General features: G+C 38.9%; 1 protein-coding gene across 1 annotated transcript; it reads left to right on the plus strand.

The window, feature by feature from the left end:
• Positions 1–30250: 30250 nt before the first annotated feature.
• On the plus strand, positions 30251–59837 carry IQCJ (IQ motif containing J). Its single transcript, XM_045562563.1, is given in 6 exon segments — positions 30251–30322; positions 41854–41918; positions 47867–47947; positions 57189–57320; positions 59649–59782; positions 59785–59837. Coding segments are annotated over 6 exon segments (537 nt in total).
• The last annotated feature ends 12252 nt before the right edge of the window (positions 59838–72089 follow it).

The following is a 72089-nucleotide window of genomic DNA, read 5'->3' on the forward strand; positions in this document are numbered from 1 at the left end:
GATTATGCAATATCTTGGTTGGCTGCCCATCTATCTTTCCCCTGGAGATGTTGTATTCTATTTACCATGTCTATAGCTGTTATATATTAAGTGCTCATGGCAACTACTCTGACTTTGCCATTTACTATGATAATTGTACCCACTTTGTTTCTGATGGTTAAGTGCCACCACATAGTTTCTGTTATGCTGGGATCCTGTCAGATCCATTGCTATAAGGGAGCCCAGTTCTGTAACAACATCTTTTACCATTAGCCCTAGACTAGAGAGAATGGCTACTACTGAGCTTCTTCATGATCCTTGTGCCTATATTAGCAGGACATTCCTTACCATTTTGGGCACTCAAAGTATCCTCTGGACCCTCTGAGTTCACTGAACATAGTTGACTGGTGAGATTTCTAGTCTTACATAGTATATCCATTTTAGCATCCTACTTCTCCCAGCCCTATGATCTTTTCATCTGTCTTCTGCCATGGCAATTGTGGCATGAGCCATGCAAGTTTCCAAGAACTGTCCTACTCCTACCAGCATGTCAGCACCATCTCCCAGAGTCCTTGCCAGGGTTTATATCCTGTATCACTGGAGCATATTTCCGTATTTATAAACTCTCCCTTATCCAACCTTATTTTCTGTTCCTTGATCCAGCACCCTAAAGATCCAGTGGTATGCGCTCTCCTGACTGCTGGTACGTATTGCTAGGTCCTAGCAATACTTAGGAGCATAGTGCCTTTTTTCCCTTAGGAGACCCAGCTCTTCCTCAGCTGGTTATGCTATAGTTTGGCCTTGGTTATTGCTCTGGTGGCCAAGAGGGGAGATGAGGGTAGACTCTGAGGAAGCATATGTTGTTTGTCAAGTCAATATTCTTTGTAGTGTTATCATCAAGTGATGGGGGAGTGGGCCTCCTCTGTAAGCTCAAATGGTTCTTTGGGATCTGGGGTTCCAAGATTTTCAATTATGTCAACCTTGATGTCTTCATCCCAAGTCTCAAGATCCCATTCCTTCCCAAACAAGGCCCTACCCTTTCATAGCAGACTTGCTAGGATAGTGAATTCAGCCTTCTCTGAACATCACTGTCCTTATGATTAAATCCCCAGTATCCCAGGATACTACAGCATCCACTTCACCTGGTATAGACCATCTTGATCTTCCCTGAGCTTGAGGCACAAAAGCTATCACCCCACAGTGCAAACAAGCACAAGACTCATAACCCAGAGGTCTATCAGACCATCTCTCTTGAAAGGAAAAAGTAAAATTATTCTTTGCTTTTTTCTGATGGGTCCTCAGTAGCATCAAGACAAGACACCACATAATATCTCACTAATTCACCCTGTTGCTTAATAAGTACACAGTACAGTGCATGGTAGAGGATAAACACTCAATAATGAAAATACGGATAATAACATCAATTTTTTACTGTTTATTCTTTGCCAAGCACTGTTCTAAGTTCTTTTCACTTGCTAATGCATTTATCCCACAAATAGCCATATGTGATAGGTAGTGATATAATTTCCATTTTATAGATGAGGAAAGTGAAATACAGGGACATATAGTAAATGTCTCAAATTCACACAGCTAAGTAAGTGGTGGAGCTGCGATTTGAGCCTATGCCTAATCTCAGAGCCCATGCTCAGCTCATAATCATTACCGTATTTTACTCTAATTGCTAGTAAATGGTAGCTATTATTTTTATTATATCCTCTAACAAGTCTTTGATATGTGATAATGTTATAAGAAAGGGCTTGTTGGAATTTATATCTAAATCTACATTTTGATGGATGGATCCCACTTAAAAATGAGAAAGTTTAGGTCTTTTGTCTCTTCCTTTAGGATTGTTTCTCAAAATTGGTGTATATTAGAATCGCCTGGGTACCTTTTAAAACTCCCAACAGTCAGGCCACATGCCAGAACAATTCAATCAGAATCTCTAGGGGTGAGACCCAAACAACAGTATTTTTTGGAAGCTCTCTAAGTGATTATGATGTGCAGCCACTTTGAGAATTGCTGTTCTGAGGACCCGTCTGCCATTGCCTCACAGCAGGGCTCTGCAGTTGGCTTTCTTCCCTCTCCACAGGATCTTCCTAAGGAAGCACACTCATTGTCTTCAACTGTGATGGCTTCTGTCTCTATCTCGGGTCCCAGTCCCATTCCTGCACTACAGTTATGAAGCAGACACAATTGTTAATCTCCATTTTTCAGGGGAATTCAAGGCACTGAGACATTAAGTAACTTACCCAATGTCACCACTAGGAAGCAGTAGAGCTAGGGTGCAAACCTAGGCATTCTTACTCGAGAGCTCATGCGATTGATTATTAAACCATACCACTACTTACTAGATATCTCCACCCACTGCTTGAATTTATGTGCCAAACTGATTTCCTCCACCTCCAGCCTTCTCTGATGCTCCACCCTCCACAAAAGAAAACAAATGTTATGCATTCTTCAGCACTCTTTGTCTTCATTAAAGACACCTGGTTGGTTTTTCCAACTAAAATTTAAGATTCATCTTTGATTCCTCTACTTCCTTTGCCACATGCATTTAAGCAAATGATCAGAATATTAGGCAGAGAGAAAAATGTGAGCAGTAGAGTCTGACTGAAGTGGAGGTGTGGGTGTAGAAAGTCCAGGAAGACCTTCATGGAGGAGTTGAAGAGTAAGTAAATACTAAATTCAATCAATTGATACCTCCTATTGATTCTGCCTCCTCAAAATCTCCTACACCTGTCATTCCCCCATGATCACTACTATTGCCCTAGATCAAACCACCATTCCATCTGTTCTAAGCTATTTCTCTTGTCTTTTAACTATTCTCTCACCACTTTCCCCACTCCAGTCTATCTTTGATCCAGGTAAAGCTGACTGAAGCACAGGTCTGGTCATGGCATCTAAGCCTACCCTTGATCAGCTGGTGAGAGGTACATTTTTAAATGTGAGAATAATTAGCATAGAATATTTGAAAACTTTAAACATAATGTGAATTGATACAACAGATTTTCTCCTGAAGGAATAGAAACTATGCAAATAAAAAACCTAGTTATAACTTATAGGTCATAGGAGCCAGAACAAGAGTCACAAACTCCTACAAGGGCCAGGTAGGTAGTATAGTTAAGCATGTGGGTGGAGGGAGGTGGGGAAATGGAGACCAACTGGAGAGTGTCTGCCCTGTGCGAAGGGAGTAGCTACTCCCACGTGAACGGTGTGTTGCCTTGTGGTACTGTGGACCCAATGTAGCCAGCTTATCCCATTTTTTACCAAAAGCCAGAAATTCAAATTTAATGTGATATCTTTTGGTTTTTAAATGTTGCAAACTGAATCAAACTTTTTACTATTATAGCACAGACAAACAAACTATGCCCACAGGCTGATGTGTTCTGTGGCCTCCAGTTTACAACCAGTGGCCTAGAGAAGGTTGTTTTCTACTCCGTGTACTCTGGTTCTCCCGTTGAATTGTAAATCCCCTAAGGCCACGAATTTTAAAAGTAGGCCCTAATGAAAAGTGCTCTCCAGCAATTTCTGAAATGAGCTTTATCCTATTAAACAAAGAATGTGCGGCAGAAATGGAGAAGTTTCCTCGATGGTTATAGGGTCACTAGATGGACTGTGAAATTTTAATCAAGTAGAAAAGCACATGTACCATGGTTTTTTCTGCAACAACACTTCCTCACTGAGGCAAGTTTCTCTGATTCTAAACAACTGGAAAAGAGAAAGAAGAAAATAATGAGATCTAACATTACTGAGGGTTAGGCTTAGTATATGCAAAACATGTTGCTAGGTAGAATTAATATAGCTTTTAATTCTCCCTGTAATCTTAGAAATGTACCTGAGGGAGCATATAGTTCTTCTGAGTGTATTCTCCCTTTAAGTGCTAGGTTTACACAATGATGTTAAGACAATGACGAAAAGCTGTTAGCTTTGGTGTTGAGATATCAGCAACTAGAATGTTAGATAAATGGAAAAGATAATCATTTTTTTTCTTAAAAAATGGGAGTTCAAAGAAATAAAGTAACACACTAGAGATTGTATAGCTAGTAAGGGGCTGAGTCAGACCATGGGCCTGCTGAAACTGTCATGCTAAAGGTAGTGGCTGGAAAGAGCCTATCAGTGTGTCTTGGCTTTTTCTCGCTGCTTTAAATAAGATATATTCAAGCAAAAATTGGCAGATATGAGATTTAAAATGGAAGGGAATATAGAAATTTAGAATCCAGAAATTTGAGGTTTCACTGGGCTTGAAAAGCCAACTACTTCTGGATTTAAACATTAATAAAAAAGATAGACTGAAGAATGCATTGAACAACATAGGCTCCTAAAATCTTTGCAGTTTGATCAGGCAAACTTCAAATTTGTGATTTTTTTCTTCTTCTGAGTGTCTGCCTCCATTTATCTGTCACAGTCAGAAGAAGGATTAGAGCCTTTAAAAATATTCACTTAGGATATTCCAAGAAATATTGAATTCCCCTCATTATTTCTGGTTTTAGATATCTAAGATATTTTCCATTGTTGTAACAGGTTTAACAGTTGTGTATACAGATAGTTGGTAGGCAGAATAATGCCCCCTCCAAAGATTTCCACATCTTAATCTCTGGAACCTGTGAATATGTTACTTTACATGGCAAAATGGACTTTGTAGATGTGATTAAGTAAAGGACTTGGAAATAGGGAGATTATCCTAGATTGTCCAGGTGGGCACTAAATGTAATTAAGAGGCTCCTTGAAAGAGTCAGAGAAGATGTAATGACCAAAGCAGAGTTTCAGATCAGAGAAAGATTTGAAGATGCTGCATTGTTGGCTTTGAAGTTGGAGGAAGGAGCCATAAGCCAAGGAATGCAGGCAGCCTCTATACACTGGAAAAGGCAAGGAAACAGATTCTCTCCTCGAGCTTCCAGAAGAAACTCAGACCTATAGCACCTTGATTTTAGCCCAGTGAGGCCCATTTCAGAATTCTAAGCTCCAAAGCTATAAAAGAATAAATGCAGTTGTTTTAAGCCACTAAGTTTGTGGCAATTTATTACAGCAGCAATAGGAGTGAGTACAGACATAGTAAAGGTGAAAATCACTGAGGAGGCAAGAAGCAAGCTTTTCTCTATCTTGAGTAGATGGGTTCTGAGGATATTACTCAGAAGAAACAGTCATTTGGAGCTGACAGGAGGAACCAAGGCCTTTTAGAAGAGCTAAATCTTCAAACCATCATGTGCAGAGCAGTCCTGGACCCATGGTACTGGGTCACAGTGGTCCTATGATTAGAGTACAACTCTCTTCTGGGCAAAGACTTAGTATCCCCAAAGTAGTCCAATTACAACTTACAGAAAAGCACACCAAGATCCAGAGGGTCGCCATAGTGTACTGGCTAAGAGCAGATATCCTTGAGCCAGATTTTCTGAGTTCAATCTACTTCCTAGTTTTGTAACTTTGAGCAAGACACTTAACCTCTCCATGCCTCAGTTTTCCATCTGAAAAGTGGGGACAACTATAACTTCTTCATAAGATTGTTGTAAGGAGTAAATGACTACATAAAGCACTTATAACTATTTCTGGCACATAATAAGTGCTCAATAAATGTAAGCTGGCGCTACTACTTGCTATATAGTGAATGAATAGCATCAAGACTCATAGCTGGTGATTGGCACAGCCAGGTCCAGTATGCAGATGTCTTGTGTCCTGGTTTAGGGACATTTCCCTGTAGACAGAGGGACCTCCTGAAATATATGGTAGAGGAGAGGCAGTTAGCCACTCCAGTGGTATGATCAGGGCTGTGGCATCAGAGAGGAAGTGGAATGGTCTGATTTAGCCTGCTCCCTAGATTTCTTCATGAATCAGTCAGGGCTCTTTGGTTGTAACCTCAGAAATTTATTGAGCTGACTTATGTGAAAGAGAACTGATTAGTAGGTTTGGTGAGGGAGGGTGGGGAGGGTCTCAGGATTAATGGGAAGACTGGAGACCTGAGAAGCAGGAGCCCACCCAGCCATTGCCCTCTATAAAGAAGAGTCAGGTGAGGATGTGACCACAAAAGGAATCTGATCTTTAGTCCTTGTGTCCCTTGCTCTAGATTTAAAGTCCTGGAAGAGAACATCCAATTCATTAAGCTCCAGCCATGTGCCCTTCTCCTGGCTATACTGGGGCAGTGAGGAAAAAGATCTGGCTTCTGGCATCCCCATCATAGCAAGATTACACTCAAGACTACACCACATCTTTACTGATATCTAAAAAGCCTTATGGACAGATGAGGGGAGAAATCTAGAGACGGGGGGGGGGGGGGGTCCTACCTGTGGCTGAGCTGAGTGAGAAGTCTGTTGTTGGGCAAGATGGTTGAGGAAAGAAGTCTAGGGAGTTCTGTGTTCTGATGAGGAGCTACCATGGTTTAATGACATTTTTAGAATCTAAGAGTGAAAAGGACAAATGTGAGAAAGGAGTGAAGAAGGAAATGAAGTAAAAATGAAGAGAAATTCATCAATAATCACAAAGAGCCCTTAAAACTGACCTTGTTGAGGTAAGAAGTGAGAGAGGTAGGGAGCATATGTTCTTCAAGAAGAAAAGGCACTAGCGTAGAAACCACACAAGTTAAAATTAAATACAATATGATTTAGTAATTCTACATGCAAAGAATTCTGTTATTCTTTTGAAAAATTAAGATTTGGATTTTATATAATAGTGTGATTTAGAAAACTCCCAACAAATGTATTTTGTAAACAAGTGAGCATGTTAGTGGGGAAAAAGTGGGATTTAGAAAAAATAACATTATCATTAAAATATGATTTTATGATATTTTTAAAGTCATTTATGTAAGCATCCCTGGATGATTCTTTGTGGATTTGTATGTATGTGTGTTCTGTGAAAATAATTTGTTTTGGAACAAATTAAATAGAAGTTCAAGTCTGCCAAGAGTTGGAAGCATAAAATGCCATTAGTACAAACAAAACTATTGATAATGATTCTTAATCTGTTTTTTTAAATCTTTTTCATCAGTGAATGAATGAGTCACTTATCTGGGCACTTAGGTGCTAGGTTGATGGACAGCACTTGCTCTCATGGAGCTTACAGTTTAGAAAGTCTGCTTTTCCCATTCATATAATGCAGGAACATGAAATACATTACATTGGAAGAAAGATGTGGGTGGGTTCTATCCTGGTCCCCTCTAATGAGTGCGTGTAACCTTAGGCAAGTCACTTCACTTCCCATTGGTCAAGATCTTATTGATTCAGGTTACCTGAAATTGTATGCAAATTCATGTGCCTGTCCACGTACATATTATCTGAGGGGGGATGTCCATAGTTTCATCAGCCTCTCAAAGAACCGTTTGTAACTTTAAAAACTCTCTTTAACTCTAAGATTCTAGTGGCTAAAACTTATCCTCATCTATAAATCCCAGTCTTCATTTCATAGTGTTCCAAAACAAGAATTGTTGCCAGTGTGAGAGCTGGAAGGAAGGTGAAAATCATTTGGTGGATAGCATCATTTTCTAAACGTGAAACTGAGGGCCAGATAGTTTATCAAAACAGAAGCAAATAGAAATACAAAGATGTGATTTAACATCAGGTTTCTCAGTTTCTGTTCTCTGAGGCATTTCCATCCACTTGTGTTGGTTCCCAGATGCCTCCTGCGGGTCCCTTTGCATTCTTTGTGACAAGCCCAAGTTGGTTCTCTCTTGAAGCAGATAAGGATAAAATGGCAGCCGTTCTTTCATGGTTCCTCTTGGTCCTGTTGACTTTCCTCAGTCTGCACCTCAACTGCCAAGGCATAGGGATGCTCCATGGTGGCAAGCTAAGCAAATTTTAAATGCCAATCACCGCACTTGTTTGGAGCTAAGTAGCAATAGAGCATAATTGTGCAGATTGCTGGGTGTGCCTTTTGAGGAAAGGAAGGAGCCACCTCCATCAGCTTTCTTTTCAGCTCTATGATCACAGCTGAGCCTGCAGACAAGTAACACAGATTCTTTTTGATAAGGTATAATGGGTTTTTAATTGACTCTTACATTTCTAATCACTTTTTGACCTGTACCTGATAACTGTTGGTGGATCTAGCATTCTCAGAAATGTGTCGTTAGCTAAATCTCTTTCTGCTGGCTATTTATTCTTACCCAGACACTAAATAACTTCTGATAGCCTGTAGGGACTTTTTCCTCCTTTATTCAAGATGTAAACTCCCCGCATCACTGGCCAAGTTGAAGAAGGAGTTCTGCTCCCTTTTCTCTGGTCATATCATATAGAGTAGTTTACTGAAGGGACTCCGGGCATGAGTTTGAGCATGTCAACTACAGTTACTGGGGGATGTGCTCTGCGAGGTGATTGTGCCCACTTTAAAGATGAGGAAATTGCAGCTCAGTGAGTTGAACAGTGATGAGAACTTGAGTTTATAGCGATGATGAGGGATAAATATTCTGGGTCTTAGGTTTCTGGTTTAGTGTGTGCTTCTTCTATTACAATAGGGCGCCAAAATCATTCTCAGCTCCACCCCTTTCCCCAGAGATCTACAGCTTCTCGACTCCCACTTCCTAAGAGGCCTGAAGTGTCTGTCATTAGAAGTAACTCATGCATCAGACTCTACAAGTAGCCTCATGGTTTCCCTAAGTCCACTGTTAAGTGCGGGTTGTAACTGAGAAGAGAAAGACTGTGTGTGTGTGTGTGTGTGTGTGCATGGTTGCTGTTCCCGTGTGTATGTATGTGGGAGGGTGCTGTTTCTGTGTGAGTGTGTGAAAGAGAGAGTGAGAGAGAGAGAGAAACACTGAGCCCCTGTTTGTGTGAGAGAGATGTGTCTCTGAGGGCAGGTCATGAAAACAAGCACTACTCTCCAAGAGGGTGCAAAAGGGTGTTCCAGGGCTGAGTCTCCAGATGGGAGAGGATTCAGTCCTTGTGTGTCTGCCAAGGGAAGTTTCCTGTGGGTTGTGTCCCTGTGGGGTGGCGGAGGTTCCCCAAGTCAGAGGATTGAATTCTTGTGTATATGACAGGTTCAGTTCTCTGTGGCTGTTAGAGGTCAGAGGGCCATGGCTCTGTGTGTGACAGAGAGAGCCAGGCCCGAAAGGCTTAAGAAGGGAGTGTGTGAAAGAGCGGGGCCCCCATTTATGAGCAGTGTTAAAGTTATCTGCTGCTGTATAACAAAGATCCTAAAACTTAATGGCATAACCTATTTTAATAAAATGGTCAAGCTTCTGTTGCTAGCAAGCCCTCTTTTTTTGGTTCTCTACTAATTTTATAATGTAGGAGGGAGGAGAAAGACCAATATTTACTGAACAAATTTTCTAGTTTAGCTAGTTTAAGTAAACTCAAATTCTGAAAGGTTAGGTACCTTTTCTAAAGTTCTATATGGTTTTATCACTTTCAGATTTCTTGAGATGTCTGTATTTGTTCACTCCACTATCTACTCCCCTCTCAATTCTTGAACCTTAATAATTTGGCTTCTGTATCTTGTTCTTCTCTAAGATCCCAGGATATTATTACTCAATAACCAATATCGCAACAGACTTATACTAAAATCTAGAACTACTGTACAAAGCTTCTGATCTCAGCAGTCTGTGTTTCACATGCAATACTAGATGAAGGCATATTTACACACAGAATATGTATTTACAGCCCCTATTTTGTAACTCCTTTTTGCTTTCATGCCATAGACCTAAATGGTTAATTTCATAGTTAATGGTCTATGATTTTCTTACTTCAAAACCTTACTTCAAAACCCTAGTGGTTACAGCATTCAACTGTAGTCATGAAAAACTGTAGACAAAGGCTTTATTGTTTTATTTTCCATGAATTTTTTCTTATTAATAATATATGACAGTTAAAAGCTATGGCATTTCAAAATGAAGAGCTATGGGGAAATTCAAGATTCCATAAAATGATCAAAGAGAAAAATAAATGCCCAATGTACTATTTTGGAAAAAAATAAAGAGAGATGACTTTGAAAATCACTTGACTGTTGACTTGATGGGTTTCAGAACTATTGCTGCTCTGGTATTGTGGGGTAAGTAGACCTGAAGGAGTCACATTCTCACTCACAGAAGTTGTAAATAAGATTTCTGATCATTTGTCAAGAGCTGATAAGGGAAGTTAAGTGTTTGGAAAATATAGCAAAACAAGTCTAGAAAGTTATTTTTGAAAAGATCTATTTTTTTGAGAAGATTTGTGGTAGTTATTAGAAATCTAGCTCCATCTGGTTGGTGTTGTGAAGGATAATAACTAACTTTATCCTGAACCTTAGGGGCACCTGGAAATTGCACTGATTTTTCCAATATGTATCCCTAGCTGAATAAGCTGAAAAACAAATGCAGCCAGATCTTCTGGCTTCATTTGTACACATGCTAAGAAAGCAAATATATGATAGTTTGGAGGCAATTAGGGCTGTGGTGCAGAGCACCATTATTTTAAAATTTATCCTTTAGCACAGTTGTGACAAGATAATGAATGTGCGTTTGCTAGTGTGGGAGTGGAGCAACTTAGAGGGGAGAAAAAATGAGATCATTGAGTCTTCATGGACCATCAAGTCGAGAGACCTTTCAGTGTGAAAGAGCTCTTTGTTAGTGCTTCTGTGAAGCTCCTGACGGATGACAGAAAAGGGCTCAGACTATTCCTCAAGGAAAAGCCGTCCCCAGAATAACTGTACTGTGCTCAGCCTTTGCTCCTAAACTCACTCAAGCCCAGCTGTCCTACTGAATGCCTTGTGGTTTCCACACTGCTGTTCCTCTTCCCTCTGTCATGAGAGGGACCAGCTCAACAATCACCTGCCCCCACTCAGGTGCCTGTAGGGTCTACAAGGTTTTCAGTTCACACTCCACCCACTGACAGTACTCTCTGCAGTACCCTTGGCTCCCACTGCTCGCTTCTGAGGAAAGACCAGGTACAAACCTAAGCCTCTTCTTTCTTGGCATCTTGTTCCTGATATTTTTTAGCTTCCTTCCACAGCACTTGTCTCCATCCAGAATTCTTAGACAATGGAGTGGAATCTACTCAATTTCTAACAATTCTTCTTTGGAAAAGAGGAATTCCCTTTTCTCCAAATTCTTATGTGTGAGAGGGAATTAACTCAACACTATTACTGTTGGTAGTGGGTTGAATAATGGCTCCCAAAAGATATGTCCATGTCCTAAACCCAGGAACCTTTGAAGGTGATGTTATTTGGAAAAATAATCTTTATATATGTAATTAATGATCTCAAGGTCTCTTGAGATGAGGCCATCCTGGATAATGGAATATCCTAAATCCAATGACAGATTTCCTTATAGGGAAAGACAAGGGACAGGCATGAGGAAGAGAAGCACAGAGAAAAGGCCCTGTGAAGACAGAGGAAGAGACTGGAGTTATGCAGACACAACCCAAGGAATGCCTGGAGTCATCAGAAGGGGCAGGGAAGAATTCCCCTGGAGAGCATTCGGAGGGACACGACTGTACTGACACCATTCTGAGGTTGAGAGGGATGAATCTGCCTCCACCCTTGAGGAGTTTATGTTGTATTCTAGTTGATAACACAAGGCCTAAATACATTTTGAAAATGTCATATTATTACATAATTTAACTGTAAGGATAGACACAAGGCACACCGAAATAAACTCACAAAGCTAAGAAAAAGTGAGGCCGTGAACCCAGATGAAGGGGCAGTTGAGTGGCCTGGAGGGGCTGCTGTGTCCTGATGTAGGCAGAGCCTGACCAAGAGTGGGCCAATGGCAGCAATCTGCCCAGTGCAGGTAGTAAAGGGTACATCGTCTGTAGGAAATGTAAGAAAACAATAAAACCAACTAACAGTCACTCTGCTTTTTACTTTTTATCACCAAGGATCAACAATTCAAAACAATGTCAATGATTGTTATGGTCTGAGACACGAGAAATGATCACCTAAAGACTGAATTGAGCCAGATTAGGAGTCTTTATTAGCTGGCCAGCGACTACTCCTGTGCTGCAGAGAGTATAGGCACAGAGAGCAGCCCTGAGCCTTTGAAACAGAAAGCTTTTATCGCGGGTGAAAAATCACTGGGGCAGAGCAAGCATGATTACAGGGGCAAAAAGCAGCATTACATCACTCTCATGTCCTGGTGCAACAGGATCTGGGCTGTCTAGGGCTTGGTCATGCAGAACATGGGTGTTGCATTCCCACACTTGGGGCACTGTCTTTAGCAAGCAGTTTTACAGAAGCGAGATAGCAGGTTAATGATTTTTCGGCATGAAACTCACACTGTGACATTGCAGAAATAGCTTTGACAATGTTAAAATTTCAGCCTTTAACATTATATGGCCAAAAGTTATAACAGTCAGTAGTCTTGAAGCTTTTGGCCCTTAACAGTGATAAAATGATTCTTCCTATAAATACTTTCATTTGGGTCAGTATTAAACAATTGCTACAATGCTGCTGAGTTTTAATACTGTGTATGTAAACCTCAAATTAGCACATTTTTATCACTCAGCTTTTCATAAACATTGTATTCTATGCAGAAGTTAATTTGAGCTATGCAATTGGCCTCTGACATGTACAGACTCAACTACATGTGCTTGTTTTGGGTGTCAATATCTAATGCAGGAGTGGGGAACCTGTGGCCTTCTGGATCCTTGAGTGTTTGTGGCCTTTTGACTGAATCCAAATTTTATAGAACAAATCTTGTTCTGTGAAGTTTGGATTCAGTCAAGGGGCTGCACTCAGGGTTCTGAACTCTAATGGTTAGGATTAATTTGGAGTCACTTTGGATGCTGTTCATATCTCTGGCCCCTGTGGTACTCATATGCCTGTGTGTAAATAATAGATTCATAAGAAGCAACAATCACACATGGATTCTAAAGACAAAGAAACAATTTGAGCTACTTCAATTCTGTCACTCTATGCAACCAATTTGAATTTGTGTTTGTGGTTGAATTTTAAAAAAATGAAATAGAGTACAAATTGCAAGGTACTATTTTTATTAGGTGAGTATAAATTTTATCTCATAGATAGAATATTTTACTGAATTTGAGTATCTTTAAAATTGAAATAAATTATTTTTGAAAACTAAAAAACAAATCAAGAAAATATGATTATTGCTGATTATCAAATGACTATTTCTGACAATAACTTGATTGTGTGGAGAGAGGTATTAGAAAACGATCCTCTCTGGGCATCAAATATGTGAAGCACACCATTGTGGGTGAGGAAGGACGGGAGGTAGAATATGAGTAAGGGTCAGGTCATTCCTCCAAATGTAAATCTTTTGCTTAAAATTATCCTGGTTAATGTGAAAAATATTTTAACAAAACTTTGACAGCAAACAAGCAGGTCATGTAGATAACTGGGGTAGCCACATATCCCGTCTTGCCTAAGAGAAATCCAGTTTAAGTAGTTGTCCAGTGTCATGGCTAATAAAACTTCCTTTCACTCTCAAAAGTTTTCCCCCTGTGGTTGACCTTTTAGATGAGGGACAAGTTGTGCCAGGTAGAACAAAGTTTTGAATCTGAAATACTGTTTTCAGTTCTAAATAAATGAATATTAAGGATCCTCTATTAACAAGAATGGCAATTGTGAGTTATAAATATTGAATAACCAGTGACTAGTGAAAGGAGATTATGAGTCTTCTCAAATGACAATAAATTGCAAGTCTTTTCAGGACTTGCAAATGAGTAGTTTAGAAGGCAAGCACTGGTATGGATCATCAAGTTTCTATTTCTTTGCTTGACAGTTTTGGAAGTAATGCCAGAAGGATGATACGAAATCCAGACAGAAGACAGGTTTGGGAGTAGAATTTGAAAATTATCAGAGCTGGAGTCAAATCAGGAAGTGTGGAAAGGGAGACCATTCTAAAGCATTAAAGAAGGCAAAGAAGTTTATGTGGTGGACAGTGTAGGTACAAACAGCTGGAGTGCAGTAGAGAAGTGTGTATAACTGTTGAGAGAGTAAATCCATAATCTGAATTTAAAATAAAAAGCATAATATGAATTAGAGAGTAGGTAAGACTGGAATGATGTAAGCCATGGGAGAATTTTTCCCCTTGGGGTAACTGAATAGAACTCACCAAAAGTGTGCCACATTCCTCCATGTTTCTTTGTCTCAGTGTGTACCCTGTTTTGCATTAGGAACACCCATCCCACCTCATTCACCGAATGAATTCTGAGCTTTTAAGGGGCAGTGTAGTATGGTGGTTTTAAGTGTTAATATGATCTTTGGAAGCAGAATACCTGTGCTCAAATCCCAACACTATCACTTTCTAGCTGTGTGATCCTAGGCTGGTCAAACTCTGTACCTCAGTCTTGTCATCTGTAAAATGTGAAGCATGTTATGCCTTACCCTGTGGGGTGGTTGTGAAGATGAAATGAATTAAATCATTAGTGCTTAGAATGAAACCTGGCTCCTGTTATGCCAGCAATTATGTACAACTAGAGGAAGCAATCACTTCATCTTAGGAGCTCTGCCTGACTCTACTTCCAGGGTGTCATAGGGCATCATACCATAAGGCCCTGTGCACAGCATGCCCTATGCTGTAATTATTTATTTTATTCTATTTTCCCACTCAGCTCAAGCTCCTTCCAGTAAAGATTGGGTCTCATGGATTCCTACATCCCACTTTCTAGCTGAGTTCTTCATAACAGGAGGTGCTCAATAAATATTGATTAAATGGATGAGTGAATGAAAGCTGGCAATTCATCTCTGCAGGTCTCTGTCTTTGAAAGAGGTAATGCTCTTAGGGAAATATTAAGCCAGCTTTTTTGGCAGAGGGTTCTAAAAAGAAGAATTTACTTCTCAACCACTAAAATCTGGCTTTTGCCCTCAGCATATGACTAGACCAGAGGAGTGAACCTTGTGGTCACCACAAAATCTTCCTACTTGTGAAGACCAGTAGGCAGTTTTCAATTCTTCTTTAACATTTGTGGCCTCTGATTGGAAACTTGTAACTTGGCTTCCATGACTCTATTTTCTCCTCCTACTTAACTGGCTGATGATTTTCAATCTACTTTGTGGGCTTCCCTTCTTTAACCCATCCCTTAAATGTCCATGTTCCTCAAAATTCTGTCTTTGTTTCTTTTTAATTCTTACTTGGCACACTTCCCCTGGGAAATCCCATTCCTTCTTATTACTACCTGCTGACTCACCCCCAGAGTTGCAGACCTGCTTGCTGGCCATGTCCACCTAGACCTTAAACTCAACATAACTCAAACACAAAATTGGACCTATTATGGCCTCTATTTCCAGCCCAACCTGTTTCTTCACTCTCTCTCCTTCTGTTCTCATTAATGACACCATCGTTCTCTCTGATAATGGAGTAAGAAACTTGGCAATTAGTGTAGACAACTCTCCTTTTCTTTCCTGGCACAATCTGGGGCTGGCTCTAGCTGTTTGGCCTCCTGAGGAGCTCTTGACTCCATCCTACCTTCTCTAGGTCCTCCCTGCCATTGCCTTAGTTCTACCCTCAACATATCTTGCTTGAACTATCCCAGAAATCTTCCTATCAGTCTCACTGATTCTACATGATTTTTAAATTTGTTTTGTTGGCTTAAGGTTCTAATCAAGTGAGCGTTTCAGATTCAGGTTCCTCACCTGAATGGCATAGGCCTTAGGTCCTCATCTTTTGATGGCTCAATTTCTACAGGGCAGGCCGCTGGCAATGATTTTCCTCTACACATTCACGTATATTGTAACTTCCTTCTGGGTCCCAGCCCTGCAAAAGAGACCCTCCCACCTCCCCGCCCGGTGTGGGCCTGCACAGACATAGGTGAGATATGTGTCCCACCCACTTTCTCTGTGAGCTGCAGGATTCCAACTCTGGCTCATGGCTGTGACTTTCTTCTTTGTTTCTGGCAGCTGGAGGTTTTCCTTTCTTAGATTTGAGTTTGGCTATGTATCTATTATTTTTTTAAATGTTTATTCAGTAAGTCCATGTGTTTGGAGCCAGAGGGGATATTGCTACCTTCTTTCAGTCTGCCACCCTGATGGGAAGTCTACTGTTAAAACATCATTTCAAAAGAGAGTGTTGGAGAGGAAAACTATCTTTTTCCTTGATCCTTCTAAGTTCTTGACTGGGACCCCTATAATAAAAGACAGATGAATAAGAGAAAAGCATGCCAATGTACTTAGTATAAATTTTATATAACACAGGAGACTTCATAAGGAAATGAAGACTTCAAAGAATGGTTAAACCTGAGTATTTTAACACTAGGTTTGATGAAAAGTGTAAAGTCAAGGAAAAATGTGATAAGACACAGGGGCTATGAGGTAAGTGTAGTAAACTGTGTGCTAAGCAAAGCTTTTTTTGTTCAGAGTCCTCGCTGTGTCTCTCCGTCTCCGGAGACAAGGATGCTTCTTTCCTCCAGGAACGAGGAAGTTGCCTTTTACACGAGTGTTTATGATCTGCCCAGGGGAAGCTCAGAGAGTCCCTCCCACACAAGCTGTTTCTCAAATTCCTTCAGCTTAAAATATTCAATATTTTCAGGGTGCCAAATTATGGGATATCATGTTCTGAAACTGATACAGATCTAAAACTGAACACATATTAAAGATTTTATTTTACTCATTAATGAGAAAAGCAGCAAAGATGTAACAACCAGTTCAAAGAAGTCAAAAAATAGACACATTTATAAATGAGGAATATTGAAACAAATGTGCCAACAGAGGTAAAACTAACTTCTTCCACAGTGGGAGAGAGAAGTCAGTCGAACCTCTACTAGACAGGACAGCATTTGTATATCCACAAGGAAGAATAATTTTGCATGGCTATCAGTTATCTACACTTTGCAGACTTGTAAAATAGATCCAGGGCGTCACACAGCTAGACCCAGATAGCCCAGAGGGATGTGCTGGACGTCAACAACGCATTATCTTCCAGGGAAGCAGAATTTTCCCCTACACGGCGTGATAATTACTTGCTTCACTTTTGTTTCCCCTACAAGACCAAGTTTCTCAGGAATCTGGGCTATGTTGAAGTCACCGTTGTGCACCCAGGGCTTAGAAATGTTTGTGTTACTTGGAAGTGTCTCGCTAAATGCAGGTGGAATGAATGAATGTGTAAATGTCTCTCAGAGAAACTGGAGGATTCTCTCCTGTCTCTTGAAGAGGGGGAAATTTTGAGGAAAAAAATAAGCGCGTGTGTGTGTGTGTGTGTGTGTGTGTCTGTGTGTGTGCGCGTGAGACTCAGAAAAAGAACTGAGACGTGTCTTTCCCGACCGCTCCCTCCTGCTAACTCCAGGCATCCACTGGTCTTGCTACAGATTGCCCAGCGTCACCACGTCGTGCATGCCTCACGCTGTTGCAGTTGAGTAGCAAATGAAAGATCCTTCTTTATAAGTTGTCTGTCAACCAGGTCTAATTTTTTTAAGACATAGTTGCTGAAGTATCTTTCTTTTGATAAATAATGTTATTTCTCCCCCTAGAATACACATAAAGAAAATCCTTAATTACTTTCTTTTCGGATGCTTCTGCGTCTAAATTGCTTAATGGCCGCTACCCTTTAGGTCCTGCCTTATCAGGGGGATCTTAGGGGCACTGCCAGCAATACCATCAGTCAGGTAATTTGCATGAATAGTTCTTTAATAAACATCCAGCCCTCTTACCACTGTTCCCTGCAGGATCCTCATTAGTCGGTAACTTAATTCAAGCTTGAAAGATTTCCATTACAGTGCCCTTTGTTTCCTGCCCATTGCCTAATTTTCTGTTCAGCGGGACATTTTTCTGCAGCCTGTGACTTGTTTCTTGACTGACTGACATACATGACTTCTTTTCAAAATAAATGAGCGAGGAAGCACACAGTCCATTCCCCACTAATAGTGTGTTCAGTTGGCAAGACAATAAAATGTCAGAGGGGAATTATCAAGACAATTTTTAAAGCTGTCTTTAAAAACAAAATAAAGTGACTTAAAAAATAGATGTCAACAACTTGACTTATATGTAACCTAAACATTTGTATCCCCGTAATATTCTGAAATTTTAAAAAAATGCAAAAAATAAAAAAAGAGTATACATGAAGGTAAAAAGATAAGGCAAGTCACAAAGTAAAATCAATTTAATCATCAAAATAGTGGCTCCCATTGCCCAGTTTAATAGTTCAATTATCTCTCCCTGTGTTGCCTAACAAATTTGTGTTGAAATAGTAGTCTGAAATGAAATACATTATTTAACAGAAATACTTCAGAATTCTTAAAATCTTACAGATAATGCTAAGTCAGTGATTTTTATCCCTGTGAACATTACCGTCACCTAGGAAGGTTTTAAAACATACCTTAGAACTGGTCCCATTCATAGCTATTTTGATTTAATTGGTTTAGGATGAGGCCTGGGAACAGTTAATTTTTAAAAGCTCCCTAGGCAATTCTAATATCCAACCAGGATTGAAAACCTCTGTAGAAATTTTACTCTGTAGCACTTATAGATAGCATCAAATTGTTATTTTGTAATTATTGAATGACTGAGTTGTCATTCAGATTTCAAGGTGGTCCTTCAAGACATTTTTCTCAAAAAAAAAAAATAGAACTATATCTTTTGTGTTTGTCGAGCATTATCACATGCTTGTCTGGACTTAATTATGGTGGCCCAAGAGATTGTGAGATGTGTAATTTCTGTCATGTAAGAATCAGGAGCATTGATTCCCACTCAACCTGTATTATTTGGGAATGATGACCTTGAATTTGCATATTGTACTGAAAACAGGATTCAACTGGCAGGTTCCAGTAAATCCAGAGGTAGTTACTTCCTACCTGGCATACTTACTCTCCTTCCTGTACACAGCCTGTCCCTCCTTCAGAAAACATCCTTCTACTTAATTGCCACTGCCAACACATTCTTGTCCTTTTCTCTTTTATGTCTAATCCACATCCCGACCCTTCCTGTCCCAGTCCTCCATTAACTAGGCAACTCCCTTCATTTCTCAAGTCTTCCCTAGGAGGTTAGTTCCATGAGCAGCCTTACCTAGCTGTCGTCCCTCTCCATCCCTCTGGGCTCTGCATCCTCCCCTGTGCTCCCAGAGCCTGTCCAGCTATGGAGACATTTACCCAAGTCACAATGGCCTCTTTCTTTACCTGCATCTACCCCAGGAAGAAAGACTCTCGAGAACAGGAGCTGTGTTCTCTTCACTATTGCAGTTTTGGTGGCTAGAGCATGGTAGCAATGCAGTAATAATAAAAATTAAAAAAAAAAATCATAGCTAACACTTCTGTAGTTCTTACTACATGATAGTCACTTTTCTAGGTTTTATATATTATCTATTCATATAAGTCTCATAAACAATCCTATGTGGTAGTTACTACTATTTATTCCCATTTGAATGTGATAAAATGAGGTAAAACAAACTTCATTAAATTGAATATTCAAGGTTACACAGCTAGCAAGGGAAGTTGCTGGGATTTGAACCCAGGCAATCTGGCTTCAGCGTCTGCAAGCTCTTAATAAATATTGTTGAATAAACAGCATACGTGATGAAGTGCAAAGTCATAGGGGCCTGGGGGTTTGGTGTCCCATTTAGGGGAGTGCCCAGGGCTTTTGCTAAATTTAGAGACAGTGATGGACATAGTTTCCCAAAAAAGAAATTGTATGTGTGGGTGTGTGTGTTGTTGTGGGTGGGTGTGTGTGGGGGGAGAGAGAGAGACAGAGAGAGAGAGAGAGAGAGAGAGAGAAACATCGTTAGAAGTTCTAACACACAGGTAGATGTAAGATCATGACAAGTCAGTCAAGGACATGTTTGGGATGAACCAAGAGGTAAAAATCAGAAAGGTAAAAATGCAGTACTCTGTCATAAGCTTTTTGAACCAGTTTGTTTTCTATATAAGAAGAGAGGGCAAGAAGTAGTGTCAGAATCTGCCTACGGCTTACGTGGACCATTTGAAACTCTGTAGGTGACCTGGCTCGAGGAAGATTTGAGAGTTATTAAGTCTTAGAATAGTTTACATTGTTAGTAGGGTAAATGTAAAGCAGAAAGAATTTTCTATTTCAAATTCTATGTGGGGGCTATATGAAGTGAACCTTTGTATTAGTCCTAGTGCTTCTGTAACAAATTACCACAAATACAGTGGCCCAACACAGATGGGGGGGGAGGGGATGGGTGTATACATACATAATGAGAGCAATGTGCACCATCTAGGGGATGGACATGCTTGAAGCTCTGACTGGGGGCGGGCAAGGGCAATATATGTAAACTAACTTTTGTACCCCACAATATGCTGAAATAAGAATTAAAAAAAAAAAGAAGAAGTCTGACATGCGTTTTGCTGCACTAATACCAATGTGTATGCAGGGCTGTGCTCCTTCTGAAGGCTGTAGGAGAGAATCTATTCCCTTGCCTGCATTTCTTCATTCATGGCCCCTTCTTCCATCTTCAAAGCCAGCAGCGCAGTATCTTCAAATCTCTCTTATTCTGACCCCTCTGCCTCTTTCTTATAAAGACCTGTGCAATTACAGAGGCCCATCTGGATTATCCAAGATAATCTCTCCATCTCAAGATCCTTGATTTACTCACATCTGCAAAGATCTTTTTGCCATGTAAGGTAACACATTCACAGTTCTGGGGGAATCTTTGGGGGCCATTATTCTGTCTACTAAAAGCTTCCATCAAAAATCTCTAAGAAAGGCATTTCTGATTAAAGTACATCCTCACAAATTCTATCTGGCAGTACTGTGAAAAGTAAAACTATAGACACAGAATTTTTTTTCAAGCTTAGATTTAAAAGAAAAATGCTCCTTATAAGAATTATGTTGTAGAGAATAAAGGAGAGTCTTCAGCAACAGGCTGGAAAATACCACATTTCAACTCCATGATATGTAAAAATTACTGATCTTCCTCTCCAAATGAGCATAGTGGAGGGCCCAGCCTGAGCACTGGCCTGAGGCCAGCAGAGGGGGACAGCCTCTGACACCCAGGAAGGACAAGATCATTTGACCTCAGGAGAGGAGGGGAGGGTAAATGTTGTAGTCATAAATTAGCAAGCTTCAAAAGGTTACTTGAAGAGAGAACCCATTCCAGGTCTTTGAAAAGGATCACATGTTTTTATAGAGCTCTCTCCTTTGCTAGAGATTTTAATGTTCTCCTTGTAGCCCTGTCTTGGCAATATGGAGGAGCTGGTCTCATCAGGAGATGCATGTTAGTAGATTTGTATTTCTATAGTTGAGAAATGACTTCTGGTCTAGGCTGAAAGGACCCTTCATAACTTCCACTTCACATCCAAGCCTGGAATACTCTCTCCATGTCAATCCCACTGGACAAGGCCATGGGTGAGTAAAGGAGAAAGCCTACTTAAATGGGACGCTTTCCTCTGTACTCAGTGGTGTTTCTGGACAAGTTTGACAGGTTTTCCTTTGCCCTTTTATGTTTTTGAAATTTTTCTCTCTTGAGGCATGAAAGAAACCTAATGGATGAAGGGTGAATCTATAAGTGGTATGCTGCCATTCTTCCTATATCTCAGATTTCTATGACGTGCTCCCTTAAGAGTCTTTGATAATCCCTTTTTACTCTCACTTTGTCAGGCTTTAAAAGGCAGCTTCTGCAGCAGGTTAAGAATGGGAGGAGGGTTATAGGGATTGTGGGAATAGAGTCAATCACGTGTCTCCATGTTCTTTTTCATGGACTGAATTGCACCTACCCCTTCATATGTTGAAGCTGTAACCCCCAGTATTTTAAAATGTGACTGTATTTGGAGATAGGACCTTTAAAGAGGTAACTAAAGTTAAATGAGGTCATATAGATGGGCCCTAATCTTAAAAGACCTGGGTCCCAATAAGAAGAGGGAGAGACATACGGGAAGTGTGTGCACAGAGGAAGGGCCATGTGAGGACACAGCTACAGGAAAGTCACTTGCAAGTCAAAAAGAGAGGTCTCAGAAGAAACCAATCATGCCTTGCACCTTGAACTTGGAATTCCAGCCTCCAACTATCAGAAAATACATTTCTGTTGTTTAAGCTACCCAAATCTCTGGTATTTTGTTATGGCAGCCCTAGCAAACAATAGAATCTTTTTTTTCTTCTGTCGTGGGGCCTGGAGACACTCCAGATGGTGGCTGATCCCTTGGCCTGGACTCCAGAACCAGCAAAACAAAGATGTAACACCCCAATGGAGGAACCCTGATGAACAAGGAACATGAACAAACATTAACCTTGTAGTTTTAGAGTGCAAGATTCTGCATAGCCTAGCTGCTATGAGAAAACAAAGTTACAGTTCGTGACTTGCCCAAGGTCTTCTTTGGATTTTGGACTAAATCTTCCATTACAAACCCATGCTGCTTCCACACCAGGTGTCATTTACATGCTTGGTTATTCCAGAATTTGAGCTTGGAGAAGAAACCTAATGGTACAAAGAAAATATATGTGCTATGGAGACATTAGGAGTCAGGTTGCCAGCATTTGAAAGACAACTTAGAATAAGACAGCAGAGAGCAGATAATTTAGGAAGTCAGAACAACAACAATACCTGGTTTTCTGGTTTTGTTTTTCAAATTTCAAACAGAAGGCAACATGGTTTATGGTCAAGGAGTTAGAAAAGGCCAGAATTCAAATGCCCACTGTTCTGTGTGACCCTAGGCAACTACCTCATCTCTTGGAGTTTTGATTTCTTTCTCTTTAAAATGGTGAGGATCAAAATAGTATCAAAGAATGGACATGCTTGAAGCTCTGACTCTGGGGCGGGGGAGGGCAATATGCATAACCTAAACATTTGAACCCCCATAATATGCTGATGTAAAAAAGAAAATGAAAAAAAAATAGTTTCAAAGACTTGTGGGAGAGAATTTAGTAAAGCGATCAATGTAAGGTGCCAGATACCATGTACATGCTTCACAATTTCCAGGCCTTTTTCATTAATGTCACAGATGCTTAAGGAGAGACCTTAAAGGGTTAAATAAGGCTTTTATAAAAACTTATGCTTAAAAAGATCTCAGCTGCAGTCCTAGAATTCTGAAGAGAAGAGTCTGAAGGTGATTGCCCCTGAGTGCTTTCCTGCAGAGAATAAAGTCACTATAAATTACAACAATTTTCTTTAAGTAGAGGCAAACACTAGTGCTTTAAAAAGCACATAATGTTCTGCTCAACATCTCAAAGACATCTTGGAGATTTGAATGTGGATCACCTGTCAGCTTTCTGCTTCTTTCCCCCTTGGACCACGTTCCTCCAAGTCGAAAGTCAAGCCCCTGCTGTCTCAACCCTATAAGCCAAACCAGTGGAGTTTTTAAAAGCAGTTTCAACTGCATCCACTCTCTTCCAATCTTGTGGGCTTATCCTAGGGTCAGCCTCTCTGCCAGGTAAGTGGCAAAACCAAGAAAGAATTAAAAAATGAGAGAAAGAAATCATATTAGAATTGAACACTAAACTAGAAGACACACAAGACTGAATAAGCACACAAATAGTGCCTTAAGAGAAATAAAAAGTAAAAAGGGAAAATGCTTAACTTCATAAAGAAATGAAGAAAAAGAAAAAAATAGATTTCATAGAATATGACCAATATTGAAAACATGCAAGGAAGATCCAACATATTCAATGCCTAAAGAAGAAAATAAAAAAGGGGAACCAAATACAAAAATTATACTTAAAAAAACTTTCCTAAAATAAAAAAAAATGATTTAAATAGAATTACTATATGATCCAGCAATCCCTCTTCTGGGTATATACCAAACAAAAATGAAATCAGTATCTCAAAGACATATCAGCACCACCATGTTCATTGCAGCATTAGTCACAATAGCCAAGATACAGAAAAAACCTGTATCCTTTGACAGATGATAAAGAAATTGTGCGTGTTACACACACACAAAATGAAATATTGTTCAGCTTTTAAAAAGAAGGAAATATTCCCATTTGTGACAGCATGGTTGAAACTGGAGGACATTATGCTAAGTGAAATAAGCTAGGCACAGAAAGAAAAATACTACATGATCTCACTTATATGTGAAATCCTCTTCTCAAAAAAAAAAAAGTCAAATTCGCAGAAACAGAGAGTATAATGGTGGTTACCAAGTGTGGGGAAGGGGGGAGATGGGGAGATGTAGATCAAAGAGTACAAACTTGTAGCTATGTAGGATAAGTCTAGAGATCTAGAGGAGGACTACAGTTAATAATATTGCATTGTATATTGAAAATTTGCTGAGAGAATAGGTTTTAGGTGCTCTTACCACAAAAAGAAAAAAAAAAACCCAATAACTACGGAAGGTGATGGATATGTTAAATTGTTTACCTGTAGTAATCATTTTGCTATGGATATGTATCTCAAAAGATCATGTTGTACACCTTGAATTTATACAATAAAAAATGATTTGAAATTACATATTGAAACAGGTCCCTGTGTACCTGAGAATATCAGACAACGATAATAAGTGCCAAAACACATTCTAGTACAATTATTCAACTGTCAGGAAAAAGAAAAATATCCATTGAATAGCTAGGCAAAGAGAACGTGTGACTTAAGGGGAAAGGTTAGATTATCATCAGATTTTCATTAGGCCAGAAGAAAATGGAGTAACATATTTATAACACTCATACACTGCTGGTGGGACTACAAACTAGTACAACCTCTGTGGAAAGTAATATGGAGATACTTCAAAGAGCTACAAATAGAACTACTATTTGATCCAGCAATCCTATTATTGGGCATCTACCAAAGGAACAAAAGACATTCTATAAAATAGACATCTGCACGAGAATGTTTATAGCAGCACAATTCACAATTGCAAAGATGTGGCAACAACCTAAGTGCCCATCAATACATGAGTGGATTAATAAAATGTGGTATATGTATACCATGGAGTTCTACTCAGTCACAAAAACAATGGTAATGTAGTACCTCTTGTATTATCCTGGATAGAGCTGGAACCCATTCTACTAAGTGAAGTATCCCAAAATGGAAAAATAAGCACCACATGTACTCACCATCAAACTGGTTGTAACTGATCAACACTTAAGTGCACGTATAGTAATAACATTCATCGGGTGTCGGGCAGATGGGAGGGGGAAAGAGGGGACGGGTATATACACACCTCATGGGTGTGGTGCACACCCTCTGGGGGATGGACACGCTTGAAGCTCTGACTTGGGTGGGGCAAGAGCAATATACATAACCTAAACATTTGTACCTCCATAATATGCTGAAATCAAAAATAAATAAATAAATAAATAAATAAATAAATAAACAAGTAAATAAAAGGGAAGAAAAGTTTAGACATGGGGATGCTAAACAATAGTATTTAAGGATGCACAATTGGGTGAGAAAACTATAGAGAAATATAAGGGAGGGGTTACTATGTAAGTTGTGATAGTATGTAGTGTGTAGGAGGGAGGGAGGAAGTTGTAATCAGGATGGGACATGTGAAGGGGCTTGTGACATATTTGGTGAAGTTCTATTTTTTAACTTGGGGGTGATGGTTACAGGAATGTATGTGTGCATTCTCTTAATTTGCTTTTGTTTGTGGAGTAAAGATGAACACGGTGCCTTTTAAGCACACACAGTAGATTGCTTTTAGCTAAAGACAGCTGCTGAAATCAAAAGGCTTAATAAGATGGTGCAATGCTCTTAGGTTTATGTCTTTGCATTAACAGGGAAAACTTCAAAATGATCCAGGTTTAAGTAATAGGATGTGTTCTGAGTTGTTAAAATTAGACGATTTGGGTAGCAATGAACATAGAAAATGCCATGCTTCACCTTGAGAATGGATGTTTTTAAAGATATCAGGAAATCTATAGGTTTGGTTGTAGCAAATTGTAGTCTAATGAATTTGCAATTATCATAAATTATTTAGCCACCACGAAATTGTAGCTAGTTGGATTCCAAGGTCTATTAAAGCTTATAACCACTTATATCGATATTTTTGCAACCTGCTCACCTAGAGTAAGCATCTTGATTATCTCTTGTGTGTGGAATGGCGGGATGAAATATCAGGATTCTTTCCGTTAAGGGGATGTCCCAGAATGCACTTGGCTTCACTCAATTTGCATCTGGGTAAATGCTGGGCATTATCATAGTGGCCTCTAAATGTGACACTGTGGATTTGGTGGCTGTCTCCCCACCTCAGCACTTCAAAGCTGCTGATGGCAGAAAATGGCCAGGTCTGGAATGGACTCTTAACTAGTGCTAGCTGGATGGAGTCTATCCTGTGCATCAGGTTTATCTTGCTGATTCTGGCTGGAACATTCTTTAAAGAGGACTCTGCCAGATTTCCACATGGCAAAGGAGAAACCTTTACTCAGGGACTGTGGTGTAAATGTTTTATCAAAGAAGGAATGCATTTCAGAAGAGCTTTTCCAACATAGGTGAGAACATGGTGGTTACAGTGCAGGCATTAGGAAGTCTAAGAACAGAGTCATTGGAGAACATAGGATGCAGTCCTCAATTCGAATACTTTGGATATTAAGTCTGAATAGCTGACAAATTCATATCTAACAGAAAGGCATAAGGGACAGCTGGTAAGGCATTTCAGTGTAAATAGGGAGAAGACAGAAGTGTAGTCACTAGCCTGGGAATGGGAGTTTTAGCGAGCTGTGCCCTGGGGAGTTAGTACCACTTGTGGATTTAGGCAATGCTGAGTAGTAGAGATGCCATTGCATGTTTTATTCCGATGATTTTTTGAATTCCATCTCCTCTCTCTTTGCTCATCTCCACCTTTAGAAAATCATGCATTTTCCCCTGTATATTTCCACTTGGTTTTTAGATAACAGTGTGTCAATATCTTGAGGACATAGAGATTACAGATCTAAAAGATGCAATAGTAGTTTTAATAGCAGAAAGCTCGACTGAGGTTTAATTTCCTCTTTGGGATTTTGGCATTCGTTCTGAATATTCTGCTGTATCTGTCTGAAGGAAAAATATCAATTCTGACATATCTCAGTTTAGAATAAAATACCTCTCCTTATCAAGGTTGTTCACCTACTTGTTATGAAGCAATTTGGGACAACTGCTAACATCATGAAGTGTAATGGGGTGCACTAATGGGAAATTTCACATATGAACAAAATAAAGTTATCTCACTGGGAATTTTTTATTGGTTTTGAAAAGGGATGGTTTATTTATATAAACCTAATATTCCCTTCTATATGGGTTTCTCTATTCAAGAAAATTAGGTCAGGCACAGTAGCTTGTGCCTATAATTCCTGCACTTTGGGAGTCCAAGGCCAGAGGATTGCTTGATGCCAGGAGTTTGAGACCAGCCTGGACAATATAGTGAAACCCCATCTCTATGGAATATTTAAAAAACAATTAGCTGTGCATGGTGGATGTACCTGTAGTCCTAGCTACTCGGGAGGCTGAGGCAGAAGGATTGCTTGAGCTCAGTGATTAGAGGTTGCAGTGAGTTATGATCTCACCATGGCACTACAGCCTGGTCAACAGAGCAAGAACTTGTCTCAAAAAAAAAAAAAAAAGAGAAAGAGAAAGAAAGATAGAAAGAAAGAGAAAATTAGCACGAGTTAGAATGGATGAATCTATAGAAGAAAGACTTAATCTTCCGTACAATCTACCTTTGGTATCATTAGACACGACGTGGTACTCAATCGTTGTTAATAGATTATAGTATGCAGGGGTAAATAGACACTCCAGTTTGTGATGGTGTTGACTTATTACATGACAAAGCAGATTTGCACACACTGTCTTTTGTTCTCTTATCTGTCTGCCTGCCTTGCCTGTCTCTGTCCATAAATGCCATTCTAATGAATAAGCTCCTAATGCACACCCGGAATTTTACGTTTCAGCTTTTGTAGTGTTCCCATAGCCCTTCCCACATTCTGCAGGCACACCGTTCTTGTTGGTCAGTGAGCAGCAGCTGCCCCTCCAGGAGCCAGTGGGCCACTCGCTGCCTTTCTTGGCCTCTCTGGGATATCATCTTTCAAGCCCTATTGTCATGCACAGAACAGTCGGGCTTGTTTGACTTATTTGCATTCTGTCCTGAATGCCAAAATGTTTAACCAAATTTTGAATAGAAACAATCTTTAAACTTCCTTCCCTCCTCTGGTTATACCCGGCCTTTCAAGCTGCAGGAGAACAGGGCTGTGTCCTGTGTCTGCTTGTCATCTCCCCCTCCCCCCACCGTATCCTCATGCCTACAACTGGTCGTATTTTTGTTAAATAATGAATGGAACAATGATTAAATGACTACAGGAAGGTTTGCTTGCTTGTGGCTCCCTTTTTCATGTTCTTTCTCAAGTTTTGTTTTCAATTTCATGCTTTCTATGTTGTGGCCTCCGCTAAGAGTCCCTTTCTTCTTTCAGTGAATATTTATTGAATATTCTTCTTAACACTTAAGTTATTGCTGTGTGTCCAGGACTATGCTGGATGCTAAAGTCTATGATACTTGATGTATACATGAGATGGTAATCCAAGTTCAGAAAGCCCAGCATCTGCTGAGTCAGGTGAGTGATCAGGTGCCCAAGCAAGCTTTCCCTTCCCTGAGCACAGTGGCGCCTGCTGCACACGATCTTACACAGGGAGAAGGCACTGGACACACATGGACTCCACCTTCCTCCCTCACGATCAATGAGCACCATAACAGAAGTGTAAATAAAGGCCCATGGCATTTAAAAGAAAAATGTTATCTTTACAAGTAAATTTTGTATTTTACTTTATTCATTCACTTTTCACCCATCTTAGTTATAAAATACATGATATTCACTTTTTATCTTAACTAGGGCAGTACTTATCAAATTCTCCATGCAGAAATCTCAAAGGTAGAAAATAGTGAACGTGTTTATTGTTGAAGGGTGCAGGGAAAAATAGCCATATATAGACCTAAATTTTATTTGAGGCCTCCTATTTTAGCTCTAAAATTCATAGAAACTTTGTATTCCATTTTAAACTCATGCCTGCACTGTCCATGGAGATAACTTGACATCCTGGGAAATTGTATACTGGCCTCAGGGTCCACGTACCCCTGGCCTGTTGCTGGCATAGCCCAGTGGGCTAAAATAAGGTTTGTAAGTTTGAGAGACACTTAGGATTCCTGGGGGGAGAGGAGGAAAGACTCTGCTCCCAACGCTCAGGCTATAGTAAGGGGGATGAGATACAACCTCTACAGACAACGTGAGGGCTGCACCCAGCGTAGACATATCTAGCTGTAAGATCTCAGGGAGAGAAAGCTTACATCAAAGGGGGAAACTTCCAGGAGGGTTTCAAGAGGAGGCAACACTGCAGGCAGTAGAAACCTTTATGTGTTCAGTGAAAACATAGTTTATGATCTGTTTTTTCGTTTTCCTGTTTCTTCCTGTCACATTAGTCTGTCATCATCTCAGGTCACGCCTTTCAATAACCTTATTCTCATGATTCCTTTATTTGCTACAAGTTAGGAAACAATAAAATTAAGCTTGTTTGAGAATTGTTTTCTAAAGAAGGCTTAAATGAAGATTTTAAGGCAAAACTGGTTAGGCTCAGAGCTGTGCAACAGGTCTTTCGGGACACAGAGGACTCAACATCCAGGTACGCAGCTATGTTCCAACATATAACGCTCTCTGAGAGACTGCTCTCTCGATGGCTGAGGTGATGCTGTGCTATTTGATGATATCATATACATTGCAATGTATTCCAACTCTTTTATTTCTTTTTTTAAAAAATTCTCTTTATCATCGTTTTATTTAAAGCCATGCCTGGACTGACTCATTCCAAGTTTTTGAGTTCATGACATGTTTTAATGACATGTTGATGTTCCAAGAGGATTAAGTGAAGTGGAGGTAGAACAAAGGGAGGGGCAGGAGGGACAGATGGAGCAGGTCACATCACACCTCCTATGAGGTCCTGCCAGGCTCGGGGGCTGAGGCTCTACCTGCTAAGAGAGGGGGATCAAGAAGGGCTCCAAGCAGATGATTGTCCTAATGAGGTTGGCATTTCAGGTTGCTCATTCTGGCAGGCAATAAATCCTCAACTAAGGACCACAGAAATAGAGAGAGTATGTTCCAGAGACAATTAAGAAATAGAATTGACAGAACTGGGTGACTAATGGGAAATGGGTTTTAGAATGAAACAGGAGTTTTCTAGGTGGACCCACATATTTTAAAAGGGCTGGAGATACATAATAATAAAAATGTAAACAACAATGTAAATCACATTTTTGAGCACCCACTATGTGCCTGGTGCACGACTGAATGACTTAATGTGTATTTTTAATTGTCCAGCCTCATAGCAACCCTTGAAATGTGGTACAGTTAGTTTCTCAATTTTACAGATGATGAAACTGAGGCTCAAAGGGGTCACACAGACGAGATCATACAGCCAGAACAGAGCAGAGCTGGGCACCACAGGGATACCAAGACAAATGAGGCAGAATTGCTGTCCTCAGGATGACACTTAAGGAATCTCCATATAGATGGCCAGCACTTTAGAATACACAGAGTGCTTTTAAACATGTTACTTTAGTTAATCCTCATACAGGACTGTGTAGTGGACATGGCCATCATCTTACAAATGATGCAACTGAGACCTACAGGGGGGAGTGGGCTCTCTAAAGTCAGACAGCAGGTAGGTGACACATCTGGTTCAAACAATAAATCTGAGTACTTCACAGAACATTACAACTTCTCCTTTACAAGTACCACTGGTGAGATACTGCTGCTACTCACACTGTGGCCTGTCCCATGTAGATCATGGGAAAAGAGTAGAGATGATGAAGTTTAGATCCTGGAATCAGACAGCTTATACTGTCATCCCATTTCTGCAGTAAGACCTTGGCCAAGTTACTTAATCTCTCTGTCTGTTTTCTTATCCAAGAAATGGAAATAATAATTGCATCTTTTGCCATTTTTATGGTGCTACAGCCATAATTTTAAGAGATAATTCATGCAACGTGCCTGGAGCCTAGTATTAATAAAATTCAATAAATGTTAGTAGTAATAAAAGTAATTCAAAGAAATGCTATGCAATTCTCTGCAGAAGGAAATGCTAAAATATTCTTCAGATGAATTTTCAAGGATTTCTGAAGGTGGAAGAGAAACAACCCTGCGGGGAGGGAGTTAGGAGTATATTCAACCTTGAAGATCATTTTTGTTTAGGCTAGCAGTAAAGTCTGTGAGTAGAAGAGTTAAATTACTGGAAATGTGCTTAAAGAAAAGCAATTAGGCAGCACAATGCAATAGTTCTGGTGAGAGTTAACAAGGTCCTGAAGAAGGGTGGAAGTGGAGGGAATGGAAAGAAGATAGCTCGGTGTGAGGTGCTGCAGGGTGCGGTAGGAGAGCTCTTCCCAGCATGCATCGCATTGCTCCTCACAATATCACTTGGTGAACACATAAGAAATGCAAACTCATTTTCCAACTCAACTAAGCAAAAAAAAGAAAGAAAATCTAATCCGGATAGTGTTTGCTATACTACAAAGAAATGCATTCCAGAATCAGGTATAAACAATTTGGGAGTTACATGTTGTTTTGATTGCCTGCACTTTGTTTTTTTGTCCTTTGGCACAGGAAACCTGCAGTTGGTGTATGGCATCACTTGTCCTCATTTGCTATTCTGTCTGTATTCTGAGAGGTGTTTATTTGCTGGCTTCTGTGCTTATTTGCTTTTGAGTTCTCAGTTTGAAGCATCGTCTCTAGGATTTTCTTCTTTTCAGAATGAAGAAATATGTGAGTTGCAAAAATGTCTACACCCTAGTGTTTGTAACTAGTATTTCAATCTCAGTTGAGTTTTCATGGCTGTCTTGCTGTTAAGCTGAATTAACTTTGAGTAAATTTACCATTTTAAATATTATTACCAATAGTGTTTCAATTTCTTATTTCCTAGATTTCATGGAAGTGGTTAGACTTTTGCAATGAGCTGGGTCTTCATTCTATAGTGATGGCTTTAGAACACCTGTGACTTAAAACTAGCAGAAGTTTGGAGATCATGCACTACCTTAGGGAAAGGAGAGGGAACCATTTAACCTGAAGGGTATTTTTCAAAATAACATTGGGCTGGCTTATCCTGTCTGACCATCCTGGGTCCACTGCAGCTGGATTACAGTTTGCAGGTGCTTATTCAGATTAGGGCAAAGGGCTGTCTTAGGTGACCTGGTTGTAGGTGGACCCTTCCAGAGTACCTGTCTACTCTAGGAGATTCTCAGGGCCTGAAATAATCTGAGATCCAAGGTGACCAAGCACAGTGACTTAAGCAGGCATAATTGGGTTTTTACTTAATACGTTTCCACTTGGCATCTGCTCAAATGGGTTCAGGTGTTTGGCACTCTCAAATTTGGCAGGCAAAGGCTTTTATGCCCTAATGCCTATGGACATGGCCTGGTTGGTCAAACAAGAATAAAGAATGAGCTATTGCAACAATTCTCATAGCCATATCTTATATGTGTAAGTTTCTAAGTTTGCTATGTACGAGGCAGCTAATAATAATGACACTGTGAGCTAGCACAGTTAGACCCAGGACTACCTCACTCAGTGACTACTGCCATAAAATCACAGCCCCTCTGCATCTCATTGGACATTCAAAATGTTCTTAAAATGCTAGAAACGGGAAAATCTCTTTTTAATCTACCACCTCATATATGCCTTATGTGCCCATAACTTACCTGAATGAATCCTTTAAATGAGCAGTTGATGTCCTATTAGCCATTTTTTTCTCTCAAAGAAATTCATGTTCAGCCGCAAGGTAACTTCCTAGTGTGAAATTTACAGTTCTGCCATCCATAAAAAACATTAATGCATAATACATAAACAAAATGTGTACTCTTTTTGCAAAAAAATGACAAAAGAAAAAAAAAGAGGAATTTAGTCTTTGCTTTCCGAAGGGAGAAAATATGAATCTTGAATTTTTTTTTGATGCCTTTTTGCCTTTTAAATATATGAGATGACTATTAATGCCCATATTCACAGCACGGATAGAAGGGAAATGGCAGTAAATTGTAAAGCACATTTACATTATAACAAGGCCTGTGGAAGCGTTGTAATTCACACAGTTATTTCAACAGAGGTTTGGACTCCCTCCAATTTAATTTTCTGAAGTTGGGCTGTGCAGCTGGGTCATTCCTGGTCTAATCTGGGAAATGTATCTCTTAAGGCTGTGGATCAGAATGCCAGCCTCCCAGCTGTCACCAAGGAACATCATTTATGGCCACCAAGGTCTGAGGGCAAAGCATCAGAATCACTTTATGTGGACACAGCAGCCTAGCTAGCTTCATAAATTCTGTGGCAAAGAGCAATAATCAATATTTCATGTTTAATGATGCAGAGCTAAAATTAGTATAGATTTTATGTCTTCTACTTTTCCAAATTATGCAAACATTAGTAACCCCTTTTATACTACACTTATTATGTTTCCATCAAAAAAAAGTATGTGGGGGGTGCTGAGGAAGCTTGGTAATATTTAACTGAATGATTGAATATTCAAAAACATCAAAAGTAATTTTGGTTTTTAATTTTTGCTAAATAATTACCTTCAGGTTAATATGAAATTATTCCCAACACAAAAATCTGATTTATGTAAGTGGGGCAGGTTTCCTCACCCATAGCTACATGATGAAGTCAATTGCAGGTTGTTTTCACATTTTAAGTTACTTTAAATGCTCTGGAATGTGCTGGGAATAAAATGGTGAGGGTGTGAGTTCGAAAAGTTATAAGGTTGGCATTTAGACACTAGTGCGCTTTAGAGAAAAAGCAATTTTAAGTGGATTTCTGATTTTAAACCTATCCAAACAGCATTCCCTGCTTGTCTGGACAATAGAAGTGGTAGGGACAGAAAAAAAAAAAAAAAAAAACACCGAGAACAGTGTTTTATTATCAAGGGCTGACTCAGTAGCCACAGAGATGAGCTTGTCTAGTCTTTTAGCTGTATCCCACTGTTCGTGACAGGAGAAAAACCTACAGGATAAAGGTGTGAGAGGGAAGCCAGATGCAAAAGAAGAAAATTCAGTGCCCACCATTTACTTTAATAGTTCACATCCAAGTTACTGCAAAGCAACTATTAGGACAGTGGGGAGCCTGGCAAATAGTCAAGCGATTACTCACCATAACAGTACAGCCACGACACTCATAATACCGATTTCATTTGTAGATATGGGATTAAGTAAGTAATCTGGAATGCTGTATGTCTGGGTTGTACTTGAATAATTCAATTTGTCCTTAGCAGAGGGGCTTAGCCTAAATTTTAAAAAAGAAAGAAGCTAAATAGAGCATGGTAGAAATTGTCCCATTATTTGTTGAATCAAACTGAGCCAGAAAGTTGAGTTCAGGCATTTGAGTTGATACGGCTTCTCCTATAAGGATCGGTCATCAAGCACACATGTTCCTCTGCTAATTAACATGATTGGTTAATACAATTAGTTGAGTTTGTTGGAATATAGAACATAAATTACAAGAACAGGGCAAACAAAAGCTACTTAGGATTCCTGGAGCATATCAGCCAGGATCCAGGGAGAAAGCAGATGACTCATTTAAAAGGGTGATTGAAAAAGTTTAATGAAGTGACTATTTACATAAATGTGGGCAGGGAGTAGGGGAAAACACAGAGATGGGGCAAGGGAAGAGAAAGGAAACAAAGGGAGGGAAGAGAAGGAGGGGAAGGAAAGGCCTCGGTGGAGCAAGAAAGGGGAGCAGTTAGAACAGGGCACTGTCGTGTGGGAGAGGCCACCCTGTGGTAGCTGTGGCCTTTGGTTACTGCCAACCACAGATCTCCAGCAAGAGAGGAGAGCAAAGAGAATAAATATTCCATCTTCTTTTTTCTGCCACCCTCTGATCTCATGCCAGTGCCTCTCTCTGCTCAGATGCACCCAAGGCCACAGCACAAAGGGGCCTGGTTGATAAAGTCCAACATTATGAGCCTTCCAGGGCACAGAGGAGAGTGGAGAAGAATCAAGTATATATTTGGAGGGACAGAAAATAATCAGCAGAGAGGACATAAAACTTCTTGGGATTTTTTTTGAGCCATTAAGCTCCTAAAGTTTCTTTTCAACTTAGTTGGAACTATACATTCAATTCACTTATTCAGCAGATATTTATTAAACACCTCTTAAATGCCTCATTTTGGGAATGGGGACATCAAGGCAAGTAAGTCACCATCCCTGACCTCAAGGAGCTGAGGGAGGCAGGTAAAGAGAAAAATGCTAAAATAGAGGTCACTGCAGATTGCTGAGAAAGCAGGGTGGGATGCTCAACCCTCCTGCTGGATTGGGAACATCTATGTGGAGGAGGGTAAAGTTGAGGTCTTCTTGAAAGAAAACTGGGGCAGGCCAGTAGAAGAGTTAGGGACAAATTGTCATTGAATGTTCAGAAAGAAACCATGTGAGTTCTGGGATTGTGTGAGTTTCATTTGACCAGACTCAGAGAAGTGTGTGCAGAAGTGTGTAGGCAGAGGGGGGAGAGGACAGTTGGACCCTGTCACTCAGACCGTGGCCGAGGAGTTTGGAATCCATCCTGATGGCAATGGGGAGCCATTGATGGTTTCTAGTAGAAAAATGGCATTGCCAGATATGAAATCAGAGACAAACAGAACCAGTAGGAGAAACCAATGATGGAAGAGACCACTTTGTGTATGTTTTTAATGCTAAAACAAAACCTTCTCAGAGTGAAACTCTGAGCAAAGATATGCGGAGCAATTCGACTTGCTTATCCATCTCTGAGAAAATGAGGACATGGTTTGGAACTTCTGAACCAATTGAATTGAAGTGTTTCTGTATAGTTAGCTTAAATAACCAAATGATGAAATCAATCCTCCAAATTGTCAGCAGAGCAGCTGTTCAGAAAGCTCTTGTTAGTCATTGACCTTATGTTTAATATGATTTCCTAGAATGTGGATACTCAGATATTGAATAAAGTACTGCATCAAAGCCCTCCCCACCCAGCAAGCTCCCTGCAATGAAAGAACCAAGGAAAAGAGAGTGGCTGGTACAGAATGCAAAACTCTTCTCTTCCTGCCTCCCAAGACCCAGAGAAAAAGAACAGAAGAAAGCATTCCACAGGCTCATCTTAGAGGAGAAAGTACCAGGGCAGCCAACAGCTCAATTTCTTTGCTAATCACAATGCAAGGGGTAAAAAAAAAAGTTTCTAACCCCCCCAAATCACCTCTGCTTTTCAAGAATAATTAAGATTTCTTATTCAAACTATTTCCATTCTGTATAAAAGTCACTTCAAGCCTGAGCCTTTCCAGTTATGTGCCATATAATGATGTTTCCATCAACAACGGACCACATGTACTACCCAGAACAACCATAACATTACAACCCATAAGATTGTAATTCCTTATTTTTCCTGTACTTTTTCTATGTGTGAGATGTGTTTAGACGCATAAATACTTAACATTCAGTTACAACTGCCTACAGTATTCAGTACAGGAACATGTTGTACAAGTGTGTAGCCTACAAGCAATAGGCTACACCACATAGCCTCAGTATGTACTGGGCTGTACCATCCATGTTTGTGTAAGTACACTCTGATGTTCACGCAGTGATGAGATCACCTAAGAGCATATTTCTCAGAACGTATTCTTGTTGTTAAGTGACACATAACTATATACAAACTGGATTTATGGCTCATGTCAATGGAGGTGAGGCAGGATATGACAAAGAATTAGGTGGGAAGGATGGGAGAAAATAGAGGAGACTTATTTTTAGAATAAGGAACTAGGGTCTATAGGGATGAAGAATAAGTTTTACCCTAACAGCAAAATGCCATGCAAATGATAGAAAAGAATAATCTATTTATCTATCCATCTACCTACTTATCATATGTTCTCTATTTGGTGTTTGCATCTACTTACTGTGATAAGCACACATGTAATAAGAGAGTTAAAATAAAGATGTTCACATATCATGTAGTGAAAGAGGAGGAAGATAAGCATACTAACAACCTGGAAAGAATACTTATGGCAAGTAAATATTTAATTTACCTTAAGATTCTAGCAGCCAAGGCAGAATAAATGACCTCTGTAAGACTTATGAGTTGTTTTTGTTGATGAAAATGTGTACTATTATATCAAATGGGGGCAAATACACCCTAGCACTAAATTCTAAGATACACTTTTCTTTCATTCCATTATACATAAGAGAGATCCAGTAGCAAAACACTGTCTTCTACAGACGGTGTATAATGAATCTCAATCCCTATCACACATCACTCACAAATATTAATTCAAGATTGATCATACACCTAAATGTAAATAAGCTGTAAAGCTTCTAGGAGAAAATATATGAGACTATCTTTGCAATGTTAGAGTAGGCAAATATTTCTTAGGACACAGAAAATACCAAATAACAAAAATAAAATAAAACAGTAAATTGTATTGCATCAAAATGAAAAATCTTCTCTTTAATATAAATATTTAATATAAAATTTTGCAGAGATGCAGAAATGTTCTTCATGTGAGATTTGTTATACCAATGTTTGATATAAAAGCATCAGCCTTTAATAAAAAGGCACTGAAGACCATGACCTGCTTTATTCATTAGGCTTCTGAAGAAGACATTTTTAAGATATTGCTAAAACAAAACAAGCAAACAACAGCAACTTCCCTATTCTGAACTTCTATACTTCTCTAACTCATTTTAGGATTTTGCACTCAGTAGCCCTAGGTTTTGGCTCATGCTGTTACTTCTCAGTTAGGATTCTTTCAGCTGTTAAAAAAAAAAAAGAAAAGAAAAAGAAAGAAAAGAAAGAAAAACAAAAAGAAACCTTAACTGAAAGTGTCTTAAGCAAATGAAAGAATTTATGGCTTGCAAAGTTAAAAATTCTGTCAATACACTGGTTTCAAGCTCCAGTCTGATCCAGAAGTTCACAACATCATCTGGGCTCTGGTCTCTTGCAGTTTTTATTTGCTTCTATCCTCTTCGCTGTGTTATCTTTTTCCTTCAGCAAATACTTTTATAACAGTGCCAGGGTTCCTCACACTTCCAAATCCTCACACTTCAAAACCCAGAGGAATAAAGCAACGTTCTTTTTCAAATTCTGAAGTAATGTTTAAACAATTAACATTGGTTGAGCAACTACTATGTGCTGGGCACTATTCTAAGCACTGAAAATATAGTGGTGGATATGACAAAAACCTGCTTCCATGGAGTTTACAATCTCGTGGAGGGGAACAAATAATAATGAAACACAAATATATTAGGAAGTGATAAGAACCATAAAGAAGCAAATGAAAAAAAAAAAGCATGGTAAGTGTATAACAAGTGATGAGTGACATTTTAAAGTTCAGTCATGGGAGACTTCTCTGAGAAGGCAATATTTGAACAGACACCTGGATGAGGTAAGAGTGAGCCATGTGAGGATAAGGAGAATGAGTATTCTGTGCAGAGAGAACAGCAAAGATAAATGATCTGAAAGGGAGTAATTGTGGCTGTTTCTGGAATATCACAAGAGCAATATGGCTAGAGAGGTGTGGGTTGTGTGTATGGGGAGTGATAGGAGACAAGGTCAGAGAGATAGGTAGGGGTTCATATTAGTAACTCATGGAGCTCTGTAGGCCATGGTGATGAGTTTGATTTTATTCCAAAAGTGATGCAAAACTTGGAGACTTATAAACAGGAAGTGTGTATCACTTATCTATATTTGTCCCACTGTGATGGATCATTAAGTTGGTAGCTTGGTCTTCTTACATGACAATAGGTTCAGATGTCAGCAGATCAGGGTTGATGAAGTAGCTCCATAGTTTCATCAGAGTCCCAGGTACCTATTTTCTTTCTATTTTACTACCTTTAAATAGGTCTTCTTCCTGTGGGTGCAATGGTTTCTGCAGTCTGGATCTCATTACTATAATGCAGGCAAAGAAGAAGGAAGAGCAAAGGTCAAAAGCCACATACCAGTTGGGTCTGTTCCCTTGTATCAGAAAAACAATAGTTTATACAGAAGTCACATTCAGTAGACATATACTTATATCTATATAAAGAAAAATGAATCTAGGCCGGGTGTGGTGGCTCATGCCTGTAATCCTAGCACTCTGGGAGGCTGAGGCGGGCAGATCTTTTGAGCTCAGAAGTTCGAGACCAGCCTGAGCAAGAGCAAGACCCCATCTCTACTAAAAAATAGAAAGAAATGAACTGGACAATTAAAAATATATGTATATATAAAAAATCAGCCAGGCATGGTGGCACATGCCTGTAGTCCCAGCTACTCGGGGGGCTGAGGCAGGAGGATTGCTTGAGCTCAGGAGTTTGAAGTTGCTGTGAGTGAGGCTGACGCCATGGCACCCAACCCCAGGCAACAGAGTGAGACTCTGTCTCAAAAAAAATTTAAAAAAAAAGAAAAAAAAGAAAAATGAATCTAATCCTTAACACACACCATACACAAAAATTAATTGATCATAGACCTAAATGTACATAAGCTATAAAACTTCTAGAAAAAAATATAGGAGACTATCTTTATGACATTGGGTAGGCAAATATTTCTTACTACACAGAAAATACTAAATAACAAAAATAAAATAAAAGAAGTTGTAGGCCTCAAAATGAAAAATTTCTGTTTGTTAAAAGACACTATCTGGGAGAAAATATCAGCAATACAAACATTGACAAAAGAGTTGTACCCAAAAATATACAAAGAACTCCTATAACTCGATAAATACAAGATACACAACTCAGGTAGAAAGCCAAATGCAAAAATACTCAACATCATTATCAGAGAAATGCAAATTAAAATAACAATGAGATATCACACATCCACTGGAATGACTAAAACTAAAAAAATTGACATCAAATGTTGGTGAGGATGTACTGCAGCTAGACCTCTCAAACCTTGCTAGTTGGAATATAAACCAGTACAACCACTTTAGAAAACTGGGAATTTTTTAAAAACTTAAGCATACATCTACTTTATGATGGAGCAATTTCATTCCTATTTACCTAAGAGAAAGGAAAATATACATCCACAAAAATATTTGCACAAGAATGTTCATGGCAGCCTATTCATAGTAGATAATATCTGAAAATGATTCAAATGTCTATCAACAGGAGAATGGATTGATATGTTGTGGCATATTTATACAATGGAATACTACTCAGCACTAAAAAGAAATAAATCACTGATGCGTGCAATGGCATGGATGAATGTCAAAATATATTGATGAGTGAATAAAGCCAGGTACAAAAAAATAGATAAATTTATATGAAATTCTGGAACAGGCAAGATTAATCTACATGGATAGAAATCAGGGCAGAGATGCCTTTGGGAGAGGGGAATTGATTATAAATGGACACAAAGAAACTTTCTGGAGTGAGAGAATGTTCTATATATTGTTTTGGGTTTTGGTTCTACCAATGTATGGATTTGACAAAAGTCATTGTATTGCATACTTATGATATATTTCATTCTTTGTAAGTTTTACTCCACTTAAAAAGAAAGTCCAGGTACTGAGGGATCACTCTGGCTGGTGTCAGGAGAAATGACTGAAGTGGACCAACCTGGGAAGCAGGGAGACAATTAGGAAGTTATATTGGCTGGCTTAGGCCAGACTGAAAAGTGGTCAAGTTCCAAATATATTTTTGAAAGATTGGTTCATTGATTGATTATGGATTGTGAGAGGAAGAAATGCGTAAAGTCTGACTCCTAGGTTTTAGCTCTGCATAGCTACGTGAATAGTGAAAGCCATTTGCTAAAATGAGGAAGAAGTGGTGAAGAAGGAGGTTTGGGCAGAAGGTATACGCAGGGAAATCCACACTTTGGTTTTGAACTTGAGATGCTTGTCAGACAAGCACATGGAACTGTCAAGTAGGCAGGTGGATGCAGAAGAGTGGAGTTTTGAGGACAAGTCAGCAAATTTAAATTTAAACCTGTGAGACTGAATGAGACCCCCTGAGGAATGAGGATAGGTAACGAAGAGGACAGAGGCTTGGAAAAGGCAGCAGGCATGTTTCCAGGGGAGCTGGGTTTTTGTAGGACCAGGGAAGATCTGGAAGCATCAATGAGGATCAAGGAGGGTCCCATCTCTTCTCCACACCATGTAGTATGTATGTGGGGAAGAGACGGCCACCTGTAAAGAGGACTGCATAGGAGAAGGTGTGCTCAGGGACTCAGCCAAGTTTGTCATCAGCAAAATCTTCTATATACTTTTATGAGCAGTTTTCTGATCTCTAAGACAAACTAAACTGTCCCAGAACAGTGAGGCATGGTTCAGTTAGGGCAAGATAATTAAGGACATGTTCAAAGAAGTTGAGAGCATACAGGATTCTGCTGACGATAGACTATAAGTTGCAAAGGGCCCAGGGTAAAGGCTGGAGGGGTCGGGAGAGGTGGGTGATTGAGTTAAATTCTAGAATGTACAGTGCAGAATGAGGTTAAAAAGATTGTATAATGGGGATGATCTAGGAGACTTGGATGTCTTGTGGGCTATAAACACATTGAGATTAGTCCTGATGGTCTATTAGAAGCCAACAAGTAATTAGATCTAACCGTGGCTTCCCCTTGGGGCTGGTCATTTTAGCAGTTTTGGCAGTGGGCAAGTGGTGTGGCCTCAGAGAATGGTGGTCTTTCCAGAAAGGATTCTGTGAGCCTTCCTTAAATCCCACTGTGATTAGTAAGACAGAAACAGCAGTCTCACCAGGAACCTGGGCCAACTTCCATCACATCCCTGTGGCCAGAGACGTATTACAGAGACTTACAGATGCCTGAAATTCAGGGGAGGGATATAGGTGTGGGCATGAGCGTGCACGTGTGTGTTGTTTGAGCACTTGGGCTATGGGGAGGAGGTTAGCAAGAGTTACCTAGAGACAAGAGAGGATGGTTGCTGAATGGCTAAACCCAGCACATATTCATTAGAGCCTCTTACTCAGCAACCAGCAAAGGTAAATCTGCTGACAGGGTAATTTGGAAAGAGTGTAGGTACATCCATGTAAACATATCTTGGCTCTGGAAAAATAACAGGAAGTATTATCTTTAGTAATTAAAAAAATCACACAATTTGAGTGACAGTATTGTGTTCTAATTTGATCAAGGGTCAAATTGTACTGTTGTGTGTCTAAACACTTAACGATCACAAAGTCCAGAACTCTTAATGGTGTGTTATCTCAGTTTACTAACAATCATCCTCAAATAACATTGCCCAGAAATACCTATGTCAATTTGTAAGATTTATCTTTCCTTTTTTCACAGGAAGAACTGAACAGATTGCAGAATCCTCTAGAACAAGTTAATGATGGAAAATATTTATTTGAAAAGTAAGTAAAAATTATTAAAGTAAGTTAAATTATTTATGAGGTTGAGAAGCTTGCACGAAAAAACTGGCAAAATGAATAAATAAATTTGGCAATTTCTTATGATATCATTGTGGTCAGGACCTAGAAATGTGGCTCATTTGAGATATAGGTGGATAAATCTATGGCTAGTTGAGCGACAATGCACAAGCTCTACTGATTAGCAGAGCAATGTGATGTCTAAGAGATGTCTCTAGTGGTGTATCTGAGGCTTTCAAACTTAACCCTGATCTGTCTTAGGCTTTTAATCAAGGATATTTATAAAAGCCAGACATAAAACTTGCAAAAAAGCTAACACTAACAGAATGAACATTCAAAATAACGTTGCAGAATGGAACAAAATAGAGCTTTAAAAAAAGCGAAAAAGAAGAGATGAAATTGAACAGAGATAAAAGTAAAATCTCTCACTTAGATTTTTTAAAAATTGTACAATTAGAGATATGAGAGACATATCCTGATATCAATTTGTGGGTAAATGCTAAGAGGTTTCATTTGACATTAACATAGCCCATGACTTTTAGATATGGCTTCTAAAAATATTAGCATAACATTGGACTGATTGATAGGCATACATTTTCAAGTTAAGGGAACACAAATAACTATCATTTATTGAATGTTTACTATGTACCCTGGACTACTCAATGCTTATAGACATTTCCTCACCACATTCTGATTATAGCTTTTATATTTAGGCTTTAATATTTCTATTTTCAGATGAGGAAAAGAGGCTCAGAGAGATTTTGGCAAATCATCCAAGTATACTCAGCTAGCGAGTGGTGAAGATGGGCAATAAGCCCAGGTGTGGCTGCCTCTGCACAGTCTTTACTCTCGACCACTGGCTGAGACTCAGCGTACTCTGGACCAGTCAAATCTATTAGGTGTCAGGCTTCGCTCTGGGCGCCACATTTAAGAAGCACATTGAAGTTCTCAAGAGTATCAGAAGACGTCTATAAAAATTGTGAGAGTTCTAGAACCATGCGGAATGACTGGAAAAAGATGAGGATGTGTAGCTTAAGAGAAGGAAGTCTCGGAAAAAACATAATAGATTTGAACAAATGTTTAAGAGTTCTGTAAAAGACAGCCTAAGTTGCTCTTCTTGCTCCAGAAAATACAACCAGAATCAATGAGTAGGATAGATGGAGAAACAGCTTTGTGATTCAGAAAAAGAAACACTTTTGTAAACATTCAGCCTTCCCAAGTACAAAATGAACCTCATTTAAGAAGTGAGCTGTGTAGGAGCAGAAAGATGTGATCCCTTTCCTCCTCATCATAAGGGGCATGGTCAACACAAAGGACAGGTTAACAAAAGAAAAGTATAGCACATTTATCTAATCAAAGCTTTATGTGACAAAGGAGCCTCCAGAAATTAAGACCCAAAGACCCAGAGAAAACTGTGCATTTTTATGTTTACATTTGATGAAGACTGTACAGTCATGTAGAAATGCGATTGGACAAAAGGGTATAATCTAATAGTAACAGACTGGGGGAAAACCTAGCAAAGCCTGTCTGTCAGATTCTTCTTGGCCTCTCTGTGCAGCATTCCTTCCTCTCTGGCAGGACCCCTCTGGAATGAGGGTCTTATGACCTACCATAAGATAAGATAGTTCAGAAAATTTCTTATGGCCAGCTCTTACACAGAAGTGCAGGGGAAGGTTAGAGTAATATTTCTGGGTTTTATGGCTTGCTTGGGGGAAGAAGGGCTCTAGTTTCTATGAGCCACCTTATGGAAGAGGAATTCAGGTTTTTACAACTCACTTCAGGGAAGAATGAGGACAGGGACAGGAGAGTAGGAGGTTAGAGAGAGATTTTCTTTCTGAGGCTGCTTCTGAGACCTTTATCTCTTCTAGTTCAAAGTCCTCAGCAAGCCAAAGTGCCAAACTTTGGGGTGTCATGTTCTGAGCCCCAACAGCTGAGAGACACTGGACGTGCCCAAGAAGAGTATAAAGTCCCATCCATTTGAGATGTTGTTAAAACTTTCCTGAAAATGGAAAAATTTGGGTTTTATTCCTCTTTGTGCTTTTTCTTAGCTTTGTCAGTCTAGACAAATCGTTTACCCTGAGTCCAGTTTACTCATCTCTGAAAGGGAAGATAATAATATTGACTTGAGCGTCTTACTGAGAGCATTAAATGAGACAGGTTGTATTAGCAATGCCAGCTTCCTTCCCGCCATCTGGGCAGAGGTTTAGGCCAGACAACCTCAAATCTCCTTTCCATCTCCATGATCCTGAGAATCTGACACATCACCCCACTGAATGGCACGTTGCGCTTTTTGGTCAAATGAAGTTTCTGGGTTACCTATGGATTTAATTTATCCTTTATATGCTTGTTCTCATTAATATGAATAAATAAGAATAAAATAATTCAATTTCTCTCCACCCCTTACCACCACCATCACCAGCTATATGCAAACAATAACGAAAGAGTTTTTAGCTGACATGAGAAAGATTTTTCTGCTGTAGGGATTAGTGTTGTAATGACATTTGGTCTGGATCAGTGGTTCTTCACCTTGCCTGCACTTAGAATCACCTGGGGAGCTTAGTAAAAGCATCCTCACATAAGCTCTACTCTAGACAAATTGAATCTGACTCTCAGGGGATGAGGCCCTGGAATCAGTGTTTCTTAATAGCATTCTTCATGTGGTTCTAAGGAGGAGCTGGGGTTGAGAACCAGTGGTGTAGATGCATTTTAGATTATTTTGGTTATTCAATAATCTCCTCAGGCAGCTTAAGTCTCTGAGGACAGACACACTTTCTCTGTGATGTTCAGACCATTTGTGTATTAAACCTGGCTATGCTGTCTTTTCATTATTGATTTTAATGTAGGAAATAAACTCCCAAAGTTTTTTTTTTTCCTGCTAATTGACCACAGCTCTATGTTAAACCTTTCACTAACACCAGTGTGTATCTTTCTCAGCTCTGCTCTCTGGAAGATATGTGAAAATTAATGGTATACAGGTGGGCTTCCGTCTCCTTCACCCTACTCTTTCCTCTTCATTAGCCAGAGGCCTGAGAAAGCTAAAAGTGTCTGTAAATGGCCAGTCTGTTTTGTATGCTTGGTTTTTTCCAGTCAAGATTGAGGAATTCCAGGGATGAGAATGAAAGACTCTTTTCTTTATACCCATTTGCCTGGAATTCTGGAGATTTTCCCATTTTGCTTCAGGTCAGGGCTGTGTCCCTGAAAGCTGTCAAATTTGATTGAAAAAATAGTGTACTTTGAGTGAACAGATTAGGCATTTCATTATAGCTGTAGCTCACTTAGGTGCTGATATAAATCATCTCAGCTACACGAAATGACCATAAGTTAAGTGATAGTGGTGTCACAGCAGTTGATGTGTTGTTCCCCCTTGGAACATTACACTTATTCTGAATGCTCAACCGGGTTTTGTGGTAGACGGTCAGTGTGAAGGGAGGAGAAGCTGCAACTCCGCACTATCTGAGACCATACGCAGGGCCAGCCGAGGGGATTTGTGTACACGCACACACACACACACACATACACACATCCTCTCTGTGAAGTTAGCATGTGTCCATAAACAGAGAAGAGCAATTTGTAAGGCCATTAATTAGGAGGCTGCTTATGACTCTATTGTTTATGATAATCATTTATTAACTTAAGTAAGACCTCAGGCTGACCATAATTTTTTGTAAATATTAAATCAGGCTGAGTCTCTGGTAGGAGATATGTGAGTGCAAGTCACAAATTATACTGATATATAATCACTTTTTTACTCACAGAAAATTATTGATGAAATGAACTAAAGCTATCAAATTTAAACCAACAGGTATTTGTAGTTTATAATTTGATGATGATTATACACTCAAATTAGCAAATTTGTTAAAATTATAAATGCTTTTTCCTCTTTTTGAAAACATTAGCTTTGTCTTTGCTTGTTGCAAATCTACAGGCCCCACAACACACACACATATATCTCTATTGCCGAATTTGCTAATTTGTAATTAATAAGTTAATTAACAGAATCTTAAAATATCCTTGTTATAAGGCTGCTGTTCCCGCAAGACCATAGTATTATAAAAATGAGACTTTCCATGCCTACCTACCCTGGATATGGTCCCTCTATGTTTCTTTCCCCTTTAATAACATGTGTAACTACTTCCTTAATGCTCATGTTCTCCTAGACTGTAAGACCGTAAGAATAGGGACCATGTCTAGTGTTTTCACCATTTTATCTTCCATGCTTTGCATCATTCCTGCCACAGAGAAGGCATTAACTATATTTGTAGTAGGAGTGAATAACAATGAATTAGTGATGGATTCTGAATACCAATGGCACAGAGTAAACAGAGTGTTTCCTTGCCCTTCAGCAGCCAGGCTGAGCAACGACAAAACTATCTTGGGCCGATGACACCACCCAGTGGCCATGTAGGAATGTATCTGATCTATGTTTTCCCTACTACCTGGTTATTCCTTTCTAAAGAGGAGAAATACACTTGTGATCGATCCTCAGGGATCTCTCCAGCACAATTTGTTTCTTATCTTTTCTTTTCTTTATCATCACCACAATCCTGGTCTTTCCTACCTGGCCTATTTGAATCACCTTCTAACCAGTTCCCTTCACTCTCCTTGTTCACTCCATCCTTAAACACCACATTTGTCATATTTCCCTGCTCCAAATGCTTTGTTTTCCTGTAGCAATGTTTTTCACACTATAGATCATAATCCACTGATGGTTTGTTAAGTCAATTTGGTGAATCACCACTGGCCTTTTTTAAAAAATCTAAAAACTAATAAAAAGGCAAAGTACATCACATGTAGTTGGGGAAATAGTGTTTCTTGAAATTTGTTAAAAACACACACACAGAAACACATACACACACAACATTTACTACATGCTATGCATTGGATTGGGATGTAAAATATATTACTTATGAAAACCACAATCAGCAGCATTAAGTCTAATAATACTGATATTATAATTCTCCAACTAGTATCTTCTCGTGCAGAGAGCAGTAAGACATGAGTTTTAATGTGGTTTTTCCTGTATATAAAATTGAACATAATCTTGCTGAGCTTCATATTTTTCAGCTATACAATGGGGAAAGTAATAATTTACAGAAGTTACTATGAAAATTAAATAATATAACAAATGCAAAATGTCTATTACAATGTTTCATACACATTGTGACCAAACTTATTTCCCTTTATCCAAACTTATTTCCCTTTATCCTTCTACTTTTTCATCCACTTCAACCAGATCACTGTCTTTATTTTCTAAAAATAGCCCTTGAGTTTTTTTTACCTCAACTCCTGTCTTCGTCACATATATTATCCTTTACTGTCAACTTACCTACTTCTTGTTCTTTCTTTCAAAATCCAGCCCAAGTGCTACCTTCTCCATGAAGCCCTCCTTGACTATTGTTAGCACTGAGTAAGAGTCCTATAAGCTCATTGGAAGCAGTGACTAGTTATCTACAGTCCTCTGCCTTTCTCCAGGTCAGAGATTCATACTCTATTCACAGTAAGAGCTCTGAAACAGCTTACTGAACAAAGGGAGGAAAGGTTCAATGACAGTGGCACCACTGCGTATAAATGAAGTCTTCTCTACAACTTACTAGTTGGCCAGTATCATGGGATTTATAACCATCTCTTTATGTCAAATATTCTGCTTTCCTTTTCTCTTAGAGAAAATGATTTTCATGCCTTAGCTATGAAAGTCGAGGTGAGGACAGCAAAAGGACAGTGAAGGTAAAAGTCAAAAGCAATGTTTTCTTTCTACAGTATGGTTATATAACCATCACCTATCAATAACCACTTTTAGGTCTCTATTCATAAATTAAAATGAACATTATTGCATATATATCTGCTTTTTCAGATGAATATAAATTAGCAGTCTTATTGTTATAAATATTAAATTTCTGGATTGGTTTATACTGAGACATTATTTCTGTTTCTAGTCATCAGCTGGCCATGGATGTGGAGAATAATATTGAAAAATATCCCCTCAATCTACAGCCCTTGGAGTCAAAGGTGAAAATGTAAGTTATTTCAAAGTTTACACTAAGCAATTAGTTTTACAATTCTCATTTTGTGAGCTTCTGAATAAATCTAGAACTTTGGGGTACGAGAATTACATATTTTACATTTATGAGCTGCACATTATTTCCTCCCTTTTTAAAGCAGCAACAAAGCTGCTTTGGACACACAGCACCATCTGCTGGATAGTTCGGGGAATTATTTGTTTGCCATCTCTTCACCACGTCTTGGTTTTTGCCTTTTCAGGTTGAGTGCAATTCTTGAATTTCCACTAGCATTTTCTACTGTCTTTCATGTTAGTGACTTTGTTAATTCTATCTTAGAACAACTTTGGTGTTTCTACCTCAGGCCATCTTTTTATTAAATACAAATACACACATCTTTTCTTTTTTTTAACCCTCTTCCTTTCTTCTTATTTCTGTTCTAACTTTTGTCCAATTATTTTGGAAAAATGTTTCTTCTTTTCTTTCTTTCTCACCTCCTACCCTTATCTTTCTTATTCTCTCTTAATAAACCCAAATGTGAGCCTACTTCCCCCACTATAAATGGCCATTATATTAAAATAGTGCTAACAACTCAATATTAATAAAAAATGAAAGTAACAAGATCCAAAGTGAGACAGGCTCTATTATAGAACAAAATATCAACCTTTTAAAACCATTTTAAGTAGAGAAGGGGTCTACCAAATCACCTTGGAAGCAATTTCAAAATATTCAAGACTATTTTCTGTGCTCCTTCCCCATTCTATGTTCCCTCAGGGGTGCCTTTAAGGAACGCCAGTGAAGGTGTATATCAGCTCTCTCTCTCTCTCTCTCTCTCTCTCACACACACACACACACACACACACACTCAGCTTAACACTCCGAGAAACATGTATCTGAGAATTTAAACATGTCTGGGCTTGACCAGAATCACTGATCATTTGCAAAAAAAACCCAAGAAGGAATCTTTTAGGAAAAAAAGTCACAATTAAGAAGAGCAGCTTGAGGCATACAACTTTGAAGAAAAATAATTCTTTGCTGGATTTAGGAATTGAAACAGAAATTACACAGATATATAATATCTTACTGGATAAAAGTAAATATTAATACACACCCCCATAAATCTATGTTAAACTTAGTCATCAGTAAAAAGCTTGCTTCTTCATGAACATGTAGGGCTGCCTCTTAAGATAAAGTCCAAACAAGGTTTCTGAACCAGTGGGGTCCCCTGTTAGGAAGCTGTGTCACACTTACTAAATGCATAACAAATCAGGTTATCAAATCATTTTATGTAAGCAGTTTGTCAGCCTCACTACATGAGTCATTAGTTTGCAAACATATTTATCATTAGGAATTTTCTCATTATGATAAGGTCCTATTAAATGAAAAAGTGCTGGACAGGAAAGTTTGTGTATGAAAAATGAAAAATTTGAGTGTTTACTTTTACTGCTGAAGTTAGGAAACGTCCTTGGTCTTTTTGAGTTTCTATCATCTTTGTTATGTAGAGGCAGAGGGGAAGATGCTAGGAGGAGGAGGAGGCAAAGAAAAAATCTTTGTGCCTGGGATTCCAGCCAACTCAGAGAGCCTGAGTTTTATAATTTTATGTTTGCTGATTTGATGGAGGAGTCTCAGCTCAATGTGGAACAAACAGAATGGTTTGTATCTCTTCTAATAACACTGAACCCCATTTCTACTCACTGGAGAGGGATGAAATAAAGAAATATTAATCTTCCCCATTAATAGAATTTGAGTCCCACTGGAGAATTTAGTCTGGTTCAGTGACTTCTGTCTAATCTGATTATTAAATTCTTAACTCTCCTGGAGGGTTGAGCACCTCCTCCTTACACATGAGACCTTTTCTGCTGCTGTGTTGTCTTTTCCCTTCTCTCCCCTCTCCTCTTTCTGCCCCTCCTTCTCTCCTCCTTCCTCTCCTTTCCTCTGTTGGTGTCAGTTCTCCTGCTCCCCATGTGATGAACACCGGAGCTGCCCCAGGTTTCCCATCAGTGGCAAACACTTTCACTCTCAGACAGTTGTTTGCTTTTAAATAGCTCTAAGTCTTAGGACTCAGAACAAAGGGGTCTTTGAGTCTCCCCTAGGCCCCCTCCCAATGATGTAGGCTACACCCCCACATTGGGATTTGCCCCTGGCTTTGCTGGAGCTGTGTTCCATGACCAGTCCAGTAGTGCCTTCCCATGGCCAGTCTTGGCATCCTCAGTGGGGAATCTTAGGATATGCTTGTTCCTACTTCCCAAGGGAAGTTTGTTAGACCTGCAGAGCATTGGGTAGGAAAGAAGGGCCCTCATCCGAGGTTCCAGGGTCACCCTTCACCATCACAGGCTTTCTTTAGGGCTGTCTGATTCCTGTTGGTGGAGACCAAGTGAATGTCTACCTCCTGCCAGAGGTAGAGTGAAGAAAGGGCCACTACACCATAAAATCTGCTGTTCTGAAGATTCTCCTCTCCCCTCACTGCTGAGAAGAGAGTTGTAGGTTTCAATACAGGGTTTTTGGACAGTCCAGCACCAGCAAGCCCTGAGGGCTGAGGGAGCACGGCAGGTACCTTGGCAGGCCAATTTCTGAATGTGAAAGATAAGGCAAGATGAGAACAGTTCTCAGGTGTGGGCTGCCTCCACCATGTACCTGCACAGGTGGGAACCCGAGGATGGGAGAAGGACAGGCAGCAAAGGATCTCAAATGGCTATTTATACTCAGTACAACATGAAAAGGAAAGAATTTATGAGGAAGCATAACCCTGCATGTGGCAGTGCAAAGTGTTAGTGGAAGGAAGCAGAGGCCTGCCGGAAAGTGCGGCTCAGTGAGAGAGAGAGAGAGTATGTGTGTGTAGGGATATAGAATTTAGAGGAAGTATCAGAAAAGGTACATTACCTGGTTCATGAATGTGACTGTTAAGAAGTAATTCTGAGTTTCATACTTGGAGGATGGAAGTACCGCATCAAAGCGGCAAAAGCAATCAAGATCGCACAGCTATTAATGAAAAGGCGTTTGGGGAGCTGAAAGGCAGGTTTTCTGAAGATCAAGCAAAGGCATGTGTCTCAAGTCAGAAAATTTAGTGAAAGCGAAAGTAATAGTGAACCAAAACAAAGGCTCTCTGCACAACTCTAAGACTGAAGATGAGCGTGTTCTTAAGAGCCAAGGCTGGAACAAGACGTGGGGATGGAGGTGCAGGTGGAGGAGCGCGGGTTACCGAGAAGTTCACTGCAAAGGAAGGAGCAGGCGCCCAGATCCCACCAAGCCCCTGCCCTTCCTGTTGCCATCACACTTTTCCTGTTGTAGGAAGATCCCAAACAGATGTTCCCAAGACAAAACCTCATTTAAAAGTTGTTCATTAACTGCATACAATCCCTTTCCTTATGTTTTAACAATACATTTATTTTGTGATGAAAAATAGAGATGTATTGAATGCAAATCCTCTTTTAAAAGTTTGCTCATTAAATATGTTCAATTCCTTTCCTAAATTTTTATTAACGTATTTGATTTTGTGATGAAACAACATTTAGATTCTGTAAAGGAGAGAAGAATTTTAAAGATATTTCTCAATAAAGCCTTATTAAATTGCATTTGTCTGAGAGCAATGCTTTAGTCAAAAGTTTAGTTAAGAGAAGATATAAGAGGAGAGTGGCTGAGAGCATAGAGTTTGAAATTTGAGCAACCTAGGTTTAAATCTTAGCTTTGCTTGCTACCCGCTGTGTGACCTTGGGAACACTGATGACCTCTCTGGGCCTCAGCTGCACTCCTCTGTAAAATGAGAACATTAACATGTCTTATAGGATTGTAGTGAGCTTTCAGTGAGAGAATCCAAGAAAATCATTTAGCTTTGTGTATCTTTACCAAACATATTTTTATGTAACTTGGGCTAATAAAATAGTGCCACTAAGGATCCATAGGAATGTAGTATATCATATCAATGTATATGATTTGCACATTACATTACAATATATGAAACTGTTTGATATGTCCTTTTCTTAAGTAATTATAATAATTTACCTAGCACCTCTATTTGTCAAGCTTGGGGCTAAGTGACTTACATACATTATCCTTGACTTCTTGCAAGAATGACAAAGAAATTATCGTTATTCCGATTTTGTGGAGAAGCAGAAATATAGCCCAATGTGTTTAGTATTTTGCCTAAGGCTACAGCTAAGGAGGTGTAAACCAAGTAAGAACCTCTATCACCCTAAACACACTGCTTCATGAGGTAAAAATTTTTCTTCTTTGAGCTATTTCTCGCATACAATGTTAGAAGAACACATTTGTTAATCACCTACTTACCATATTCCCAGAAGTGTGGAGTGCTCACTGCCCCCAAGGGTTTGAAAATCTATTAGGGGAAGAGGACTTATTGGAAAAGAGTCAGTTTGATTGGCCTAACCAGATACTCTTCTTTGTGAATGTTTAATATTAACCATCTCAGAGCTACTATTCTCTTTTATAGACTTAATGACCCCTGTGTGCATTGTTTCTGAAGTGCCTTCTCAGTCCTCAGAAAGAAAAGAGTGTTATGGATCCAGGACTCAAGTTGCTCATTTTCTCATCTGTGAGGGAGTTGAGGGTCCTTGAAAGTCAAGGTGGTCTTAGGTATTGGTGAAGAGATCTGCAGAAATATCTGGGAGAGCACAAGTCCATGATGCACAGGAAGTATCATCAGTCAAAGTAGGGAGTGAAGTCAAACATTACAAACTGATAAGATAGAGTGGAAGGAAAGCAGGCTAGAGTTATGGGGCTTTTCCTGTGGAAAACCTGCCTTTTCTTTATTTGGGCAAGTTTGTATCAGGACACAGGGTTTGGGTAGACACCAAATAATGAAAACATGACATATCTGTTAGGATAGCTTTTTGCTGCACGTAGAAAACTTAACAAACGAGCTTAAACACAAAGGAGTTTCACTTAACTCACTTAAAATCAGTATGTGACAAGCCAAAGCCTCCATCTTGCTTCTCTGTTTCTGGCTTTTGATGCCCCATGAGGAGGGAGCACAATGTGATGGGCAGATGGGGACCTGGTCCAAGTGCTTAGGATGATGGTTAGTTCCCATCTTGTTCCCTGAAACTTAACCAAGACCCTTGGTTGTAAGTAACAGAAATTCAGCTCAAACTAATGTATATGTTAGAAAAGATTCTGTTGGATCACATAACAGAAACACCCATGGGCTAATGTACTTCAAGCACAGTAAACCCAGGTGGTCAGGTGAGGTTGTCAGGCATTTTGTCTTTCTTCTTCTGTAAGCTCTGCTCTCCACGATGTCTTCATTTCTCACACGGGCTCTCCCAACATCACGACAAAGCGACCACTGACAGTTCTAGGCTTACATCCTACCCAATGAAACACTCCAGATGAAAGAGAGGGCCTCTTTCTCAGCAATTTCAGTAAAATGTCCAGGGTAGTCTTTAATAGGCCTGGCTTGAGCTCTCTAGTTGGTCAGCCCAGGTACACGGGCCACCCTCTATGGTGGTGGGGTAGGATCTGCCTCATCCAAAGCTCACAGACTTAGAGTTAGTAAGTCCCCAAAGGAAAATGGGTTCTGGAATAAACCAAAAGAGAAATTAATGTTGAGCAGGCAAAATCTACCACTGTGATAATAATAGTGACTTCCTCACAGCCCACTTGTGGTAAGGATTGAGCGGGAGAATAAACACAAAAAGGGCTATATGTATATTAGCTACTGTTTCCAAAATACACAGACTTGATGTGTCCTTTTATGGAGTCCTCTTTTGACCATCCCCAAATTCAGCCTACTTAGAGTGCAGTGTATTTTGAAAATTTTATAATTACTTAGTAACATTTAAGAAATTGTAACTTTCTCATAAAAATCTAGATTTCTGGCTATTCTTGACAACAATCAACAATGCCAAGTCAGGGTTCCTCCTCACTGCCCAGCCTGCCCCCAACCTGGCCCCAGGCAGCTTCTGATTCTCCTCCGCTCTTCTCTGGGATCCTCCTGCCTCCTGCCTGATGCCCTCACCTCCATGTCTTTGCCCAGAGATCTTTGTTCTTCTTCCCTGTCAATCTAAATACCACGCATGCTTCAAGGCCTAATTAAAATACCAAGACTGCCCCAAACCTTCTCTAGGTGCCCAGCTCTCTGAGAGCTCTCTCTTTGACTCTTCTGTGTAAGGACAACTATTGGCAGCCAGGGCTGCACAGGCTGTGAATCCCCAAAGTGGCTGTGAGTGCACAAGGGAGCCATCTGCACCATAAAACACAAGGGATATATAGAAGGGCAGGCAGATTTTGCCATCCCTGATGTGAGAGAAGGTAGATAGGAATTGATCTAGTAGAAAAATTATTGAAAAATGTATTTATCATCTGTTTAGAAGAAAACTCCTATACTTTATTTGTAATTCAAAATATAGGAACACACAAAATGTGCTTTCTTACTCTAGCAAACCTTTAAAGAATTATATTGATAGCATTGCTTGGTTTCAAAAATAAAAATGTCAAGGTAGTCTGTAATTTACTCTGCAGCCATAAAGGAGACTTGTGAGTAGGAATTATTGTAAAGCTAGGATGAGAAGGCTGAAAAGTGATTCCTTATGACTGAGAGCCAAGGTGCTTCTACATTTTAATTTCCTCTTACAGTAAAATAGCATTTGGAGATGGTATTAAGAGAGCATAATAGAAGAATTTAATATTTGAAGGTTATGTCATAGTTGTGGCCAAAGTCAGTAAATAGTGGGTGACGTAAACACTTTTCTGTGGTACAGAGAGTAAAACAGCATGGTTCCACCATTAAAAAAAAAAAAAAAAAGCAATGTAGCAATTTAGGGTAATAGCCTCGTATGACATGACCAGCCTGTCATTTTTAGCCCCTAGCGCTATTTTAAACACGTGTCCCGCGTGTCAACCAGTCCTTAAAAGTGTAATTATGAAAGACAAGTAGTACATAGGAAATATTTATATCATATCATGGTAAGTTTTTAGAAGAATAAATAGCGTAATAGGCTTTCAACTAATTAAAGTTGTTTTCATATAAGTGCACAATGACTATACGTTAAATATTCAAATATAAAATAGCTCTTATATTTAGAAAATCAGTGAGTGTAGAAGTGTTTTAATATTCATTTAAAAATATTTAATATTGTCATCTCTTATCAATTAAAAAAGAAAAAATATCCACTAGGAAAAAAAAAACATCGTCTTCTTAATATATGACTTAAGGAAAAATGATATGCCACTTTTCAGATTCCACAAAACTAGAAGGGAAAAGGGGTTGCTTACATGCAAATTCACCTTTGTAAACCTCTCACCTCTATTTTGCCCAACATTGTTTGGTTTTCTTTTTTTTTTTTTTTTTTTAAAGGTGTCACACCGCCCCCTGGTGTTTAACACGCTACAATGTAATGTTTCAAATGGCCACTACATTTTCTGTTTTCTAAATAATGAAGGTGATTTAAAAAAGGGGTGGGGGGAGGTAGCACAGTCTTATAAACATGTGAGTGTTCTATGGATTGTTAATATTTTCTAATTTTGTAACTGCCTTTAAAATGTTACATGTTTTAAGCCCTTGATGGGCAGGTTTTCAGACGTTAGGGTCCTTCAGGTGGCAGAACGTGTCAGCTGGGCTCTGGGGTACCCCAAGCACCTCAGATAATGTGGAAATCACTGACAGCTTCTAAAAGTTCTAAAAGCTCTAAAAGCTCCCTAATAAAACAGGTTCTGAAGTAGCAACAAGACTACCAAGCTTGGGCAGGTAATTTTCTTTCTTTCAGATTCTGCCTAAAATTTTTAAATCAAAGAAAAACAGATAAATAAGAATGTATTTTGAGCAAGCATTACATAATTAAATGGTGACAAAATAGAATAATAAATCTGACTAAAGCATGGTCAGACCCTGCTTTAGTGGGGCTTGAAGTATATGCAATTTGGAGGGTCCTTGAAAATCCTAAAAAATATCTTACTTTTGCAATTATATACAAATCATGAAAAGCCCCTCACAACGGTCTTTTTGGAAAAGGCTCCTGGCCTCCACCTAAGAGCCCCTAAAGCTTAAATTTCTTAGCTTCAGGGACCTGGCCTCTGACCCAAAGGTATTGTTTTCCCTGTAGCTTCAGGACTTTTCCTTGAGCATTATAATTCCCAGAGCCTGAATAAATTAGGGAAAACATACAGATTCATTATTGTGGTAGCATTTTTATATTCTTTATATCCTGTGACTACTGAGAATTGATCGTCTTTAAACTATTCCAGTCAAATGAAAATAAATCAGTTTGTTTATATAGAAACAACTTTAATGACCTAGGTTGTATGTGGAAGAATTACAGAAGATCAGCTGCTTCCAAGAGTCTGGAAGACATAGTGATGGAACTAATGCAACTATTTTAAACTATTTTAAAAGGCTGAATCCTGACAGTTGGTCTGCATGTCCAGCTAAGTCCCAGGAGAGGTTAGATTGTGTTCACTGACCACTGTGAAAACTTAGATGTTAATCTCACATATGAGAAGCCAGTCTGTGGGGGAAAAATGACTTAGTTTATGCTAATAAGAGATTTCTATTATTCAAAGCAGAAGATGACTTTTTCTAATACCAATCACAGGAAATAAGGAACTTCTTTAGGTGAAATCTCAAGTAGCCACATAATCACATGTTATGTTAATTCTCTGTCCATTTCTTTATTTTTTGCATGTTACATGTTTCCTTCCACAGTATGTAAAACGCATACACAAACCACAGTGCTCTTTCATGTCTTGTTCTCAGAGCAAGGCCACTGCATTGGCCATGCATACGGCACTGGACAGCATCGCAGACATCCCTCACTTTGAGGACTATGCCGATGGCCCCTCTGGAGCTGTGTACAGATGACAGAGTCCCTGTCTAGAGCCTAGGGCTGACCCTGGCACAAAATGGTCCCTCCCCAGTGATACACTTAAGGAATGAATAACGAATAGTCCATTTAGTATTCTCATTTGAAATATAAGGTGAGAAATTGAAAGATTTTTGTCCCGTAAATCAAAGTACATTTATGTGTGCAAACTAGTTTGACTTTGATGAATTTTTCTGACTAAGTTGACTCTTTTAGGCTGATTTAGCCCAGTCAAGCCTGTGAAAGTCAAACTAGTAATATAGGCTCAGTGGCTGAGATGGAGTCAGAGTTCAGGTCTTCTTATTTCCTGCATGGCATTCTGTGTCACACTTTCCCCTGCCTCCAAAGCCAATCCCTCAGGCCCCTTGTGCTTTTCTGAGTCTGTGGGCTGTGACCTGGGAGTGACAGTGTGTGTGCTGGGTTTTTGTTTGTTTGTTTGTTTTTAGCATTCAGCGGGCATGGCGTGAGTACCTGCAGCGGCAGGACCCCCTGGAGAAGAGGAGCCCATCCCCACCCTCCGTCTCAGAAAAGCTGAGCAGCTCCGTTTCCATGAACACCTTTTCTGACAGCAGCACACCCGTGAGTGTCGCATTTCTGTTTTCATGGCCTGGCTTGCCACTCCTGCTGATAACCTGGGCTTTGTTTCCAAGAGAGAAATCCTGGGATGTCAGCAGATGGTTTGTGACAGTGAGAATCTACTTTGCTTAGTTGCTACACAGGAACCCATGGTGAGGGCTTTGACACCTCAAAACAAAGACACAATTCATAAACACAAAGTGAATTTTATTAAGTCTGGAGAAAACGGATTGCATTTCAAATCTACCTAAACTCATTTGTGTATTCTCCTTTCTCTATTACAAAGGTGTTTTTTTCTTTTCTTATAACAGCATGTGTTTTTTTGTTGTTGTCTTTGTTTTTAGTATGTGCCTCTGGTAGCATTGTGTGGTGCTAATATGATAGAAGATTAGCTTGATTTTAAGGACCAGAAAGAGAACTTTTACAGGAAGAATTGAAAGCAGTCAAAGACTCACAGGTTGTAACTCAAATGCCTATGGGGGCCAGGTAAGTAACCCTCAGGACTGATGCGGCTGCGTTATGCCTATGGAGAGCACAGGCCGCACCTGGAGGGCAGCACACCTGGCTCCTTGAAGTGTGTCGCTATGTGGCGATACGGGGCAGACATTGCAAAATGCAGCTTTCTTTCTTCAGGAGAGGCCAGAAATCTATGTTTTTAAGGAATCAATAAGAAAATTTAAAAGGTAAACAGACCATGCCTACAGACCACAATCAGCCTATGGGCCACCAGCTTAAGAGCTCTGGGGTACATGGTGAAGGAGTAAAGGAATCTGCTGAAAGTTTTATTTTTAAAAAGCACCAAGTGTGAGGAAATCCATGGTCAGGAACTTACAAATGAGAGTTTTGTGGATTTAACCATAGCGATCATTTATAGCCAGTCATTGAAATGCTGAAAAGTTGGAAAGAGAAATGAAGTAATTATACATGCATATTATTTAAAAAATATCCTCCTATACTACTTGGTTATCATGTTTATTCAGTTGTAACAAGGTTTCCCAATACTCAAAACAAGGTTCACATTGGGATCAAGCTAAAGTTGCTTTATTTGAAATATTTTCAGATGATTGCATTGCATATTCTTTAATGAATGGTTGTATCCAAATACTGGATTTTAAAGAGAGGAAATAAGCTGAGTTTATATATAGTGTTTAGAGTATATAGAGTTTATATATAGTTTATATAGTGGTGCAAATAAAAGTGGCAGAATATCTATTTTTAACTGACAGCAGAAATTGAACATTTAGTGAATCTTGACTTCGTAAGACAATTTTTGGGGGAGATGGCTTGTCCCAATTGACCTCACTATCACTAGAGGGCACTCGTGAACCACCCTGGAAAATGCCAGGGCTTCGAGTTTGCATATATCCCACGATTTGTTGAGTAAAAAAGAAAGTGAAAATTGAGTGTTTAGGATGCCTTTGCTGCAAATGCCAATAGAAAGTGAAAATTACATGACTTTGAAGATTTGATTTCAATGATGGAAACTCAATGTTAAAAATCACTTTGTGAGTGAAAGGTTTATATTTACTGCCTTTGTGCCTTCTCACAACCCCAATTTAGGACAATTACCAACCGCTGTTGAGTCCAGTGATGTCTAATGGTTTTAATGTCGTTTTAGGTTGCTTAACCTTTGGTTTGATTGAAATCCTAGAAGTATGTATGTTTGCTTTCCATTTATGCTGCTGCACCACTTTGACTCTGGCACCTCAAGTGTTTTGCGCGTGAGTGCGTGTTCTTCCCAGCTCATGAGTCATCAGGCTCGTTTATATCTTTTCATAGCTTCACTAACAGTTTTACCTTATTTAATTTAACTTAGTCTCCAGGTCCCTTGATTTTTTTAGTAGAGATTTCCTCCCCTCAAATGTCCCTACCCATTTGGTTTCCCATAAGGTCTGTCAGCCTGAATTGGGAGTGGCATCTTGCAGCCCATGTCACCATGTCACCACTCTTTAGCTCTGTGCTCATGGGACAAGGAAGACTCTATTCAGGGTGTGAAAGTCTGTCTCACCCCTGATTGCCTATAAAAGATGAGGATCAAAGCAGATTTTCAAAAGCATTATTGGAATTTACCATCAGAAAGCAAGCAGACCGTGCCCAGAATTCTAACAGAAGTTATTGATTATAATAATGATTTAAATATTGATGATGACAATGATGTAGCACTAAATGTACAAAATAAAATATGAAAACAAAGAGGTTAGGATGTTCCCAAGTCTCTGGTTTGTCAGGTAGGTAAAATACCCAAGTCATAATTTAAAAAAAATTCTGCCTAGTTGTTTGAAGTTGGTACAGCTAGCTAGCTAAGCTTGTTTTATCTCCTGTGATCATCGGTTTGCTAAGGCCCCTTTGGGGAAGATTTACCCTTATATCTCTCAGGAGTTGCAGCAACCTGGGGACAAGCTGCCCAATGAAATGAAGGTGATTCTACTCCACCTTGGCCAGCCTTCCAGACCCACTGGTTTCATAATACTCTCAGGGAGCCCCAGGCAGGAAGATCTGGTTTTCTTAACCTCCAATGAGTGGACTTCAAGTTTATGGAGGGAATACAATGAACCCTGGCTCGCATTGACTAACTAAGCCTGTCTTAAAGAATTGAGTTTCCTCTAACAACCAGTGAGTCCATTTGGAACTTCAATGTTAAAACCTTCAGTCCAAGTCAAATGCTCTCAGTAAGGTGACTGTCAGGGGAGTTCTCCAGGTCCTGACTCCTGCTTGATTTTTCTAGGTTGTTGAAGCTCAGCCTTCTTTCTCTGGATTTGATCTATTGTTGTTGCTACCTAGAGCATTTTCTATCTTCTCAAGTCTGATCAACTGCCTGTCTTGTCCCAAGTCCCTGCCTTTCCTTTACTAACCTCTAACACAGCCTTGACTGGAGGCTAACATGCCCTCACCTTGCCCCTGGGCCTTGCCAGCTGCTCCCTCCTCTCATGCCTGTAATCACTGCACTTACTGCCTATCTTAGCTATTTGCCCCAGGCATGCACCACGTGGGAAATCAGCTCCCTGATCTGGTTGAGTCTCTGTGCTAAGCTGAGAATGATGCTTCTGCGTGCTTCTGCTCTGATTGTTTTGGCTAAGCATAATGGTTAATAGAGTTCTTAGAATATTTATGCTTTAAAATATATATGTTTAACAGTAATGTTTAAATATAATCTCTCAAATTCATCATCTTAATAAGAGCTGAGCACTTGTTATGTGTCAGGTACTTTGCTAATACTTACCATGAATTATCCTGTTTAATCCTCTCAAAGACCATATGAAGGAGATACTATCATCTCAGTTTTACCAATGATGAAAATGAAACTTAAAGAGATAACTAACTTGCCTTGGGTTACACATTGGGCTGCAGCTGGCATGCTTATTCCTCCCCTCTACTATACCACTTGAAAATAAGCCAGCATTTAGACATGGTCAAGCTGTAGGGGTAGCAATCAGTTAGTACTTTTTAAGGACGATTTTACAATTTTGTAGGTATAAACAGTGAATGAAACAATTGAAAAATGTGCATTTGATTTTATAAATTGTTTTATTCAATGCTCTTTGATTAAAACCTCAAACGTCAGCTGTTCAATGCCACATTAAAGAGCAACGGGGGGAAGATAATATTAAGTTATGTTAACAATTTGCATATTAAAAGCCTTTATACCACAATGTATCATGTAGTAACAGAAAAAGTTGTCTTAGGAATAGGAATTTTGAATTGCAGTTGTTATGGGGAAATGGAACTTGTGGGTATCAAAGTAAGAAAAAGAGTATTTTTTTTACCTGAAAAATATTAGTTATTTCACAGAGGACAACAGTGGAAATGCCTTGTGTATTTTTTATCAGTCAATTTCATGTGATAAAATGGACAATGCTTTTAGTTTCCAGCTTTGAGAGCTCTGTAATTTGTCTAATAGGATATTGTAGGAAGAAACTATACCATGGTATATTCTAAACTCTGAGACTGATAACCTCTCCAGAAATCATTATCATGCCCTTGCACATAAATCCAGAGAAATCTTTGGGATTGTTTGGAGACATTCTCAGTCTCATTTGTCTTGAATTGGTTGCATCTGCCTGGGCCTGCCTTCGTGGTCAAGTCCACTTTTTCCCATTGGTGCCCATATTATCATGGCCTGGCCTGTAGAGGGCAGTGTGGCTCATGGAATGAGGCTGTGGCTTGGTAAAAAGACGACTTACAATAGCAGCTCTGGGCTGGGCCTGGTGGCTCACGCCTGTAATCCCAGCACTTTGGGAGGCTGAGGCAGGAAGATTGCTTGAGGCCAGGAGGAGTTCAAGATCAGACTGGGGCAAAGCCCTGTCTCTAGAAAAAAAAAAAATAGAATAAATAAATAAAAAGAACAGCTCCTTCGCTCTGTCACTATTTCTATGAGCCTGAGACATATCACTCAAGAGGTCATTTTTCATCTGCAACAGGAAATAACATCTGCCACAGAGATGGATTGGAATTGCTGTGAAGATTAAATGGCACTACGTATGTAAAATACAGTACAGAGCCTGGGACCTTGAAGGCTTTCAATAAGTGTTAGTTGATTCTGAATCTGCTCATGAAAATTCTCAATGAGCTTTACTCAAAATGCCATGAAAAACTTGTGGAGAGCAGAGATGGAATTTTTAACTTGTTACTGATTGAGGGGCACACAGTGCCTCTTTGTGATTCATGAGAATCAACTTGTGGCCCAGAATAAATATGAAAAAAAAGTGTGTGTGTGTGTGTGTGTGTGTGTGTGTGTGTTCTGTGATTGGAGCTGTGTATTGCAAAAGTAATAAAACTTTTATTTTAGTGTTGCTCTTTTTAAAGACTAATTTTCAAGTTTCAAAGATGAAAGCGGGTTTAAGTCCTTTTGCCTCTAAATGAGCAGGCCTCTTCTGAGAGAACACACCCACACACATTGTAAAAGCAAGCCTAGGTCATTCTTCTCCCTTCCAGACCTGAGGAAGAAGAAATGGGAGGATTCCAGCACACCAGGGAAAGCAGGGTTAAGTGCCATTCCAGGAGCTGCACAACCCCAGCAACCAGGTCTTGCTTCACTCCTGGTCAGGAAGAATTACAGTTCCGAGGAGGTCAAGAGCAGTGGTCTGGGCCAGCTGAAGACCCCATTACCTCAGCTGTCCTGGAGGGAAGGCCGTGAACCCCTCCGATAAGCGATGCTGCTTGAGTGTCCTGGCCTTTGCAAAAGTGGCTGGATACTCAGTAATGGACAGCCAGGTGACTCACCACACTTTTCTCAACATACTTCCAAAAGTCAGTACTGCCCCTGCTGTTGAACGTGGCATATGTACCAACATTCAAACTGCTTCCTTACCTTCAAGCTTTAGTGCCCTTTTTAGATTTACAAGCTCCAGGCTTTAAATACAACAGGAAAAATCTGGTGACTAAAGGGAAAAAGTCTTATACAAAGTTGTACCTGTTTTTTTGGGGGGAGCCCAGCCCTAAAAGAGGATTTCTTGGGACTCATTCTAATACATTCTTGAGAAAAGTAAAATTATAGAGGATGTAAGCTTTTGCTACTTAATAATTTAATAACCTAGATTTTCTAGGTCAGGGAAAAGTTACAGTAGTATGCTCAGCTGTTATAAATTTAACTCCCGTGTGTTCTAATGTTTCAACACCCAAACTCTGCCTTCCATCCTGCCTCTTAGACCCCCAATATTTGTCCTACTATTTGTCCCAAATTTTGGTTCAGAGAATATACAGTAACCATATATAAAAAGAGAACTCTTCTTGGTATTTACATAGAAGCAGATAGAGAATATAAGTTTTGTTTTCCAAAGTTTTACAAATTATGTTAGATAATATATAACCATGTATAACAGTGTGCATAAATATATTGTTGCATAAAAATAGTATCTTCATACCACAAACACTATCTCCCTTTTATGTCTTTGCATATTGGCTGATAATATAGACTCTTTTCCCCAAATTTTCCTTTTAACTTCATGGTTTGAGGATTTAAAAAAATTCATTTTTTGAAGAACCGCTTACATTAAACATTGCCCGGGTTCAGAATGATATGCAAAATTGACAATTCATTGATCACTGATTCATTCATCCATAGTAACATAATAAATCTTCCTTAGCCATCTCAAAGCTTAGTGACCTATGAGAACAGATAGAAAAACCTATACATCAAGTACCTAACCTTTGATAAAAATAGTTGAGAACTGTTTTCTTTGCAGTCTACCTCAAGTTCAGTCTTGGCATTTGTCCTTGCATAGATTCTGTCCTTATTCTACAGCTTAGGTGAGATAAAATGTTGGATCTTTAATTTGGACCCAGAGTGTGACAAAGTCCACTTTCATTATTACATATCAACATTTCACTCATTGGATGAGTGTAAAAGATGCTTTAAGATCTTAGGAGAAATTGGATATGGAGAAACTAGAGTGTGATCTACTATTACATCCAGTTTTTTTCTGGAAAGCCCATAGGCATAAGGCTCCTTTGGACTTTCCTTTTGTAAATAAGGTATCTGAGGTGGGAGGAATTGGCAGTTGTTCACTTGCCTGGATTGGGTCTACATCATTCACTCATTCAACAAATAACTGAGTGCCTATTGTGTGCCAGGCTTTTGCCAAGCACTGGCGATACAATGATCACCCAAATAAACATGACCTCTGCCCTTGTAGAATTTACATTATTCCTCAGTCATGGTTGGCAGTTCTGGTAACGCAGGCACTGATAACTTAAAGGAGATACTCAACAATTATTAATTTATAAATTGTGTAGAAGATTTGGGTATTATTATTAACAAAAATTTGGCTGCTAAAACATCTTCTAAAGTAGAATTTCCCAGAATTAGTTTTATAGGATATTGGTAGATATTAAGTGGAAGAGAGGTGAAATAAATGAATTTATTTACTCCAGGATTTCTTAGAGCCTTATTAAGAAAATATACATTTTGAACATGCAAGAAAGGGGTACTGTTTTCACATTTTCTAAGTTTCTTTGACCATGAAACCCAATATGAATCATATCTTGTTGAACTATTGATCCATGGAGCATACTTTAGGAAACATTGTCCTGGTGTTACTAGTTGTGAAAGAAAAATTCAAAGAGCTAGAATTTCTAAGTGGCTCAATAATAAAATTAATATGAGTTAAACAATGCATTTTGTAAAACTTCCAATGAAAATTTTACACATAACATTTCCCTTTTATAGGCCTCTCTCGTAGAGCCGCATTATACAAATGAAAATTTTATTAAGTTAGTTCACATATAAACTTGTTACATTAAATGGCTAGTAGGGTTTATGTAAAAAACCAAATCTAGTCAACAAAATAACAGTATTGAAATGTGGAGTTTTAGGAAGTCAATAAATAACTCCTTTTCTCTTCTTGATTTTGATAATTTATTTTGAGAGGCAGGAGATTTAGGCAGAGGGAGATCAAATCTCAGCTTTATTTCTTGTCAAAGCTGGATTTGAAGGTGTGACTGACTGTGGCAACATTGGGCTTCCTACTACTGACCTTTGGAATCAGAGAACCTTTTACTAGTCACAGGAAGCACCGGAAACTGCTGGGGGCCTCACCCACAGGACAGGGCAGAGTAGAACCTGTGCAGGGAGGTGGATATCACAGAAAAACAGAGGGAGGGTGATGCTGGGTTGCAAACGCCTGGCTCTTTTGCCTAATCCTACAATCAGGGTAACTCCTTCCACCTTCCTGGAGAGGAATAAAGAATGAAAATCTGAGCTGGAGCCTTTAGGAAAGTGCTTTCTCATGGAACCCTGAGGATGTGGGAAGAAGAGAGTCCCCAACATTGGATACTTTGTGTAGCAACAATTTGGGTTTTTATCATTTTAAATATCATAAATTTTTTTACTCACTTTGATTTTTATATGATTGTATACATTGTAATATATTAATTATTGTAGCATTTTCAGGTAAGGATTACTTTGGAAACTTTTTTGAAAAATACAGATTCCAGAGTCACAGCGGACCTACTGTATCAGCATATCTTAGAAAGAGACTGGGATTTTTTATTTAAAAATATTCTGCAGATTCTCTTCACCATTGATAAAGTATAGAAAATACCGAGTCATAGAAATTGCAAAAATAAAAAATTAATTTTATTTAGGAAACTCATATGACAAGAATATCCAGGTGGCCAATTTTTTGTTCTCAGTTTTCCTTTGGATATTTTAGCATTGCATAGATGTGCCATGAGGAGCTGCCGAAGCAAGTTTTTCCTGATCTAATGCCAAAACGATCACTATTGTGTTAATAGCATTTGCCCAGTGGCACTGGTTGCGTAGAAAATTCTGTTTTTCTTCTCTACATTTATGGTCCTTTCTCAAAAATATGACAGAGCACTGTGCTCTTCAAGGAAGGTTTCTGTTTGATCTATTTTGATTGTTGTTAAAAGAGGGAACGCCTTCCTTCATTGAGCGCTGATTAGATTAGTTTCAAATTATTCTTTACTTTGGTGATGAAGATTATTTAGTTATTAGCTAATAGGAATGTCAGTTGTGATTGAAAATCCTAAATTATGGTATGTGACTAAATAGAAAGAGAAAAGAAATACGTTACACAGAATGGAAATGGGCATTGCTCACTGCACATTCTTTATAATAGTATTTATATATACTAGCTATTACTAGTTAAGTGTACAGATTTTTCAACATATAGCTAAAATTTTAACTGTTACTTTTTCAGTGCTGCAAAACATCTAAAAATAGTGAGTTGAGTTTTCTACCAACATTTGAAAACTTACTCCAATCCTTTCAGAGATACTGCTAGTAAGATGTTTTGTGTTTATGAAATATTTTTTATTCCACTAAATAAACTGTTATTAGAAGTTAAATACAATTGTCTTTTTATTTTTGAATCTTCATGGGTTAATTTGAAAGAGAATAATTTTTTTAACATGCTAAAAATTCTCAGAGGTGTTTCAGAAGTAGATTCTGTATCTCTAGAGATCCTCTAGTTACCACAACAGCTTCTCAAGGGGAAAGCCCTTCTTCACTGTATTCACCATGAGTTCATTATAATTATCCATTTCCTAAAGCAGCACCAGAAGCTGAACCCAGCTTAAACAGAGACTCTGCTTCACATGTGAGCAGCAAATTGATTTTCTCTTCATGGCACTGTATCAATAGGGTTAAGAATATTGGTAGAAAGCCATGCTATTTAATGCAAGTAAATTTTCAAGAAAATTGCTATGCTAAATACATCACTGGAAGGACTTTATCTACATACAGCAGCAACTGTGACCTGCTTTAGAGATGACATCATTGGGTGTCATGTGGCTCTTATACGTTTCAGCCTCAGAAAGAGATAATCTGTGAAAGCCACAAGAGCCTGATTTTTGCTGTGATAATCTTCAGCAGACGGAGGCTGGGACTAGAATGAGGCAGATCTGTTTATACAGTGTGTGCAGTGCCTCGTGGAATTCTTAGCTTTATTTCACTGTATGATTTTTTTTATCAAAAAGTAGATGCAATGATAGGATGAAGCGAACTGGCTGCTTTGGACTAATGGGAGCTTGTTTTCTGCAGTAAGATCAAGAACTTTTCTGGAATCCTCTGTTCTCTGAGTAAGATTGTCTTTTGTGTGCGTTTTTATCAATTTGAAGAAAACTGACAAAAAATCAGCAAACTTCATCTCCCAAAGAGCTCTCCCTCTTTTTTGTCAATACTTGAAGATTTCTGCTCCAAAATCTACTCTGAGTTGCCTGAGCATGGTAGTTGATAACTGAAGAGCAAAAGCATCTTCTTTGTAGTATGTGTTATAGAAATTCTTCAGATAACTTTACTCACTAACACAAGTGGCCCTTTAGGGATTTCTTTCAAAGCCAGTTTGAATAAACAACTCTTTCCTCTCAAATGGGTGAGAATAACTCTTCAGCACCATGGAGAGGTCTGGGCAGCGTGTGACAACGTGGGACTGTGACCAGGGCAAGCAATCTGACAGTGTAAGTTTCCAAATGTCTGCCATTTATTTTAGGTGCATATCATATTTTCACTTACGGAGAGAGGAAGCTCCAAAGTCTAACTGAGTAAGGTTAGATTTAAGCTATAAAAAGTGATGACTTTCATTATATTTTAAATTCAGGATTAACAATTTAAAATGCTATATTAGAGAATGTTAATATATTAATTTGGGAAAAGAAACCTACTTTTCCTGTGCATTAGTTGGTATGTGAATGTTTGATGCTTTGAATTTTGAGAATCAAAGTTCTAAGAATTTTTTTTAAGTTCACCAAAATTAATTGCATTGCAGTGGACAAAACAACTGCTTCGGAAATAGCATTTTTATATAGACATATAAATAGCTCCAAATGTACAATCTGTTGCCCTTTGTAAACACCAAACTCTCTTAGAAAGTAGTTTCTGATTTGTACTGGTTTGGAAGATCAGTTTTAAACTTTTTGATTGCAGATTATACTTTAAGTTACTGATAGAGCTAATATCTAGGTATGCTAATGTCAAGATACATAGCGAATATTTTATGACTTAAACAATTAAATTTTTTGCTATCAAATATATACAGTGAGAGCCTATGGTAAGTGGAAATAATACATACTTTCATGAAATGATTAGATATAGGACACTGAAGTGGCACTTTTAGCATCATTGGAAATATTTAATTAGTTTCAAAATAGTCCAATCTAACTGTACAGCAGAAATAAAAAATATATTTTCTTTAAAAACTCTTTTAACTCTTTCCTTAAAACTATCAGAGGTATAGTTCTATGACAGGATATCACACAGCCAAAGAAGAAACAATACTTTGAATTACTACCAAGAATAACCCAACAGATATTTTGATTAGCTATTCAAGTTTTTTCTAAGAGAATATAGTGTCATAAAAAAGTAAATTAACAAAATATCTCTTCTTAGGCCAGTTAAATATAGTTTGGAACACTTATCTGTGCTGAACCATTTATTTTAAAGCCTAATAAAACTATCTTTTTATATTGTTGTAATATAAAATTTATTTCCCTGAATAGTTTTCCTCATATTTAAAAACTGGTAGTAAATGCAATTTACTTAGCTAAACCTCTAATTCAAATATAACTAATTCTTTCTGATCTGGATAATCTCCAGTTGAATTACTGTTGCTTCTTAACTCTTTAGTAATTTGGTATTTGATATTTTGGATAAATGGTACTCACCTTTTGACAATATATGGAGTGTATACTTTTAAAGGATGTGATTTAATTTTATATTAAAGAGATCTTGTTATACATTTTTGTCAGCTTTGTTTAACAGATTCACTAACGATTTCCTTAACTGATGTCAATATTTAAAAGAGGTCAGTTTTTTAAAAGAGTGAAAGATAGATTTGTGATTCCAGTTCTTTTAGTTTCACTTCCCCAAATTTTATAATTCTGCTTTGATTTTACAGATGAGTAAGCAGTGCCTTTCACACACTACTGAGTGCATTTCTGTGATTTTAAACTTCAATTGTTCCCTTATGGTCTTATGGTAAACTGTATCCATTTGCTGTGGTGGTGGATGTTGGACAAATCATTCTGGTTGATTAGATTGTTAACACTCTAATCTGGAGGATTTAAGACTCATGTCATAACATGCGTGTGCTTTATGCTTTAAAATGGAAGTGGGGGACATGCACCTGATTCAGAAATGTATTCTCTATCAATCTTTGTCTCACTCTCTATCTCTCAAGGATGTGATTCACTTAAGATATTGTCAGAAATGTAACATTTTATATGTTGCTTTTTTGCAAACATTTTAGCAATATATTTATAATCACAGCTATCTAGCATACACATTTTGTTGTTGAGATATGGTTGTCTATATATTTATTTAACCAGAAATTCTTGCTATATGACAAACCACAAACACATGTTGGTTTCTGTTTTGATGGTCTTTCAATCATTATTGAAATAGTCATCTGAAGAGTAGAGAAATGTCCAGAGCTATTTAGATTGTGAGCTATTCACACTTATTTTTCCTTCCTTCCTTCCTTTCTTTTTTTTTTTTATAGCATTCTGGTGGTAGCAGATGTGTGTGAACAATCTTAAATTTAGTTGACTGACATTTTGCTTTTCTTGCCAATGTAAAAATATGCTCACAGATCTCTTTTTTGCGGTCCACTTTCCCTTGAAAGCGCTTTATAACCTTTGGCTACAGAGAATTTAGCAGCATATTTACTTAATGAAAACCACCCTAGTTAGGCTGCTTTGATGGGTGTGGTTCTTACTGCTTATTTCAACCCTTTTTTGTTACCAAGAGAGATAAGTTGATCTTGGAAGTAGTTCTAACATCCAAGGTGCTCACAGATTCATCTCTTTTGCATCAGTCTCCAAAACAGCTTCCTACAGAAACAACACCTGTAGCTACAGTCCCAACAGGACAAGTTCCAGTAGGGAAAAGCCTGAGAGTGGAATGTGTTGCAGAAAAAGTCCCAAAAGGTAGCTTCTTAGAGAGATATGTGGCTCCTTGGGATTATTTCAGTGAGCAGGAGGCTGATTGACTCCAAGTGGGTTCTAGGCTTGTTTCAGTATGTTTCCAACATTATGGGTAGGACTCAGTGGGCCTCAGGGGCCCAAGGGTGGTACTCCAGCATCCCAGAGAATCACCACACATTGATGCTGCTACACAGAACTTTCTATCAAGTTATTTTTGTCCTAAGTTACTACATTTTACTGTTGCTTGTTCTTTCTCTGTCCCAGTTATACACACAAGGTACATTCCCACTTTATATTATATGATGGGCCTAATTATGACCTGACTGATTTGAGGTTTGTATTAAATATCACTAGAAATGGTGGAATAATCTATTTCAGAGAATTGAAAAGAGCTTAGAGACTTTCTACAGAAGATATCCACATAGCTGAAAGTCCAGAAATATCCTCCAAATATTAGTAAGTCTGGATACCATGCTTTTCTCACTTTGTGTAGTCACTCAAATTCCAGTCCCTCTAAGTAAATCTGGCTTTCTCCCTAAGAAAACTCAACCTGGAACATGTAAGGAACAAGCACACATCCAGGTAGCGAGTCACTGGGATGAATTCAGGCCATTTCCATCTTGTCTAATTTGTCCTGTTCTCCTAATTCTCACCTTACTCGGATTTTTTATACCATCTCATGTACACTTCTGGAGTTGACACAGTACATCACACAGTGACTGACTTCATTAATAAGATCCATCTTGATTCAATACCCATTTTGAATCCAACACTCTGTGGTGACCTCAATAGCATGCTCCTCCAGAATGCTGTTTTAATTCTTGATCTCTGACCCCTGTGTGCCACAATGGCAGGAAGAAAACATCTCTCCACCTGGGGTTTAATTTGGGTGCATTGGAACTGGTGGAACTGCACTGGACAGAACAAGCATGTCCATTAACTATCCATGATAAATATTTATTTTTAAAAGTGGTCAAAGACAGACTCAATGATTTTAGAGTAGATAGACAAGAACATAAGGCTTTGATGTCTTAGAGCAAGTCATACAAATTTACCATGTTTAATTTTTGTTGGGATTGCTAGGAATGTAAATATAGGCATTGCATTTGGACTTTAGCCTGACTTTGAAGATTTTTTTCTAATGTCGTGGTGGAGAAGATAAAGACCTGTGAAAGGAACAGTAATACAAATTGATACATTTTTTTGCCTGGTTAGGTAGCCTTACCAAAGTAACGCTAAATAATGAATCAGAATCATCTTAAAGTCTCTAGTGGTGTGTAACAGGTTTTTGTTATAAACATTATTTTTATGAATGATCTTAAATATAATCTTTTTTCCTACTTCTTATTTCATAGTTGAGGGAACTTCATTCAGGATAGAGGAAGCAACTTTCCTAAGGTCGGATAACTGGTCAGATTTAAAGTTGTAGCTAGAAACCAGTTTACTGACTCCTGGGCAAGGGAATTTCTACCAGGATATGTGGTCGCTAAGAAAACCCAACACTGCAATAAGTGGAAGTTTTATGGAGAAAATTTAAAATAAGTACCACTTTTTAACTTTTGGAACTACCTTCAATGGTATAGGCATAAAGCAGTGAGCTTTTCATCACCATAAATATGCATACACAGACTGGATGGCCCACATCAGAGATGTTATAGAAGTGGACTCCCTACTGGTGTGTGTGTGTGTGTGTGTGTGTGTGTGTGTAGTGGTTAGACTATGTGATCTCTAAGGTCTCTCCCAACTTGTACACAGAGAGGAGACATCAGTGCAATGTTGTCTCATTAAAAAGAGAAAACAAGAATAATTTCTTCATTCAACAAGTATTTATTGAGTACATACTCATGTGATTCTAAGAACTGATGTGATCATCCAGTCCTCCCTGAGCCCACCCATTCGAGAAGGAGTAAGAAAGGGGGAGATTGGGAAATGACACTCCAGGTGGGTTTTATTTTAAACCTTGGGAGGTGGAAAAAAAACTGGGAGTAAGAATAGGATGCATCACCTGGGTCTATTTGAGAAGGGAAAACTATGTTAAAGGGGGAAAGGAGAACCAGAGTTACAATTTATTTCTTAGTTATCTCTAACATGGAGGTACTACAATGCATAAAAAAGAAATGAAAAATTTAGAATTTATTAATCCCTAGATGATTCTATGATTCCATTCAGAGTTGTCAAATTTCTAACAAACTCTTCTGCTCTTTAGCCTGTATCCTTCAAACCTGTGTAGCTATAGCTACATAATACCTGTAGAGATTCTGTCCCAATTGTCATCTGTTCTTTTTAGAATTGGGAGAAACTCTGAAGCTGCAGACCATCAGTTCAAGGGCTCAACTGCAGATAAGCCTTGCTGCTGGCCCTGCTCTGAATTTGAACTTTGCTCGATTAAC

Source organism: Lemur catta, chromosome 1 (genome assembly GCF_020740605.2).
Source record: "Lemur catta isolate mLemCat1 chromosome 1, mLemCat1.pri, whole genome shotgun sequence".
NCBI lineage: Eukaryota > Metazoa > Chordata > Mammalia > Primates > Lemuridae > Lemur > Lemur catta.